General features: G+C 35.1%; 1 pseudogene; it reads left to right on the top strand.

Moving 5' to 3' along the window:
* Window positions 1–27,498: 27,498 nt before the first annotated feature.
* Window positions 27,499–58,434, top strand: LOC121471499 (annotated as a pseudogene).
* The last annotated feature ends 13,655 nt before the right edge of the window (window positions 58,435–72,089 follow it).

Here is a 72,089-nt window from a genome sequence, read left to right as displayed (position 1 = left end):
TTTGAATTTTATAAATCCTGTTAGAAAAACTGTAATACAATTAATATGAAAAAGGGATTTTTAAAACTTTTTTTCACAATTATAGAATTAGAAGTAGCTCCTATTTGTTTTTATTAAGTAAAATATCAAATAGGTTAGCTATTTTCTATATAGTAATTTGACATAATATTAAATACAATTATGTGTATGAAAGTACCTCAATACTTTTCTGTCATCATTTTAAAAATTACCCATTTCTTATAGACATCATTTGACATGATCTAAAGATAAGAATGTTTCTTGTAGTTCTGTCCATTTGAATAAGTCTACCAAGTGAACCGAAATTAATTGATATGTGAATATAAAGAAAAAGTCACTCATCAAGTAGACCTATTTCAAACTGAATGGAATATCACTGATTTCATCTGCTCCTTATATATATAGTCATGGTATTTAAAAAATTATTGTCAATAATTGGTACAAAAGTTAAACATTGTGACTAAAATAAATTGAATACATAATATCAACAATATGTTAGGCATGGAAAATGCTAATTACTTTGGACAATATATAATCAGTATATAATTCTTCAGCCTAAATTTGTAGTTGTGAATCCCAATAATATATAACTAATAGTAAATATCTCAAATAGGCAAATCTTTTCTCTCTATATATATATAAATATATATTCATATTTTATAATTATATATAATTATGTTTATTTCTAAATATACATGCAGACATACATACATATACACATGCTACACACTTATAAGTTCTGGTATATATAGGTATAAATGTGTATTTATATAAAAATATAAATAAAGTTCTTTATAAATAAATAAAGTTCTTTTAGGTTAATCAAGCTATTTTCCTTATGTTATTAATAATCAATTACCTTGCTAATGTTAAAAACTCCAAGAAATCATTCTCATTTATAGTACCTAGGTGTTAAGAGAGACTTTTGAGGATAAGAATATCTTAAAAAAAGAAGTAAACAAATCAACACTATAATTTAAAAATCAAAACTAAGAAACTCCAAATGGAGTACCTTTATCACCAATATGCTTTGTAAACTTGTACTGTCACGAAATATGCATTAATATCCTTAGCTAAAACTTAAAGAAAATACCCTATAGCTTGAAAGTGGTCACTGTGTATACCAAAAACTTTATGTGAAAAAATCAATCTGACTGAAAAAGAGATTCTCTATTCTTGCACCACATTAATCATGGTTGGAGACTCTAGTGGGAGCTATAAAAAACTGACTAAAAATAAATGCAAATAAATATATGACTGCCCAACAGTGTGATGCTATCAAGCTCAAAACTGGTACAAGCAATATACTTAGACACTTGTTTTACTGACTTTCTTCACAGAAGAAAAACAAAAGACAGTGAGAATTAGTTCCTGCTGTTCTGTTGTGTCTCTTGGCTAATTCACAAAGGAGTTATGACTTACTTTAAGGTGTTTATACCTGAGAAATACAGACTGGAAAAAGAATCAGGTGAGCAAAGTATCCCAATTTCTGCCCTGAGACCGTGAAATTCAAAGCAACTTGGAGCCAGCATCCTTCAGGAAAGCTAAGGCAGGGCTTCAGGTCCCGGATTTCACAAGGCACTGTTGGAAAACTCAGGACAATGTGATTTAATGATACTATTTATGTAATATGTACTTATTTTTAAATTTGAAACTGCATGAAAGAAAAATCAAAACCATTTTTGCAATCTCCTCTCCCATGAGATCATAGTCTAGTAAATATTTGCTAGAATAAATAAACAAAACAAAACAAAAAAAAAGCAGCCATGAAGAACCGGTTGTCTCTCATTGACCCTTTCTTCCTTCAATCTTTTCTACAAATGTCTCCAGAGTTCTAAAATCAGTCTTTTCTAATTCTCTCCATGAGGGATTTATTTCCATTACTTCAACCTCCTCTTATTTGATGATTTCTTACAAATTTATGCATCAATCTTGACATTTCTCTTCTGTGTCAAACTCATTTGGGTGTTTCTGCTATGACACAATATATGTGTGATTGAACACACTTCATATCCTGCAAAATCATGTCCTAAAAATAACAAGGCTTAAGGGAAAACTACAGCTGGAGTGTACCACTAAAACTATGTTACCTTGTACCAGAGTGCCAACAAAACAACAATAATTCCAATTATAAAATAGCTAGCAGTTGAAAAAAAATGAAAATACCTAATGAAATAAATATTCCAGAAAATATAGAATCTGGCCTTAAAAATAGTAAAGGTAATTTTATGCTAGCTTACGAAAGTTCGAGTCTGTTGACTCACAGAGACATGTCAAAATAACCAAAGGAAGAGAGAAGCCCTTCTAAGGAAAAACACGTGGCCCAAAGTAGTATGGAATGAATGGATGTCATGTACAGTAATACATGTAGCTGTTACTGCACGTTGTATTCAGGTGCATTTTCCTTAGGTTGGAAAATATTAACGTTCTGAGAAAATTTGCTTATGAACCAAAACAAATTCCGCATGATGATCACATATAGCATACTTAAGCAATAAGGTAAAAACTAATTTGCATTACAGAAGTAGTCACTAATGGAACAGATAGGATTTCTAAATGTTAATGAAAAATGACTCCCATTTGTGTGACTTCATTGAGACTCATTATCTGAATGAGCAAGTGAAATCCAAAGAATTTGGTGAACACATAACCAACCTGAGTAAGATGGGGCTCCCAAATCTGATACGGCAGTCTACCTCTTTGACAAACACAGCTGGGAGAACACTGATAATCTTCCCACAGCTGCAAGGTTTTCTTCCCTGGTCACCAAGGTACTGTATGCATGTTAGGGTTACCTATCCCCTTCCTGTAAATTGTACCAAAACATCTACTTAACTTACCATTCATTCAAATAAAGTAATCTGGACACCTACTAAATAAATAAATAAATAAATAAATAAATAAATAAATAAATAAATAAATAATTTCAACTAGATATTCTATAGGCTCCTCAAACCCAAATGAGCCCCAGGCAAAACTTTCTATTATCTGCTATAGACCTGTTATTCCTCATTTACCACCTGCTTGGGATAAGGTCCTTATTGTCATTTAGGCTTGAAATAATGAGGTAGGGCAGCCCCGGTAGCTCAGCCATTTAGCGCCACCTTCAGCCCAGAGCCTAATCCTGGAGACCCGGGATCGAGTCCCATATTGGACTCCCTGCATGGAGTCTGCTTCTCCCTCTGCCTGTGTCTCTGCTTCTGTGGGTGTGTGTCTGTCATGAATAAATAAATAAAATCTTAAAAGAAAAAAAATAATGGAGTAGCAACAGCAGCAACCACTATTTGAGAATCTTTGGAGTTAGACATGGGTTGACTCCCAACAACACCGTTGAGCAAATCATATAATGCCCATAATCAAAATCCATATCTACTAAAATGGAATAATTTATATAATTTTTGTTGTTAGCATTAAGTAATATGATTTTTAAAAATATTTTGGCACAATGCATAACACTTCTCAACAAACAAAAATAATCTCACTTTATTGCTTAAATGACTTGAAGTGCAATGTCTTTCACTCTACTTCCATTATCACAACTGTAGTATGATCCTCATTATCTCTTTCCTGAAAAATTATTAAAATAAGTTTCTAAATTTTCTTGCCGTACTGCTTTCTACCTTTTCAACATGTATTTTCAATAGTCTTACATGATTCTTTTATAAAAAAACAAGATAGCCATGACATTCCCTTGTTTATATTATTTTATACTATACTAAGATCATATTCTTGACACCAAAAATCTAAACAACACTTCCCATCGTCTATCAAGAGTATGATATCCATGTGAGAGATGCCTGGGTGGCTCAGTGGTTGAGCACCTGCCTTTAGCTCAGGTCGTGATCCTGGGGTCCTGGGATTGGGACCCACATCAAGCTCACTGCAGGGAGTTTGCTTCTCCCTCTGCCTGTGTCTCTGCCTCTCTCTCTCAGTGTCTCTCGTGAATAAATAAATAAAATCTTTTAAAAAATATGATATCCATGTGTATCATTTTCTTTTGATTTTGTAAGACACTTAAAAAATGATAGTTTTTTTTTTCAAATATTAATGCTTTTAAAATCAGAGTAAAATAACTGTATCTTAAAAAACTGTATCTTCTAAGAATGAGAAGAATTAAATCATGAGAATTAAATCATAATTAAAATTTCCAGAGGCTTAATAAGATTTAAACCAGATGGTTTGAAAAATGTGCAACTATACATAGCTAGAAGTTTCTTTTTTTATCATTTTATTAGTAGTATCAATGACAAGACCTTAGGTCTGAAAACAGAATCAACAGAGTATTGAAGTTGACTTATGGAAATATCTTCCACTTTCTCCTCTTCATCTTCCAATTTTAATTCCTTCCAAGATATTATATGTAAGCTCATCTATACACATTAGTTATATACACATGTTTCCATCTGGAGAAAATAACTCTGATTACAAGCCTCAGGAGTATGGGCTTTCTCTAACATTAGAATCAACCAGGTAAAGTGTAATAAATTACAACGTGGGACACCATCCATGAGCATAATTAGATAAAGTTGTCTATCTTATATCCATTCCCTAAGGTCCAACACAACTTTCAGAAATGTTAACTTGTGCTCACTGAGATTATTTTTTTGTAGACATTTAAGTCCAATGGGAAAAAATCAACTAAAAAGAAACATTTTTTTTACAGTTGGAAAATATATTTATGAGTGAACTTCTATAATAAAATAAATGAAGAATATGGTTTAAATTAAATTTAGGTAAAAATGTTTTAATATGTGGTCCTTACAAATACTTGCTTTGTTGATAGATCTAACGCAGAACTTACAATTATGACCCAGGAGTTTGGGGCCAGCAGCACAGGGCCCCAGATCCCAGGGTGTCCAAGCCCAGGATCCTGCATTCTCTCCGGGACAGGTGGAAGTGGGGAGGGCACAGGAAAGCAGGAACTCTCCTGCCGCTGGGCACCCTGCAAGCCGTGCAGATCAGTGCACCCACACCAGCCCCAGGAGCATCTAGGCCAGTGCAGACTGGGAGATTGCGGTTAGTTACTCATGGGGAGCTCAATTACAGAACTGGAGATCTGGTAACCACCATTGTTGTTTTTCCTCCTTATTTCACCTTGTGCCTGGGAGAGGCGGGGCCGCCAGGGAACAGAGGCCTCAGGAGGTAAACAGGTCATATTTCTACAATTACATATCTTAGATATATTTTTCACTTCTGGATTCCATTCAACATATTCAATTTAATTCTGGTACATATAAAAGATAAGGCTTTTTATTTTTTGTGTTTTTTGTATTTTCTGCCTCATTTTGTTTTGCAATGGTGGACGTACCTTCTAAAACACGACCACCATGCACCCAGAACCAAGTGGAACACCATGCTGGTTCATTCTACAAGATTATATTCTCTCTTCCTTCCCATACTGCCCATCTTTTATCTCATTTATGTTTTGGTGGTCAATGTGGGGCTTTCTACAAGTGTTGCTGGTTTATATAAATTTGGGACTGAGCATCTTCTAATATACAGAACAAAATACACTCAGAACCAGGAGGATTACCCTCTAGAACCCTTCAGGTAGACTACATTCTCTCTCCACTACCACTTCTTCACCACTAACATCCTCTCTTTTTTTTTTTTTCTCTTTTTCCTCTTTATGTCTTTTTCTTTTTCTTTTTTCTTCTTCTTTGTTTTTGGTTTTTGGCTTTTTATTTTTACTACTTGGTTTTAAAGTTTGTTTTTCATGTTAGTGGTATTTTTGTTTTATTTTGTTCTGTTTTGCTTTTTCTTTTATTCTCTAGTACCTGATCTCTTCAAACTCAGCTAAAGTGGATTTTACCTAGGTTGTGGTTGATATTTTTAACTCATCCTGCTCATACAGCTACTCTGCACTGGACAAAATGACTAGAATGAAGAATTAACCAAAAAGAAAGAACTGGAAACAGCACTCTCTGCCACAGTGTCACAGAATTTGGATTTCAATATGATGTCAGAAAGTCAATTCAGAAGCACAATTATAAAGGTACTGGTGGCTCTGGAAAAAAAGCATAAAGGACTTTAAAGACTTTGTTGCTGCAGAATTGAGATTTAATGAGACCAAACTGAAAAGAGATTAAATAAGATGTGATCCACGCTGGAGTTCCTAACGATGAGGGTTAATGAGGTGGAAGAGAGAGTGACTGACATAGAAGACAAACACATGGTAAGGAAGGAAGCTGAGGAAAAAAGAGAAAAACAAGAGCCCACAAGGAAAGACTTAGGGAAATAAATGAGAGCCTCCGAAGGAAAAAAAAAATCTACGTATAATTGGGATTGCAGAAGAGACTGAGAGGAGAAAGAGAGAGAGAGAGAGAGGACCACAAAACATTTTTGAACAAATCATAGCTGAGAACTCCTCAAATCTGGGAAGGAAACAGGCATTCAGATCCAAGAGATAGAGAGGTCCCTTCCCCCCAAAAAACAATAAAAACCTTTCAACACCTTGACATTTAATAGTGAAACTTGCAAATTTCAAAGCTAAAGAGAAAAGTCTTAAAGCAGTGAGAGACAAGATATTCTTACCTTATATAGGGAGAAATATCAGATTAACAGCAGACCTCTCCACAGAGACCTGGCAGGCCAGAAAGGACTGGCAGGATATATTCAGGGTCCTAAATAAGAAGAACATGCAGCCAGGAAAACTCTATCCAGCAAGGTTCTCATTCAGAATAGAAGAAGAGATAAAGAACTTCCCGGACAGGTGGAAACTGAAAGAATATGTGACCACCAAACCAGCTCTGCAAGAAATATTAAGAGGGAAAAGAAAAGGAAAGAGGAAAAGAAAGAGGAAGCCCAAAGAAATAAGTCACAAAAACAGGGACTGAAAATATTACCATGACACTAAATTCTAATCTTTCAATGGTTTTAATGGTCTCATCAAAAGACTCAGGGTATCAAACTGGATAAAAAAGCAAGACCCATCTATTTGCTGTCTACAAGAGACTCATTTTAGACCCAAGGACACCTCCAGCCTGAAAATGAAAGGTTGGAGAACAATTTACCATTCAAATGGTCCTCAAAAGAAAGCTGGGGTTGCAATCCTCATACAAGGTAAATTGAAGTTTATCCCAAAGACTGTAGTAAGAGATGAAGAGGGACACTATATCACACTCAAAGGCTCTACTCAACAAGACCTACAATCATGAATATTTATGCCCCTGACGTGGGAGCTTCCAGGTATATCAATCAATTTAAATGATACACTGGGCCAAATAGATTTCACAGATATATACAGATTTTTCCATCCAAATGCAAGTGAATACACATTCTTCTCAAGTGCACATGGAGAATAAACCACATACGGGGTCACAAGTCAGGTCTCAACCAATACCAAAAGATAGGGATTGTCCCTTGCATATTTTCAGACCACAATACTTTGAAACTAGAACTCAATTGCAAGAAGAAATTTGGAAGAAACTCAAACACATGGAGGTTAAAGAGCATCCTACTAAAAGATTAATGGATCAACCAGGAAATCAGAGAATAATTAAAAAGATTCATGGAAACTAATGAGAATGAAGATACAACTGTTTAAAATCCTTGGGATACAGCAAAAGCAGTCCTAAGAGTGAAATACATCACAATACAAGCCTCCCTAAAAAAATTTGGAAAAAACTAAAATGTACAAGCTAACCTCACATCTAAAGGAACTTGAGAAAGAACAGCAAGTAAAACCTACACCAAGCAGAAGAAGAGAGATAATAAGGATTTGAGCAGGGCAGCCCAGGTTGCTCAGCAGTTTAATGCCGCCTTCAGCCCAGGGCCTGATCCTGGAGACCCGGGATCGAGTCCCACATCAGGCTCCCTGCATGGAGCCTGCTTCTCCCTCTGCCTGTGTCTCTGCCTCTCTCTCTGTGTGTATGTCTCTCATGAATAATAAATAAAAATCTTAAAAAAAGGATTCGAACAGGACTCAATGAAATAGAGACCAGAAAAAAACAAAACAAAACAAAACAAAAAACTGTAGAACATATCAACAAAACCAGGAGTTGGTTCTTTAAAAGAATTAATAAGATAGATAAACCCCTAGCCAGCCTTATTAAAAAGAAAAAAGATTCAAATTAGTAAAATCATGAATGAAAGAGGAGAGATCACAACCAATACCAAAGAAATACAAGTGATTTTAGAAACGTAATATGAGCAGCTATATGCCAACAAATTAGGCAATCTAGAAGAAATAGATGCATTTCTAGAAACCCACAAATTACCAAAACTGGAACGGGAAGAAATAGAAAACCTGAACAGGCCAATAACCAACAAGGATATTGAAGCAGTCATCAAAAACTTCCCAAGACACAAAAGTCCAGGGCCAGATGGTTTCCCAGGGGAATCTACCAAACATTTAAAGAAAAATAATACCTATTCTACTAAAGTTATTTTGAAGGGTAGAAAGAGACAGAATACTTTCAAACTCATTTAATGAGTCCAGCATCACCTTAATTCTCAAACCAGATGAAGATCCCACCGAAAAGGAGAATAATAGGCCAATATCCCTGATGAAAACAGATGCAAAAATTCTCACCAAGATATTAGGATTCAAAAGTACATTAAGAAGCTTATTCACCATGACCAAGTGGGATTTATCCCTGGGATGAAAGGCTGGTTCAACACTCGTAAAACAATCAATGTGATAGATCATATCAACAAGAGAAAAAATAAGAACCATATGACCCTCTCAATAGATGCAGAGAAAGCATTTGACAATTACAGCATCTATTCCTGGTTAAAACTCTTCAGAGTGTACGGATAGAGGGAACATTCCTCAGTACCTCAAAAGTCATCTATGAAAAGCCCACAGCAAATATCATTCTCAATGGGGAAACACTGGGAGGCTTTCCCCTAAGATCAGGAAGATGACAAGGATGTCCACTCTCACCACTGCTGTTCAACATAGTACTAGAGGTCCTAGCCTCAGCAATCAGGCAACAAAAAGAAATAAAAGGCATTCAAATTGGCAAAGAGGAAGTCAAACTCTCCCTCTTCGTAGATGACATGATACAGTACATAGAAAACCCAAAAGATTCACCCCAAGATTGCTAGAACTCATACAGCAATTTGGCAGTGTGGCAGGATACAAAATCAATGCCCAGAGATCAGTGGCATTTCTATATACTAACAATGAGACTGAAGAAAGAGAAATTAAGGGTCAATCCCATTTACAATTGCACCCAAAGCCATAAGATACCTAGGAATAATCCTAACCAAAGAGATAAAGGATCTATACCCTAAAAACTATAGAATTCTTCAGAAAGAAATGGAGGAAGACACAAAGAGATGGAAAAATATTCCACGCTCATGAATTGGAAGAATTAATATTGTGAAAATGTCTATGCTGTCCAGGGCAATTTACATATTCAGTGCAATCCCTATCAAAATCCCATGGACTTTCTTCAGAGACTTGGAACAAATAATCTTAAGATTTGTGTGGAATCAGAAAAAACCCCGACTAGCCAGGGGAATATTGAAAAAGAAAACCAGAGCCGGGGGCATCACAATGCCGGATTTCAGGTTGTACTACAAAGCTGTGGTCATCAAGACAGTGTAGTACTGGCACAAACACAGACACATAGATCAATGGAACAGAATAGAGAACCCAGAAATGGGCCCTCCGCTCTATGGTCAACTAATATTTGACAGAGGAGGAAAGAGTATCCACTGAAAAAAGGAGTCTCTTCAATAAATGGTTCTGGGAAATTGGAGAGCCACGTGCAGAAGAATGAAAGTAGACCATTCTCTTACACCAGACAAAGATAAACTCAAAATGGATGAAAAATCTAAATGTGAGACAAGAATACTTCAAAATCCTAGAGGAGAACACAGGAAAACCCCTTTGAACTTAGCCACAGACACTTCTTGCAAGATACATCTATGAAGGGAAGGGAAACAAAAGCAAAAATGAACTATTGGGACTTAATCAAGATAAAAAGCTTCTGCACAGCACAAGAAACAGTCAACAAAACTAAAAGACAACCTACAGAATGAGAGAAGATATTTGCAAATGACCTATCAGATAAAGGGCTAGTATCCAAGATCTATAAAGAACTTATTAAACTCAACACCAAAGAAACAAACAATCCAATCATGAAATGGGCAGAAGACATGAACAGACATTTCACCAAAGAAGACATAGACACGGCCAACAAGCACATGAGAAAATGCTCCACATCATGTGTCATCAGGGAAATACACATCAAAACCACAATGAGATCCCACCTCAGTTCAGTGAGAATGGGGAAAATTAACAATGCAGGAAACCACAAATGTTGGAGAGGATGTGGAGAAAGGGGAACCCTCTGTACTGTTGGTGGGGATGTGAACTGGTGCAGCCACTCTGGAAAACTGTGTAGAGGTTCCTCAAAGAGTTAAAAATAGAGCTATCCCCAACCCCCCAAAAATAGAGCTACCCTTCGACCCAGCAATTGCACTGCTGGGGATTTACCACAAAGAGACAGATGAAGTGAAACACTGGGACACCTGCCCCCCAGTGTTCACAGCAGCAATGTCCACAAGAGCCAACTGTAGAAGGAGCCTCAATGTCCTTTGACAGATGAATGGATAGAGAAGCTGTGGTCTATGTATACAATGGAATATTCCTCAGCCGTCAGAAAGGATGAATCCCCACCATTTGCTTAGTCGTGGATGGAACTAAAGGGTATTATGCTGAGTGAAGTAAGTCCGTCAGAGACGAACAATCATCATATTCACTCATATGGGGAATATAAGAAATAGTGAACAGGACTATAAGCGAAAGGAGGGGAACTGAGTGGGAAAAATTGGAGATGGAGACACACCATGAGAGACTCCTAACTCTGGAAAACAGATAAAGCATTATGGAAGGAGTGGTGGGCAGAGGATTGGGGTGACTGGGTGACGGGCACTGAGGAGGGCACTTGATGGGATAAGCCCTGGGTGTCATGCTATATGTTGGCAAATCCAACTTCAATAAAAACAAATGAAAAAAAAAGAATACAATTATGTATTTATATGACAAAGATAAGAGATGAGAGATGGAGACTCTAAGGCTACTCCATTAGTAGAGTTTGATTTCAACAATAATGAATGTTTTAATTATTGTTATGATAAAATAGAACCTAGAGTAAAACTTCTATTTAGAAGTGCTTGCTGAATAAATGAGTAAATAATTCCACAGAAAAACAGAATGATCTGTTGTCCTAAATGATTGATACCAAGTATTTCAGTATATGTGAAACTATAGCAGAATTTTTATTTCTTATCTCTTAATATATTTTATTTTCTAATGTAAGTATGTCCATCTCCTCATTTGGATGACTCACAGTCAAAAGTAGAAGAGGAAATGGAAATGGAATAAGCAGTGTGCTAACTAAAGAAAGTGTGGGCTTAAAATCCAAACACTGTTGGTACAAAATAAAGGCACTCCACAGTATCTCTATTATGTCCTACCTCCAACTCTATGGAGGTTATGTTTAAAAATGGCTACTAAATTATGTGCAATCAAGGGTGTCTGCTGTTATGACTTTTCTTTTTTAGAGCCCTGTCAGGCAAACAGGACCAAGGAGTAAAAATTATAAGGAAATAGTACTTGGTTTTAGTCTAGTTTTGTTCAGACTGCACAGCAAAAACCTAGAATAGTATCTGACACATAGAAGACATTTAATAAATACATATGTTTTTTAACTTTGATTTCCAGAATCATCTATGTTGAAGAGAAATAAGTATGTCATTAAGAATTTCTAGTTTCAGCTCAGACATGAGGAGCTCAGAAGTCATCTTACAAGTAAAAATAAAACAAACTGAAAGTCAATGACTTTTCTTGGACCCATGAGAGAATTTAGTTTGCAAAGCAAACCATACCCCACAGTCTGGAAAAATAGGCAAATCCAGAAAGTCACAGTTGAGATCTGCTTATCTGGGGCAGAAGGCAGATGGAGCTGTACACGGATAGAACACTTAATGGTAATTTAGATGAACTGCAGGAGGCTGAGTTTGGACTTACATGAGACAGTTTAAAAAAAAAAAGAATGGTTACCAGGGGTTTAGGCTGTTGAGAGAAATGAACAGCCAAAGTATAAGAAAGTTTTAGGGCAGTGAAACTACTCTTTTGGTAATCTAATAGTGGGCATATATCATTATACATTTGTCCAAACCGATAGAATGTACAACACCAACAGCGAACCCTAATGTAAACTATGTTCTTTGGGTGATAATGATATGTCATTGTTGGTCATCAACTGTAATAAATATACCACTTTGGTGTGGAATTTGGGTGGGATGCTCTGCCTATACAGGGGAAAAAAACATATGGGAAATCTTGGTACTTCTCAGTTTGGCTATAAACTTAAGGCTACTTACTCTAAGAAATAAAGTCTATTAATACAGTCAATTATAATTAATATGTTAAGGGATCCAATAGAAAAAATAAACGCTATTCAAATGCCAGATGAGAAATGCCAGAAGAGAGATGGAGACTTTAAGAAATTATTATAGGAAATGTTAGAAACAAAAACATTATAACAAATAATGTCTTTTACGGGTTCATCAGCAAACTGGACATGACTGAGGAAAGAATCAGTAAGACTGAAGCTATATCAATAGGGACTGCTCAAAATGAATTTTAAAACGAAAAAGAAGAAAAAGAGAATGAAAATACAGAAAGGAGCACTCATAGTTTCAAAAGTGTACATGTATTGGCAAACAAGAAAAAGAGAGAAGGGAACAAATGTAAGTATGCAAATTTATAAGAGCCAGAACTTTCTAAAATTAGTGACAACACTAAATCATTGATCCAAGAAGCTCAGAGAACATGAAGCAGAATAAACACCCTTAAAGAACGACTCCTATGTATATTATACTCACACTGCAGAAAACCACAGACAGAGATAATCTTCAAAAATCAGAAGACAGAGGAGTAAACAGGACCAAGAGGGTAGGAGAATGCATAACCTAGAAGGACAGAAACTAGAATTACAGAAGACTTCTTATAGAAAACATGCAAACAAGAAGAAAGTGGAGTAAAATACTTAAAACGTTGAAAGAAAAAAAGGATCTTGAATTGTGTATGGAATAAAATCATTATTTAAAAATGAAAAACAAAAGGCTTTCTCATAGAAATAGAAACAAGGAATTCATGCCAACATAGGGTATCTCCGTTACAAGAAATGATTTAAAAATCCCTCAAAGAAAAATGATGTAAGTAGAAATTTGGAGCTACATAAAGAAATGAAAAGTGTCATAAAAAGAATGAATTAAAATTAAATAAAATCTTTTATTTTCTCAGACTACAGGGCTTTAAAAGATAACTTTTCAAAGTGACAATAGTAATAATATCCTATATGTTCATAAGTAAAATAAATACCGCTATGTCATAAGAGACAAGGAGGAATTGGAAATATAAGCTATGCACTTCCCATGAAGTGGTATAGTGTTATTTGAAGGTGCACTTGGATTAGTTAAAAATTTATGTTGCAAACTCCAGGGAAATAATAAAAATGTTTTTAAAAGATGTATAGTTGATGTACTAAGAGAGGAGATGATATTGGATCATATAAAATGTTCAATTAAAAACAGGAGGCAGATAAATGAGAACCAAAAGAAGAAACAAAAACCAAATGCAATGAATAGAGCACAGTTAGAAACAAGGTGGATATTAATATAAATATAATAACAATTACTTAGAATGTGAGTGCTATAAATCTAACAAGTAAAAGACAATTAGAGTGAATAAAAACAAGACAGCTATATATTGTCTACAACAAACCCACTTTTAATGTAAAGATTCTGATAGATTAATAATGAATGGATCAAGAAAACATACCATAATATAATGTTAACATTAATGTTAACATTAATCAAAAGAAAGCGAAATAGCTATATTAATATCAGATAAAGCATATGTCAGAAGGAGAAAACTTAGATATATAGAAGGGCATCACATGATGATAAAGGGATCAATTTTCCAAGAAAACCATCTTTAACATGGATGCAGTTAATAATAGAATGTCAAAATATGTGAGACAAATCTCACAGAACTAAGAGTCACCAAATCCACTATTATAGATGAAATATTGAACATTCTCTTTCTGTGATAAGAGTCAGGAAGAAAAACAGTAAGGATATAGAAGGATATAGTAAATATGACGTAAGGATATAGTAAATATGACCAGCACTAACCAGCAACTGGACCTACTTGACATTTACACCTCTTTTGTAAATATTAACAAACCCATTGGAAAGTTTGTACGGAAAGGCAAAACACCCAGAATAGCCAACACAGTACTGAAAAAAAAAACCCACAATTGAAGAACCCCACCATCCAACATCATGGCTATTTTAATCAAGACAGGATGATATTGGTGGTGAAGTATAAACACACAAGTCAATGGAAGAGTACAAATAGGCCAGAAACAGACTTACACAAATACAGTCAACTTATCATTGACAAGGAGCAAAGGCACTTCAATGAAGAAAGGACTTTTTCCCCCCCCAAAATAGTACTATAAGAGTTAAGCATCCATATACCCCCCCCAAAAAAAAAGAGGAGGAGGAGAAGAAGAAGAATGAAAAGAGGAGGGAGTGGGGAAGGAAATAAAAAAGAATTATAAAGAAACTAGGTACATACCTCAAGCATTGCACAAAGCAATTAATTCAAATTCAATTATATACCTAAATGTAAAACACAAAACTATAGAATTCTAGAAGAAAACTCAAGAAAATCTAGATGGCCTTGACCATTTTAATGTCTGCTGTTAATATGGCCACATTTTTTAAAATGGTGTTTATGGGGTGTAACTTTTCCTGCTTTTACTTTTAATTTTCATGTATTCTTAAATTGAAATCAGCACATATTTTTAATATAAATAGCACATATTTTAAACAAAGTCTGAAATTATTTTTAATTGGAAAACTTATTCTATATTTATTGTACTTACAGTGTATTCAATTTAAATATAACATCCCTATGCATGCATTGTATTTTCTCACTCTGTATGTTCTGTTCTTTTTAAATGATAAAGTATTTTTTAATCATTCCATTTATTTCTTCATTTTGTTTGGAAGTTATAAGCTTTCCTTTTAGCAATAATCTTAATTATCATATAACATACAGATGTACTGTTGACTTACAAAAGCTACTGGTTAATCTTTAATTTTTCTCCTTTTTCCAGAAAAAGTAAGGTCCTTAAAGCATTTCAATTCCATTTACATACAGCATTCCATGACTGTAGGAATTTTATTTGACATAGTTTAAACCCCACATTATTATTATTGCTTTCCACATTCAATGTTTATGTATATTTGTGCATATTTATCATTTTCTTTGCTACTTTTTTTTCTTCATAGAACTCTCCCATTATATATAGTTTGGGAGAATTTGTGTATTAATCATCTGCTAGTGATAAAATCTCTTTTCTATAGTTTGTTGTAAATTATTTTACTTTGTCTACATTTTTAGTAATATTTTTGTGATTTATAAATTCTTTCTGTAACCTGAAGGTATCTTTCTATTTTTCTCTGCCATTATTGCTTTGAAAACTGTTTGTCAGCCTATCCTCCTCTGAAATAATCTCTTCTTTTCCTCTGGCCCTTCTAAGATATTTTCTTTGTGTTACTCTCCTGCAATGTTATTATGATGTCTAGATTTGGATTTTTTCTTCTATATTCTGCTGAGGGACTTTCTGCCTTCTTGAATATTAACGGCCATGATGTTTTTCATCAGTTTGAGAAAGTTCTAAGCCATTATATCTATAAATATTCACTCTGTTCCCATTTCATTCCATTTCATACATAAACATTATGTATAATATATATTTGTCTTTTCAGTGTATTATCAATGTCTCTTATTTTCTTTTGTATATTGTATATCATTCTTGGTTATACATCTTTTGAAATGTTTTCTAATTCACTAATTCTCCCTTCAGCTGGGATAATATGCTTTTTTAAAGATTTTATTTATTTATTCATGAGAGAAGAGAGAGAGAGAGAGAGAGAGAGAGAGAGGCAGAGACACAGGCAGAGGGAGAAGCAGGCTCCATGTAGGGAGCCTAACATGGGACTTAATCCCGGGACCCCAGGATTAGGCCCTGGGCTGAAGGCCACGCTAAACCACTGAGCCACCAAGACTACCCAGATAATATGCTTTTAAACCACCTTTTCATTGTATTTTTCAGTGTAATTTTATCCATTAGTCATTCAAAATGCAATGTCTCTTTTTATGATTTCCATCTAAAAATTTAAATTTGGCTTTCATCTCCATATGTATATAAAAAGTATTTTTAAATTATCTGTGTAAAATACAGAACTTCCTTGGCCTACAATGGGATTGTATGTCCCCATAGACCCATTGTAAATTGAAAATACTGTAAGTTGAAAATACATTTAATAGCCCTAGCCAATAGAAGATCGTAGTTTAACCTAATCCACCTTAAACATTCTCAGAACATTTACATTAGTCTATAGTTGGAAAAAATAATATAACAGCCTATTTTGTAATAGTGTTGAATTCTCATGTAATTTATTGAACACTGTACTGAAAGAAAAAAAAAACCAGCATGATTTATGGGCACAGAATGGTTTTAAGTGTTTACCCTCATGATTACATGGCTGATTAGACGTATGGTTTGCTGCTGTCATCCAGCATCACAAAATAGTAATACTCTGCTTATTGCTAAGAGAGGAAAAAATAAAAATTCAAAATTTGAAGTAGAGTTTCTATTGAATGCATAAACTTTCACATCATCATAAAATTAAAAAAAAAACTGTTAAGTCAAACCATCCTAAGTTGAGGATCATCTATAATTCAAGTATCTGAAATTACTAGAAGTATATTTCTGTTGCCTCTTGTTTCTGCTGAGTCTGACTTATGTCTTGAGGGTTTTTTTTTTTTTTTTGAATATCATTATATTTGGTTGGTCTTTCAGACACTTTATTTGAAAAATTATTTTGAGACATAATCTAAGGACTAAAATTTGTTGTTTTGTTTTTCTCCTCAGAGAGCATTTTTTTTTTTTAATCAAGCACCAGAGGGTGCTAACAGTCCAGGACTAAGGCTGGACTTTGGTTCCTGTACCAGGATTTACCAGGTCACACTTTCAGAGTGTAAGATATTATTTCACCAGACGGCCTCTCCTTTTGGTAGCAGCTGACTTTAATTTATGTCCCTGTGGCCTATTAGTCTGCAGAAAAAGTAGCTCCACCCCTATATTGGTAAAGGCCCTAGAGATAAAAGCTGCTATTGGCTAGAGAGAAGGGGACAGGAACTCTTAGGAGCAGCTGGACAGCATAGGAAGAAAAATGAGTTGAGTCCTGTCCTATTATGACATTGAATTCCATCTGACCTTACTTCAGTAGCTCCTTGCTCTCTGATTTAGTATCTGATGTCTTGAAAAAATGTTTTGAAGAGAGAAGGGTTAATGCGATTACTTAGTCTGAAGGCAGTTATCTAATCAGAGTTGTTCCATGAATGACTATTTAAACTCTAATTTCAGATTGACACCCCACTGACTGTCATTTGGAATTGATCTTTTATCCTCTTTCACGTAAAACCTCCTATGGACAAACCGCCTCCTGACCATTCCCAGCACTGTGGATGAGCAGTGACTATGATTGCCAATGACTAGGGTAAATAAATTTGAGTGTCAGATAAACAATGAAAAAATATAAGTATGACCCAATATCATATCTACTTATACATTTTTTAAAGATTTTATTTGTTTATTTGAGAGAGAGAAAGAATGAGTGGGGAGAGGGGCAGAGGGAAAGGAAGAAGCAGACTTCCCGCTGTGCAGAGATCCCGACATGTGCTCATTCCTAGGACTGAGATCATGACCAAAACCAAACTCAGACACTTAACCGAGTGAGCCATCTAGATGCCCTGAAACATACTTATATTTTAAAATGTTTCACTGTTATCTTAAATTCAAATCTAACTGGGTCTCCTTTGTTTTTATTTGCTAACCTTGGCAATTAGTGATGGCTGGCAAGATAAAAGTTTGCTCATGTGAGAAGGGTGCTTCTTTGAATTTGTTGCAGTAGTTAGAGTGGGATCTACTTATCACATTATGTTTAGGTCCCTCAGTAATGTTTGTTTCAAGTGGAATTAAGGAATCTCAGCATATGATCTCCGGAAGTAAACTAACACGGACTATTTATTAATGTCACATATAAATCATTTTAAGGACTAAAGTTTTCAGAGGTTCTGGGTAAAGATAAAAATGAAAAGATTGATACTATTTTCTAATGCTAAAATAATTTTAAAGTATTCTATTTTATTTCTGGAAAAATAATATTGAACAATGTTTTGAAGTAAGCTCTGTTAAAAGGATTTTAGCAAAATCACTGTAAAAACCAATCATAGGGACCCAATTCCTCCTTCCAACTTCTCACAACCCAAGACAAACACTGAAAAAGACATGGTCCCTGATGTGTATAATTCATTTGGAATTCTCTAGTTGTGCTCAGTGTCTTACAGCACCTTCTTTGCAAAACATTCCCTTTTCCATACATAGCCATATGTATAACCATTATATCCATTAGTGAAATTATCTTAGATACCAGTGAAATATCTGTCAGTCAAATTATATTCTCAAAATGGCATGCACATGAAGGAATGATAATTTAGGTTATTAATTGTACTAGGGCAGTTTAATGTTTTACAAATTAGCTAATGTAGTTTTAATATACTCATGACTTAAAGGTGATACTTTGATATTCTTGAAATATATTTTCATTTGTATTCTAAATGTGGCTCTATTTTCTGTCTTTACCACATGTATGATGTAATTTCTCTACCACAAAGATTGTAACCTCCCATTCACTTTGCCTTGCATTTAATCCAGGCCCCCTCTTTGTGTATCATCAAATTAAACATATTTGCAGCTGGTCTCCATGTCTAGATCACTTAGGCAGATTAGAAACAAAAGAAAAGAGCCAAAAACCCGAGAACCTTTGAACTATCCTCAATATTTCTAAAAGTCTGACACACTTCCTTTGAAATGTATTCTGCTTTATGTTTTAGAAAGTTCTTTTTCTACTGCCATGTTTGTCCTTAACAATTCAATTACCCATCTCCCATGGCTTTGTTTAAAACCATTCCTTATAACAAAGATTTAAACCATAATTGAAATGTTGCCCAACATAAAGGAAAAAAGAACTCAAAAGAAACATGGGTTTAATTTCAGTCCAATTCTTGCTTAAAGTTTTTTCCAGCTAACAAAATCTCTATTCTACAGTGAGTAGGAAGAAAAGCTTGTTTTTTGCTTTCAAGTACTAATGTTTGGATATCATTAAGTAACTGCAGTGTCCCTAGAATATACTCAAGATGACATTATCTGAAGCTATTTTAGGTTCTAAGCACAATAACAAAAATGCAAATATTATAATACCTTAAGAAAAATTTATATTTATCTCATGTCAGAAGCTAAGCAGATGATACCTAATAATTAACTCCACAATTTTAAGAAGCCCAGCTCCTTTATCTTTGGCTCAAAAAGCATTCCTTTTTAAAAGGTACCATCCTCAAAAAGTAGCTTTCATGTTGTATGCTAGGAGGGATATACTAGCTCCTACCACCACGTACAGACCTTGGCCACTGGTGTGGGGAGGACATACCTTCTCATTTTAAGGGCTCAGGTCAGAAGACATAGCTCCACTGCTCATGGGTCATTGGTCACAACTAGTCATGTGGACAAACTTTGTTATAACAGAGAGTGGGGATGTGTTTACCTTAGCAGCCATGTGCACAGCAAAATTAAAAATATTCTATATTAAAAGACGGTGGGAAGTGGATATTGGGAGACAATAAGCCATACAGCATTTCTTCATTTGCTTATATTTGTCAAATATTTATAGTTTTTTCTTATGTTCCTGGTACAGTGCCAGATGGCTAGAAAACAGGAATCACAAAATAAGGTTTATATTCCCAAGCGGATATCTGTTTGGGAATATAAACCTTATTTTGTGAAACAAATAGTGTTCAAATATAAATGCAAATAAATTATGTTCTAGACTAAATTGTATAAGTAAAGATGTAGCAGGGAAATTTTATAGAATCTTAAAGAAAGAGTAGGATTAATCAGAGAAGAGAGGGAAAAACACTCTGTGCATAGAGAACAATATAAGTTAAAGATTTGAGAAAAAAGTAAATTTGACAAGAACTTAAAGGTTAGTGGGAGTGATAGCAGGAGTGGCAATGGAAAGTTTTGTTGTTGTTTTCTTTAAAAAAAAAAAAGGCACTGAAGGATTTTAAACATTTCCTCTTTGTCCTCTTAATCTAGTATGCCGGTGGACTTCTGCATTCACATTTGAAAACCTAAACATTTTTTCTTTTTAAAGATTTTATTTAATTATTCATGAGAGAGAGAGGAAACCCGACATGGGACTCGATCCTGGGTCTCTAGGATCAAGCCCTGGGCTGAAGGTGGCGCTAAACCGCTGAGCCATCTGGGCTGCCATGAAAACCTAAACATTTTAAGTCTTTACCTCATTTGGTTACTAACAACTTTTCAATCTTTTACTCAGCCTCAGATTTTGCTTTTTCATCTTTTATAAATGTTCTTTCAAAATATGGCTGCGTTGATTTTTAGGTGTCCTCTTCATTTCTATTGGCAGCATTTGATTGTACTATCAGAATACTTTTGAGTGGTTGTTTCTATCTTTTCATTAGAAGTCATCTGTCTTTGATTTTTTCCAAATTTTGGAACTAAGTCTGACTATATTTACAATATTTGTATTAGAATAATGTCACTTTTCACCAATGTCATTATCATAAAATGCATATAACTTTCCAGAAAATTAATTGAATAGATTATGTTTGAAAATAAAGTGCAAATATAATAACTTCAATAATTAAAGTTATATAACATTCATTTTCTAGAATATGGCTTTGATTTTCAATTATAATGAAAGACCTGCATTGGTTTATAAATCAGAATATTTTATACTTAAGTAATAATAGAGATCACAGGTCCATTGATCTCCTTTCAAAATTGAGGAGTTTTGGGACGCCTGGGTGGCTCAGCTGTTGAGCGTCTACCTTCAGCTGAGGTGGTGATTCCAGGGTCCTGGAATTGAGTCTTGCATCTGGCTCCCTGCAGGGATCCTGCTTCTTGCTCTGCCCTATTTCTCTGCCTCTCTCTGTGTGTCTCTCATGAATTAATAAATAAAATCTTTAAAAAAAATTGAGGAGTCTAAGATCTTTTTTATAATAAATTTATTTTTTATTGGTGTTCAATTTGCCAACATACAGAATAACGCCCAGTGCTCATCCCATCAAGTGCCCCCTCAGTGCCTGTCACCCATTCACCCCCACCCCCTGCCCTCCTCCCCTTCCACCACCCCTAGTTCGTTTCCCAGAGTTAGGAGTCTTCATGTTCTGTCTCCCTTTCTGATATTTCCCACACATTTCTTCTCCCTTCCCTTATATTCCCTTTCACTATTATTTATATTCCCCAAATATATGAGAACATATAATGTTTGTCCTTCTCCGATTGACTTACTTCACTCAGCATAATACCCTCCAGTTCCATCCACGTTGAAGCAAATGGTGGGTATTTGTCATTTCTAATGGCTGAGGAATATTCCATTGTATACATAAACCACATCTTCTTTATCCATTCATCTTTCGATGGACACCGAAGCTCCTTCCACAGTTTGGCTATTGTGGCCATTGCTGATAGAAACATCGGGGTGCAGGTGTCCCGGCGTTTCATTGCACCTGTATCTTTGGGGTAAATCCCCAGCAGTGCAATTGCTGGGTCGTAGGGCAGGTCTATTTTTAACTCTTTGAGGAACCTCCACACAGTTTTTCCAGAGTGGCTGCACCAGTTCACATTCCCACCAACAGTGTAAGAGGGTTCCCTTTTCTCCACATCCTCTCCAACATTTGTGGTTTCCTGCCTTGTTAATTTTCCCCATTCTCACTGGTGTGAGGTGGTATCTCATTGTGGTTTTGATTTGTATTTCCCTGATGGCCAGTGATGTAGAGCATTTTCTCATGTGCATGTGGCCATGTCTATGTCTTCCTCTGTGAGATTTCTGTTCATGTCTTTTGCCCATTTCATGATTGGATTTTTTTGTTTCTTTGGTGTTGAGTTTAAGAAGTTCTTTATAGATCTTGGAAACTAGCCCTTTATCTGATACGTCATTTGCAAATATCTTCTCCCATTCTGTAGGTTGTCTTTTAGTTTTGTTGACTGTATCCTTTGCTGTGCAAAAGCTTCTTATCCGGGCTGAAGTCCCAATAGTTCATTTTTGCTTTTGTTTCTTTTGCCTTCATGGATGTATCTTGCAAGAAGTTACTGTGGCCGAGTTCAAAAAGGGTGTTGCCTGTGTTCTCCTCTAGGATTTTGATGGAATCTTGTCTCACATTTAGATCTTTCATCCATTTTGAGTTTATCTTTGTGTCTGGTGCAAGAGAGTGGTCTAGTTTCATTCTTCTGCATGTGGATGTCCAATTTTCCCAGCACCATTTATTGAAGAGACTGTCTTTATTCCAATGGATAGTCTTTCCTCCTTTATTGAATATTAGTTGACCATAAAGTTCAGGGTCCACTTCTGGGTTCTCTATTCTGTTCCATTGATCTATGTGCCAGTACCACACCGTCTTGATGACCACAGCTTTGTAGTACAACCTGAAATCTGGCATTGTGATGCTCCCAGATATGGTTTTCCTTTTTAAAATTCCCCTGGCTATTCGGGGTCTTTTCTGATTCCACACAAATCTTTAAATAATTTGTTCTAACTCTCTGAAGAAAGTCCATGGTATTTTGATAGGGATTGCATTAAACGTGTAAATTGCCCTGGGTAACATTGACATTTTTACAATATTAATTCTGCCAATCCATGAGCATGGAATATTTTTCCATCTCTTTGTGTCTTCCTCAATTTCTTTCAGAAGTGTTCTATAGTTTTTAGGGTATAGATCCTTCACTTCTTTGGTTAGGTTTATTCCTAGGTATCCTTTTTCTTTTTTAAGATTTTATTTATTTATTCATGAGAGACACAGAGAGAGAGAGAGAGAGAGAGAGAGAGGCAGAGACACAGGCAGAGGGAGGAGCAGACTCCACACAGGGAGCCCAATGCGGGACTCGACCCTGGGACCTCAGGATCATGCCCTGGGCCAAAGGCAGGCACTAAACCACTGAACCACCCAGGCGTCCCAATTCCTAGGTATCTTATGCTTTTGGGTGCAATTGTTATGGGATTGACTCCTTAATTTCTCTGTCTTCAGTCTCATTGTTAGTGTATAGAAATGCCACTGATTTCTGGGCATTGATTTTGTATCCTGCCATGCTACCAAATTGCTGTATGAGTTCTAGTAATCTTGGAGTGGAGGCTTTTGGGTTTTCTATGTAGAGTATCATGTCATTGACGAAGAGGGAGAGTTTGACGTCTTCTTTGCCAACTTGAATGCCTTTAATGTCTTTTTGTTGTCTGATTGCTGAGGCGAAAAACTTCCAGTACTATGTTGAACAGCAGTGGTGAGAGTGGACATCCCTGTCTTGTTCCTGATCTTAGGGGAAAGGCTTTCCAGTGCTTCCCCATTGAGAATGATATTTGCTGTGGGCTTTTCATAGATGGCTTTTAAGATGTTGAGGAATGTTCCCTCTATCCCTACACTCTGAAGAGTTTTGATCAGGAGTGGAGTCTGAGATCTGTTTTGATGTGTCACATTGAAAGTTACAAGAATGATAAAGAACAACATTGAAGTCACAACACAGCTCTCTTGACTCTTAGTCCAATGTTCCTTTCCTGCATTCCTGAGGCTTCCATTGAAGATTGGCTGTGCCTCTACATAATGAATAATGGTCTAAAATGGATGAGTAGATTAAAGGATGAAAGAAGATATAAAACTTTTGTTGTGTTTTCACTTGCTTACACACACTAATCAAGTGAGTTAAATGGATTAAGGAATGGATTAAAGTAAGGAATTTAAAGACAAAATTGAAATATTGTGTCCTATTTTGCCATACTCTGTCACCAAATAACCCCAAGTTATGCCCTACTGAAATATATACATCTACATGTAATGATGTATATGTGTGTGTGTAATATATATGAAGGCTTGAACAGATTCATAACTATATTTTACAAGATGAGTGGCTTAAATATTAGCTCAATTTGCAATTTCAGGTATTAAATTGATAACTTGGTCACTGAAAATAAGATAATTATATAATTATATTAAGACATTGGCTTAGTTAAAAATCACCTATTTTATGGATAAACAGTACAGCAATGTTTGATGAACCCAGTGGCTTAAAATATAGCAAGTGTAAGCTGAAGTGAAAGTAGAGTTCTTATTAGTCTTCTGGCATGTAATGGAACTCTCGGTCCTTACTTAGGCATCTTGAAAAGGTGATTTACAGCTCTCACCACAACTATAAGAAAAAGGTACAAAAATCCAACCCTATTTTAGCAGAAGAATCAAGAGATAATATAACCAAAGAAAACTAAGGAAAACAGCTTCTAATGAACTCTTCAATATTCTAAAATGTGGATTAAATCCACCTGCAAGGAACTGTTGTAATGAAAATATTCAAGACTATCTTCAGAGAGCAGCTTAAATAACTTCAGTCGAAATTTTATAGAACTTCTCAAAATGATGAATCAAAATGTGTGCAAACGTTTAAAAACAGAACTTTCAAAGGCTCAAAATAGTTTCTTAAAAATATTTAATGATCATATTTCAAACATTTATCTTCTATCATTTTTAGATTTTTTTTTTTATCAAAGCTATAAAGAAATACATGACATATCAGGATGGTATGTGCTTTTAAAATAACAAATATATTAAATTTATAATCTTGGCAATTCACATTCCTAAATCTGGTTGCATATAAAAATATGAACAGAAAACATTAATGCAAGAATGCAAAAGCAATGAGGTTCAGCCTCGATGATCAGCTCTTCAATCTTGGCTTTATTTATGCTCCGTCACCATTCTATGTAACTCACCTTTCTTTTTTTTTTTTTTTTCTTTATAAGATTTTACTTATCCATTCATGAGTTCATGAGAGACACAGAGAGAAAGGCAGAGACACAGGCAGAGGGAGAAGCAGCCTGCATGGAGCCTGACTTAGGACTGGATCCCAGGACCCCAGGATCATAACCTAAGCCAAAGGCAGAGGCTCAACCACTGAGCCATCCAGGCGTCCCCTAACCTTTCTTTTTCTTATGAACGATTCAACATTGAACATGCATTTTTAATAAATGGCAGCTGCTTTCCCTTTTTATCCCCCTTAGTTTCTCAGAGACTTCTAAGCTGATGAAGCTTAGAACTGGAGATCAAAAGCATAAAATGATATACTTCTAATATTTATTAGAATTTTAATTGCTTAATCACCATTTGAAAACATACATAACAAATTACTTTGCTATTAATAGATTGAACATATGTAAAAAAAAACTCAATAAAATTTTATTTTAATTGTCCAACTGTAAAATTACACAATAACTTTTTTTTTTAATTTTAAGCAAAATAGCTTAGAAAGCTACCTCTGGCATTCCTGCAACACATCACACCATTTTTAAAAAAAGTAACATATAAGAAGAAAAATATTCAATAAATTACTCTTTGATCTAATTATCTTCCGTCAGTATTTACCTTAAAAATAAAATATTTACACTAACATATGAAAAATATATATTGCAAAGGTATATAGACCAGTGAATATGTTAACTAACTGATGAATGTTTTCACTATTTCCTTAATATCACCTAAATACCATGTTTCATCTGATCTAAGATGCAGACTTTTTTTTTTTTTTTTAATTTTAACATCTCTGAAATCAAGATGTGTTTTACAATCCTGCCAGCCAGGAAGCAGTTGTGACATAGCTGTAATACAATGCCTATGTGAATTAAAACAAGCAGAAAGGGTCTTGGGGCTTGAAAGTCCCAGAGAAATAGAAGAACATGCTTTTAAGAAATGCTGCATCACTAACACATAATGTCACACAGCATGATGTATGCAGAAAAACAGAAACACTGACAATTTAGGATCAAAGTATTATTTGGAATTGTCGGACTTTATTTTGTTTTTTAAGATTTTATTTATTTATTCATGAGAGACACACAGAGAGAGAGAGGCGGAGACATAGACAGAGGGAGAAACAGGCTCCTTGAGGGGAGTCCAATGTGAGACTCGATCCCAGGACCCTGGGATCACACTCAACCACTGAGCCACCCTCATGCCCCAATTGTCAGACTTTGAATATGAGTTTTACAAATGCATCACCTAATTTATTTTGCACACAAGCACAAACATGTAGAGAAAGGAGCCTGTGTAAAAAACATTAAAAGATTTTTAAAAATAGGTATAAAAATAAATAAAAATAAGATAAAATGTCTAAATGACAAGAAAACATGTATCATAGTATAATTTACAGCAATATTTTTTCTTCCCTAGTGAGAAATAAAATACAGCTATGCCTTTGGTATAGCAGGCACTTTGAGTTGCCTTGACCTACCTCTGATTTCAGCTGCAACTATGGCAGTGGTTTCTATTCTCATTGGCAATGTCCAACTTAAAGATCCCAAGCTATTTTTTTTTCAGGATAACCCAGGACTTGATTAATTACAGGAGACAAAATGAATGTCTCTTTTTTTCTTTTCAAGACAAAAGTTAATATAATACTTTATTGTAAATGAAATATCTCTGAAAATCATTCATTCAAATTCTTCTTTGCTTTGAAACTCCTGTTAACATCGAAGTATTAAAGCCAGCTGCAATAACCTACTATTCCCACCCTTCTAAATGCCAAAAGTGCACTTAATCTCTGACATATATTACAACCAATATCTCCAATTAATGGCATACAGGATTGATACATAATTCAAAACACTTGAACTTTATGTAGTTAATAGCATACAGATTTTAAAGCACATCTACACATGTTATAATCACACACAGGTTTCATCATGATAAGAAAATGCCTGAAATTGTAAGTCATTTGTAAGAAGCATAAATTCCTAAGCTTTGCACATTTTCTTATATGCCTCTACTCTTTCATACTAACTGAACGTGGAAATCAAAGTGTTCTTCAGACATGCTTACCATCAAATTTATAGTACACACATTTACCCATAGTAACATGACAAAAGACACATGCCAAGCCATTCTCCTAGTTTTTGCTTAAATAAATATTAGCATCAACAAATTGTTATTGCACATATATCATGTTCAATGTAATATGTAGTACAGAAACTTTAAATAAATTGGCAAGAAGCAGTCATTATAAGTACTCATGTTGCCCACTGTAGAAACTGGCATAAAATTAGTAGAATGCAACACTCAAAATATAAATAAAATGTTATCAAATATCTAAAATGAATGTCCAATGAGGAAGAAATAATTTATCTTAGTAAATTAAGGAACCCTTTCTGGAGGCTGTTGACAATTCAGTAGAGGCTTAAAAAAGTGAGTAGAAACCAGCCACAGGAAGAAGGGAGAAAATCTGTGCTAGAAGGATGTGAATTTTGAGCAGGGACCCAAAGATGACGATAGAATGCTGGTTTAGCAAATGGCGAAGCTTCTCAGTGTGGCTAAGACATGTAGTGAAAGGTGATGGGGAGCTGTCATGGAGGCCCTGCAGGTAGGGGTAAAGAACAGGCTTGGCAGAGAAGGGCAATACTACTACAGATGAGTAGGAGTGCTGGTATAGTGCAAGATAAAAGATGTCAGAGGAGAGGATTATTTGAAGAAAAGGAAGATGATAATGTCAAATGCTACAGAAAAAATTGAAGCTGAAGATATCTGACAAAAAGCTATTGGCTTACAATGTCAATGAACTCCGAGAGTATAATGGTTTGTGGAATTTTTAATTTAAAGGGTAAAAGAGTGAGAAACCACCAATAGAGAAAATAAATCATGCTTGCAAGAAGTTTTGAGAAGGGAAAAAAATAAAGTTAAATCTTACATTTCTTCATTTCTTAATATTTTGCTGATGATCTTTGTCACTAAGAAATACCAGTATCCTTTTAAAAAAAATAATATTAAATTGTATCTCTCAGACCTAACAAAGTTTCCCTGATACAAACACACACACAATTTGTGCTTTAGTTTAATAGTTACTATATCATTTCTCCAGCCCCCTATATAATATGTAATTGTGGTTTCCTATAGGAGAAAATATAAACATAGGCAACAAATGATAATTAATTCTGACCAATTTTCAAATTCACAACTGCTGAATACAGATATTCTTTGATTTAGGATGGGATTATGTCCTGATAAATCCATCACAAATTGAAAAATATCCTAAGTCGATGGGAAGCCTAGGTGGCTCAAGGGTTGAGCATCTGCCTTCAGCTCAGGGCGTGATTTGGGGGTCCTGGATTGAATCCCATACTGGGCTCCTTTCAGGGAGCCTGCTTCTCCCTCTTCCTGGTTTTTTTTCTCTCTCTCTCTCTGTGTCCCTCATAAATAAATAAATAAAATCTTAAAAGAAAACAAAATATCCTAAGTTGAAATGCAATCAATATATCTAACCTAAATATTATAGCTTAGCCTAGCCTACTTTAAACTTGCTTGGAGGGGATCCCTGGGTGGCTCCGCAGTTTAGCGCCACCTTTGGCCCAGGGCGTGACCCTGGAGACCCGGAATCGAGTCCCACGTCGGGCTCCCTGAATGGAGCCTGCTTCTCCCTCCTCCTGTGTCTCTGCGCCTCTCTCTCCGTCTGTGTGTATCATAAATAAAAAAAAAAAAAAAAAAACTATACACTTGCTCAGAACACTTACTCTACCCTACGGTTGGGCAAAATCATCTAACACGAAACCTATTCTACAACAAACTGTTGAATGTCTCATGTAATTTACTAAATGCTGTACTAAAAGTAAAAAACAGAGTGGTTGTATGAGTACAGAGTGATTTTAAGTGCACTGATTTTGTTAACCCTCATCATCATGTGGCTGACAGGTAGCTGAGTCTCATTTTCCCTGTCTCACATCACAAAACAAGATCATATCACATGTTGCTAGTCAAGAAAAGTATCAAAATTCAAAATTTGAAGTATTGTTTCTACTGCATGTGTGGCTTTCATCCCATTATAAAGTAAAAAAACTGTAAGGTGAACCACTGTTAAGTCGGGATGGCTATATTTAGATTTTTTTAATAGGAAATTTAATAAAAAACGAGTAACAAAATAATAAAAGCTCCTTATAAGAAGAATATATAAATCAAAAGAATAAGAATAAAACACTCATAATCCAAGAATCCAGAGAATACTTTTAACATTTTGAGGTATTGTCGGCCAGCCACAGGAAAGATTAAGGATGTGTAAGCTTTTAACCTATCTCTGTCACTCACTAGTTGTCTCACGTTGTGCAAATTATGTAACTTCCCAGACCTTCAGTTTATTTGTAAAATGAAATAATAATTCATAAGAGCACTGTAAGAATTAAATGAATCATACACATAAACTTCTTAAACCAATACTTGACACATCCTACTCAATACAGTATAGTTATGTTGATGAATGTGCATGTTTTGATATATAGGTGCAGGTCACAGGTAAAGTAGGGAGATTGTGATACAGATATTCAATTAAACTACAAATATATTTTAATTTCTACATGCATCAAGACAAGGAGTTGGCAATCTTTCCTATAAAAATCCAGAAAATAAATATTTTAGGCCTTAAAAATATCATATTGTCTCTGGCAGCTACATTCAACTCTGCTATCAAAGCATGAAAGCAGCCATTGACAACATATCATAGATGTTCACACACTAAATAAATAAATAAATAAATAAATAAATAAAATATTCACACAACTATTTTTCCAATAAAGTTTTATTTATAAAAGTAAAAAGTGGGCCAGATTTGGTCCACAGGCTGTATGTGGTTTGCTGTTCTCTGAACTGGAACGTCATTTATGACTATGTAATTATAATATTTGTAATTTATTTAGCAAAATCCAATTCTTGAACATATAGATTTTTTTTTACCAAAAAAATTTGCTTTCACAATCATTCTCATTCTAGAGTATATCTTTAGGTTAAGTAGATTATTTACTTAGGCTAATTCTTGAATCAATGTGAAAGCCATTATTATGTATGCTTTGCCATCCAGAAAATCTGTACTAAATTCTACTCACACAAGTATTTGAGGACATAATTTTCCCGACACCCTTGCCTAAACTGGACATTGGGGGAGGGTGATTTTCATAGATATTCTAATTTTGCACAAGTTACTGTTATTTAGTTCCATAAAGTCAAAGGCATAAGAATTGATAATTCTATAAAACAAATCATTTCAAAGGAAAGAAACTTTGTTATCATGATTTGAAGTTCTTCTCACAAATCATAAATAGAAGAAAGAAAAGAGAAAATGATTTCAAACCCTACTTTCCTATGATAACTCTAGAATATATCCAATGATACATGCCCAAGAAATAAATAACTTTAATTTGAGTGAATGTTCTTTTGAAGCTCTCTTAATACATACATATATACACATAATAGAGCAGATAATTAAAAAAAATATATTTGCTTGAGTGACCTCTTAATATGTGGTCCCTACTTCCCATTGCATCAAGCTCCTAAAGAACTCCACTATCTGTGGCCTGATTAAGTATATTCAGAGGCACAAACTGAGGGCTATCATTGTTTAATAAACTACTTTTCTATTGCATAGGATTCTCAGTTTGTGTTTTGCGCCCTTAATGTATCAAAGCCAAAAGTTAATCAGTACTTTTACTCTCCTCCCAAATAACACAAGGAATTTAGAACACTTCAAATTCATTTGGATTCTTTTCTACTTATTCTTACTACATGCTAACGTTTTGGGTATCTGTTGCTCATTAAATTAAGACAAATTCAGTGTCAAATTACATATCATTAAATTGTGTGCCTAAAACCAATAGGATGTTGTATGTCAATTATACCTCAATTTAAATCATTCATTCATTCATTCATTCATTCATTCATTCACACATATTCACAACTTTCTTGGATTGTTACTCCTTCCTGCATGTCCCAGTGTTCCTCAGGAGCAGATGTTGGAACTAGTTTTGCATGGCTGCTTTGCACAACCCCAGCAGGCAACACCGCCACAGAATCCTATTCGAGCAGCGCCTCTGAGCCATACTCCACCAGCCATGGACTCACGCTTGTCATTGTAAGTACCGGTTTATTCTGCCGAGGATCTCTTATTTGTCTCCTCCTAAGGCTTATCTTCTGTCCTTGTGCCTTGAGTTGGCCAAAACGAAAGCACATATTTAAATGCCCTACAAACAGAATTGTTTGTGCACTGTAGCTTGTTTTACGTCTGTGAGTTTCTGTTTACCCTGATGTTTTGGTTTAGTAAAGATTGCAATCTTGCCAGCTATTTGATTATTTTAATAATATTTAAATAAGATGACACAAATGCTTCAAATATCTACTGATTTCTACCTTCTCTCTTCTTTTCTCTCCCCTTTTTTTTTTTACTTTTTCATCCCTAACCATCACTGGTTGCTTTGAGTCTAGAGGCATTAAGTTCTTATCGTTTATTAGTTTTTCTCTTGCACTTAGTTATCTAGGTGCCTGATATAATTAGTGCCACATGGTGAAAGCGGCTAGCTATCCATGGGCTCTCTTTTATAAAGAGGATTAATTTCAGTCATAAGGATTCTATCTTCATGACCTAAGCGCCTTCCAAAAACCAGACTTCCTAATATCATCACATAGGGCATGAGGATTTCAACACATAAATTTTGAGGGCCGGGGGAAAGGGGACACAAACATGCAGACCATAAACATGCTTTTGTAATGTTGTATATTTAGCAGTTGAAATATATCAATTCACTGAGTTATATCACTTAATGTCAAAGCATTTCATTATACAATATTTTTTAAAAAATCATACTATTAACATCAATCACATCAGAAGACACTTTAAATGTTGAGGTCTAGAGCACAAAGTGACAGGTACATGTTTCCCAAAATTCCAATTTTCACTTGAAAGCTGAAATGTTATTATAGGTAACAAGGTTGGATGTTTTTCCCTAGAAGGACAGGTGTATACTGGTAATCTTTGAATTTTGTAGAAATTACTGCCAAATCCCAACTATGCTTAAAGTCTTTATTTTTTTTAAGTAAAATTTGTTTTCAATGCAACTCAATTACAAAAATACTTTACCTCAATGCAAACGCTGTATTTTACTATCCATCAAAAACGCCCTATATGTCTTTCTTATTCTCTTACACAGAATATTTAAGACTTGTATCCAGTGCTGAGATTTAATGATTTAATATTATTAATATTCTTAATATTTAATATTTTAATATTTAACTTTTTACTGCTGCATCAAAGGTCTTGAGTTTTTAATTTGTTTATTTTGTTTTTTAATGTGAATGCATGGCACTCATGAATACAATGACAAGTTCAGTTTGGTGCTATGATAGTTTTACTTACCACAGCTTGAGTATCACCAGTGTAAATACCAACATAGAGGGGAAAAGACAAATAGTATGCTAGCAATGTTATCAAAACAGTCTTACCTTAATGGATCTCCTAACTGCATCCATAGACTCTAGAGGTCCATGGAACATACTGTGAAAATCATTGTATTAGGTTAACTAACTTTTTTATTAATACCCTTATTAACATACCAAGGTATCAGTTTTCCAGAGAACACATTTTGAAAAAAATGGTTAACTGGAATTCCAGAGAAAAATTTCCAATTATAAATTGAATTTCCTGATCCTAAAAATAGGGTGTTGATAACTCGAATCCCTTGTTCCTAAAACCTACTTGCTTAAAATTTCGTTTACTTCTCCCTGAGTACAGAGGGAGATTTATCAACATAAATTTTCTACTCATTTTTAATTTAGAAATCCTTCCAACTTATTGTTTTGATATGTATGTCTCCCATCTATATATTGGGAAAGTTGTGTTCCTTTGTTTTCTAAAATTTGCATAAGACAAATCAAATGATCTAATAATACTTGCCATATTGGGAGACCAAATGTAATTTTGTTATGACACTGTTTATGAGTAACTCTTACCTTGATCTAGCAAGCTCTTGTTTATAAAAGATTACTTTTAAAAAGGACAGAGGTCATTCTATTCACACCATTTGCTAGAGTGGGAGTTAAGAAATTCTATGCAGAATTTTGGCCATAAATGGTAGGCATTATACTTTAATATCCACTTCCCAACACAGGAAACCAATGCCAGCTCAACCCCTTGGCTCTTCAGACAAATGACATTCTCAACTAAGAAGCAGGTGGCCAAAAATATGTGGATACATATTGCTTGGAGATTATGATATACAAAGAATAAAGATCAGGGAAGAACTCTTTAAAAAGGTTTCAAACTTTGGTTTACTGAAATTCCATCTCATTATAATTAAATATATCAGAATTTACTTTTGGTCTGAAATAAACAAGTATCGTTTTTTAAATAAATTTCATAAATCTACTCTATTTCTTCCCTTGATTTCTATGGAGAGGTTCTTGCTTGTTAGGAAAATGTATTTTGAGTACTTGCAAGAACTACAGAAGAAAATAAATGCAATATTGTTTTGCCTATGAGTCAAGTCATCAACACTAGGTAATTTATCTAAATTTTATATGTCTATTTCATAACAATTTTAGGTTAAATAGCTCTAAAAAACTTAATGGATAGTATCTTCACCAGGGCAGACCACATAGTTTATTCCCAAAGTTCTCAGTGCTAATATGAAATTTTTCTTTGCCATAAAATAGTCCAATTTAAGTAATTTTAAGAGAAGTCTAACAGGTTCTTTTTTTTTTTTAATTTTTATTTATTTATGATAGTCACAGAGAGAGAGAGAGAGAGGCAGAGACATAGGCAGAGGGAGAAGCAGGCTCCATGCACCGGGAGCCCGATGTGGGATTCGATCCCGGGTCTCCAGGATCGTGCCCTGGGCCAATGGCAGGCGCCAAACTGCTGCGCCACCCAGGGATCCCCAGTCTAACAGGTTCTATGTTGAAATTACCATCACCTTTCCTTTTAAAAAATGATTGCCAAGGAGATCTCCAAGGACTAGTATTAAGAGAAATATTTATGATTATGTTTATGTAGCTGTGTGTGTGTGCTCAAATCAGTCAGCTAGCTGCTTTCTAAGGAGCAGCGACCTGAGATTACCTTAGAGTCGAGGAACAAATCTGCATCTTCAAAAGTTATATTTTTCAAGTGTAAAGGAAGGGGAACTGGGACCCTATTAATGGATCATAAAATTAACTTAAAGGATGTTAATGACATTTTTAGTGTTGTATAAAATCTATTAAAAGATTTGGGACATCCTTTAGGAAATAGATAAAGCCATTCATTATCTTGAAATTCATTAGGAATAGAACCTTTTCATCCCTGTCTCTCTGTTTGTATGCAGAGTTCTAGGAAAGGATGTGGGCCTATTACACAAAGTCATTCTTCTTTGTGGGATATGACAAAACTCTAAATTCTGTGTCCTAAATTTGAGATAGCTTCAAGATCAGTGACAAAGGAGGATAATAGACAAAAGGCAAATCAATTTAAGGAAGTAAAAGTAGAGACCAGACACTAGAAAATTGAGTTCTAAAAGAAAAGAAAAAAATGATAAGAGCTTGTGGGGTAAATTGGTCTTGACATAATAGGCAATTGATGTTAGAGGCCCCTTTGGCCCCTTCCCTCTTGTGTATATTCACTTATTCAACAAACATTTACTGTGTGTATATTTTCTGCCCTGGCACTGTGCTATTTACATTAATGAATAATGCAGATATAATCACTGTTTATGGAGAGCTTATTCTAGTATGTGTGATATAAACACTGAACAACTAAAAAAAGCAAATAGTAACAAATGCATGAAGAAAAGCAAGACATTTAAGTAGGAGGCTATGAGGAATGAACGTTATATCGACAATCTTGCTTGGCTTTTCAAAAGAAGTAATATTGAAGCCAAGAATTTGAACTATATGAAATTAACCATGAAAGGAAAAAAATTATTTGGGAAAAGATAGATTGTTCCAGGTAGAAAAGAATGTATGAGCAAAGGCTCTGAGGTCACAAGACAAAAGAGGTAGGAGAGTTAGGATGAGACAAGTGTGATTGGAACTTAGTAGAAAAGATGATGACACCTGGAGGATGATGGTGGCCAGGCCATGTCTTCAGTATGTATTTATTTTAGTGAGCTTAGTGCCAGGAACTGTTCTAAATGTGAGTGTATAGCACTGAGCCCAAAGACCAAGTTCCTAAAGTTCTTCTGATGAAGATGAATATAAATTAAGCAAGCAAAATAGTGAATTGTAACTTCAAGGAATAATAAGTACATTTAAGGGAATAAAGCACCTTTTAATGATAAAGAGTGATGGAGTTTGGCTTAAGAAATGTTGTTTGAGGTAGGCCACTCTGAGAATGTTATGTTTAAAGAGAAGTATAAATCCCAAAAACATCTAAGAAAATATCTATGAAAAGAAATTTCATAGCAGAGTGCAAAGGAAATAAGGTAACCATAGTTTCATTGAGGGGCAACAAGAAGGCTAGTTAGTGATGGCTAAAATCTAAGAGATAGCCAATACCAAATCAGGTATGGCCTTAGAGGTCATGGCAAGGACTTGGATTTTATTTTCAATATATTTGAATGTTCCAGGATAGTTTTAAGCAGAATGGTAAAATGATCTGATTTATTTTTTAAAATGATCACTCGAGTTGCATGCTGGAGGGCAGACTGAAAGGGATGATATGGTCTAGCCAAGGGATGACGGCAGTTGAGATCATGATGATAGTGTAGAGGTGAGACAGAAGGTCGGATTGGCCACATTTTTCAGATGCATAGGGAATAAATTTTTTTGATATATTCATATTAAATGTGAGAGATAGAGTAGGTGCTATTATGTAATGTTTAGACTTGAATAACTGAAAGAAAGGACAGAAGTGCCATTTCCATTGGAAAAACTTGGGGAGGTTCAGATTTAGGAAACGTGTGGATAAGGCAGATGGACTCTTATTTAGGATGCCAGCAGGAGGTACTGAAAAGCAATTGGGGAATGATTCAGGAGTTCAAAGGACAATCTTAGTGATATAAATTTGAAGTGTACAACAGTTCTGAATTCACAAGACTGAATGAGAAGAAAAGCCATGGGGGAAGTTAGGGAAGATGGCTCCACAAAGAAGCCTGAGAAGAAAGAGCCAATAGGAACAGTGAAAAACCAAGAGAATAGCAGACAGATAAGAAAGCCTTTGGAAAAGGTAAAAATGATTAGCCAAGAAGTCATATAAAAAAGAATGGAAAACTATATACTAAATTTGACAAAGTAAAGTCATTATTGATAGAGAAAAATTCAATTTTTATTGCTTTTTTTAGTCATGAGTTTCATTACTAAGAAACTCTTAGTGAGAAAGTGAAAACAAAGTATTCAAATGCTTGCTGACTCCTAAGTAAAGTCAATCCAGTTAACCATGAATGACGTTAGAGGAAAAAAAAACAGTGACACAGATTGTGAGTTAACTATCAGTTTCCTATAATAATTTTCTATAACCATTTAAATGAGCAAAATATTTTTTATAGGACATATTTCAGCAAAAGTTCTTAGTAACATATTTTAATAGTTTCAAAGTTTACATTCACAGTCTTTAGAAACATTAAAATAACTCGTTTAGCAATATTTCAAAGCTTTATGCCTCCCTTAGCAAATACACTGAGACAGAAACTCAACTCTGAGAAGATACAAAAAAAATAAATCTAACTTAAAATTTATGGGAAAAAAAGGTTTGCTGAATCTTTTCCTTATATACTCAAATCAAATACATAAGCTAAAGTAACAACTTTGCCTTGTCTGAGAATCTGTGTCAAGATCTTTCAAATTCTATTAAAGGCTCCTCAACAGAATGTTAGCTGAGGTCTGTTGTATGTGGCTTCACTTGCCATTTCTAGTCCAGGGTAAATTAGTATCACAGAACTAATACAAATCTTTTTCCACATTGGGGAATTTGCCCAGAGGAGTTTTAATAGAGCAATGTAAGCAAAAGCCTGATTAAAGAGGCATCAAAAGAAATGAGAGAAGAAATACAATTAATGATTATACACATTTTTTAAGAGTTTTGCTTTCAAGAAGAGCAAAAAGAATGTAGGATCAAGAGATTTTATTGTTTATGCTGGTTGATTTTGTTTTTTAAAATAAAAATATGACAACATGTTCATGGATATACTCACAGAAAGGGAGATACGAGGACAGGGTAGCAGAGTGGAACAGAGTCCTTGAGTAGGTGAGACAGCTTGGGTTTCAGTGGGCAAGGGGTGAGCTGAATCTTAGCCCAGAAGTTTATCTTTAATCAAACAAAATTTTGTATGACAAGATAACAAGTTTGAATTCAAGGACATGAAATTAACAGATTTTAAGAACCGATCAAAAAGTGTGATGTCAAGTTTTAGAAAATTAAGCTCTGATACAGCTTTTGGTAATCACAAGTTCCAGAAGGTAACAATGATGGGTGGGAGTGGTTAGAGATAAAGCAAGGGGGGAAAAAATGCCATTAAAATGGGGAAATAAAGAAAATGAAAGACCAGGTGCTGAAAGGGCTAGCCATGTGGGTGTTGATATAATCAAGAATGATGTTGCCTAAGCAGGGAGAGCATTTTATAAGACAAAAGCTTATTAACAAGTGAAATAGCAATGAGTATGGGTAGGTGACATGAATAGAAAAGTTGGGAGATTAAGAGACTGAATTAACATATAAAATGTAATCTGATAAGAATGTTTGAGATGTAGGAGAGGGAATGTTCTGGAAGATTCCTTCTGGCTCCGAGGTCAAAAGTTGATCTTTGAAAAAGTTCAGAGCAAAGTGGTATAAAACAGTTGTAGACTCGGTGGGCAGATTGGAGCACCTCTGCCCCATAGTCGGACATCTGGAGCAGCACGAACATGTGATCATAAATGGAAAACAGTCCAAAAAACCTTCCAATGCCTGATTTTAACAGTTAACAGGCAGAGCAGTGAGAATGAAGTTTTGAAATAGACTGGTCTGACCACCTCTGATTGGGCAAAGCTGTGGAATTCTTTAGGCTAAATGGAAACCTCAATAGAGACACCCTTCCCGTTAACAAAGCAAACAAGATCTTTGGTTTTTAATCAATATAAATAGAAGAGTGTATTTCTACTCTGATATTTTTCGTAGTTTATCAAAGCTTTTATGTATAGATAAGTCCCTATACATGTGTTACCTAAAATATTCACAAGGATCAATAATCTTTGATTATTGTCTCTGTCAGAACAGAAGCATTATCGATATTGTGCCAAGCAAAATGATGCAATATTTACCTCATTACCTGTCATGCCATTCATCAACATATCATTTATTATTAATTTCACTTTTTATCAGTTTATTTAAAGAAACATCACAACTGGTGCTTTTGATTTCTTTCCTCAAGGTTTAGGAATTACTGATTTGATTTAGGTCATTTGTTACTAAAAATATCTGTCAGTTGTATTTTATTATGCATGTTCTCTTAGTACATTTTGGGGAAAATATAATATGTATCTGCTATGAACTGATGCTCTCATTTCCAGTGAATAACATTTTTTTTTGCTTTGACATACATCTCTCCCATGCTTTATTTTAGAATGTTTTAGTATTTTGTAATAAGTAATATGGCAGTTCCAAATTGAACATAATCTCATTATTTACCAAGAATGATATAATTAAATTTAAAATATGACTTCCTCCTCCAATTGGAGAAACAGTACTACTTATCTTGCTAGCTTCTACTGTGAGATTTTAAGATTTATTCACAATCGAGTACGGACAACTGTTAAGTACAATGTAACTTTGCAGCTTCCAAGGAAAACTTTGAGATTCAAAATTTTGCTCAATGTCATCTCATTGTTGACAAAATGACAATGGAATCAATCAGGATGACAGAACTATGACAATCCTTAGCATATTTGATGTCCTTTAGAAAGCAGATTTTGCCTTTGCAGACATACAAAAGTTTTTATATTTTCTTCTACTTGTGAAATTGTTAAATGTGTTCTTGCTTAAACCCATCCATATGATTTTACTACATGTCAGAGATGATTTGTATTTTTCAACAAATTACCTGTCATTTATAGAACATGCAATAAATCCCTTCTCCCACCCTCTGTTTTTACAATAAAATTCTCTAGCCTTGAGAATCTAAATATTAGGGACCCTTGAGAGAGAGAGTCTATCGGGGTACAAGGCCTCAGGGAAGCTACCACTTGGCCACTCATTTTTCTGAGCTTATTTCTGATATGTTGCCTTTTACATTTTAGAACAGGGACAAGGCTTTGGCCTGTGCTCAGACCCAGATGGGCTTCTGCTCCTCTCTTGTCAGACATAATTTGTCTCCTAGTTTCCTGCTGTTCTACTCCATAGCATCATGTTTGATATTATCCAGTCTTCCTCCCGCATTGACCCATTTGGATACACTCTGTTGCCCTGACAGTTTAGATCCTCAAATTCTCTGAGTTCCCCTACAGTTTGCCTTCCTTGGCCATAACTCAACTGGAGCAATATCAACTACACTCTTGGCCTCTGTGTTTGGCAAACTTGAGTTTCCTGCTCTCTATAGATGGCTTTTCTGAAATATGACACTGGCTTGAGTTGTAGACTTTGTGTTTGTAATTATCTGGTTTGCCCTCACTAAGGTATGCTATTGGCAAGCATGCAGCAGTACAGCCTCCTTCGAGAGTTGGGTGTATTCCTCTCCAGTTGACACTGCCCTTGTTTCTAAGCCAAACTCATCAGGATGTGACCTAATGCCTGCCATCCAGAGGGTGTAAAGAACGACTTTATGCCGTTTTTGTTTGTTTCTTTTATTGGCGAACTGAATTCAGAATTTTCTTCTTAAACCAGAGTTCCTCTGTAAACCTTTAATATACAACCACACCAGTTTATAACAGTGTCCACGTCTCTCTGCTTCTTTTCACCACATCCACACTTTGAACTCCGTAGTCTACACCATTTCAATGAGACTGTTTTCCACAAGATTTCAAATAATAGCTTCTTAGAAAATATAATGGATGGTTTGACTTCTGAGTAGTATTTACCAACATTGGCCATTCTCTCTGCTATGATCAGAATGTTTGTGTTCCTTTCAAATTCATATGTTTAAATCCTAATACCCAATATGATAGTATTAGGAGGTAGGGCCTTTGAGGGTTTTAGGTCATGAGGATGGAACCCTCATAAATGAGTTTCATGTTCCTGTGAAAAAGACCCCACGGAGCTCCCTAGCTTCTTCTGCCACATAAGATACAATGAAAAGTCTGCAAAAGGGAAGAAGGCCCTCACTCAATGGCACTGGCACCTTAATCTCAGATTCCCAGGCTCCAGAACTATGAGAACAAATGTTTGTTGTTTGTAAGTCACTCAGTCTGTGGGATTTTGCTATAGCAGCGCAAACAGACAAAAAAGCCCACTATTAAAAAATTTTTCTTCTTCTTTTTTTTTTTTTTTTTTGAGATGTCATGATCTTCTCATTTTCTTCTCATACCTCTGGTATCTTCTTAAAGGTACTTTTTCTTCTTCTATTCCTTAATTATCTGGGTTCTTTTTTTTAAGTATTTTTTTATTTATGAGAGACAGAGAGAGAGGCAGAGACACAGGCAGAGTGAGAAGCAGGCAGAGGAAGAAGCAGGCTCCATGCAGGGAGCCTGATGTGGGACTCGATCCCGGGTCTCCAGGATCACGCCCTGGGCTGAAGGCAGGCTCTAAACCACTGAGCCACCCAGGGATCCCCATTATCTGGGTTCTTAAGAGTCCCACTGGAAGTTTTCTTGTGTTCAAATTTTATATACACTTTCTGAGCAATCTCATCTATTCCCATGTCTTAAATTAACCCAGCTTTGCCAAATGTGTATCTTGTCCCAGACATTCTCCGTAGGAAATCCACATATCCAACAGAATTCTGAACGTCACCACTTGAATGTTTACAAGGATCTTTGACTGAACGTATCTTCTCTTCACAGATCTGCTTTTCCTACAGCACTTCTTATCTCAGTAATGGCATTATACGCTAGCTCCCCAAACCAGACACCAGGTAATTTTCTTTCTTCTTTACTGTCTTGCCCACTAATAAATCTTGCAAATTTTATTTCCTTAAATGCCTGAAATATATCACCCTCTCCCCTCCTTTTCCTTTACTTTTGTTTATTGTCAAATCCATGACTTCATCACATTTTGCCTGAACTACCCCAACAGTTTGATAACTACTTAACCAACTCTGTAACAAAGTTGAGCTTTCGAAATAAAAATGGAAACAACTGCTGTTCACTTTAAAATCCTTTGAGTTTTCTGGTACCCTCAGTATACAGTCCTTAACTGAAAATAAAGGACATATTCAACAAGGAATATGCACACCTCTCCAGTTCCAACTTAGCGCTCTTTACTCCCTTCCAAATTCCCAAACACCCTACCTTGCTTTCTTGTGTATGTCCATTATCAAATGTAAACTTTCCAATGATGCACTCTCTGCCTAGCACTCGCCTCTGTCATTACAACCAGGTATCTTGCGTGCACACACACACACACACACACACACACACACTTTCTCTCGCTCTCATGGCCTCTCTCCCTCTCACTGTGCTGGGTAACTTCTACTGATCTTCCAAGTCTCAGCATGTGACTTCCCCAGGGAAACCATTGTTTGATTTGTTAGAGGCTCCTACTAGGTGCTAACCAAGTGCTCTGCAACGCTTCCTTTCATAGAACTTCTTAAATAACTGTGTTTGTTCTAAATGGTTGTCTTCCAACCAGGCTGTCAGCTCAGTGAGGAGGGCACCATGTCTCATCCCATCACCCTCGTGTTTCTGGATTCTAGCTCAGTTATGGTACTTTGAACACTTAACAAAACTGCTATTTTTTTTAAGAAGTTGATATGCTTCCCCAAATAATTAAGGCTTTTATATGAAAGTCCACAGAAGTCCTCACTTCTTACTGACAGGAAAAAAAAAAAAAGTACTGAAGTCCTTAATTGCATTATCCTACATGACTCCACATGATCTGAACTTCCCATTGTTTACCTTTCTCTTATTTTGAATCATTGTTTTAGAACTCTTTTTCGTTGTTCATTCTTCCTTGCCTTTCTTAAATACACCAGGCATTGCTTTTACGGTGGCCTCATCTGTCGCCATCCTCTCTGACTGGAATGCTGTCCCCATAGAAGTCCACATAACTTTCTCAACAGCTTAAGATCTCTCCTTGTATCTCAGCTTTTCACAAAGTATTTCCTGGCCTACACTTTAAATTTTCAACTTGTCCCCACCAAAACCCTATATACGCAGTGTCCATGATTTCTTCTCCTCCCTAACAATTATAATCTCAAATGTATTATATTTTGCTAGTATATCTTTTTTATTTTATATATCCATCTACCTCTTTTAAAATGTAAGCTCCATGAGGCCAGTGGACTTTGTCTCTTTTTGTTCACTGTTATATCTCCAATGTCCAGAATATTCTTGCCCTTGTTGAATAAATGGATTCAGTAACAATAAAAAAAAATTCTAGTAAAATAAGTAAAAAGTTGGCTAAACTGTAAGTTATAGGATAGTTTGGGCTTGTTTATAGATGTGTTTTTCAATACTTTTAACAATATTCATTTTTAAATACAACTTATGCTATTCATTTGAATATTTCATAAAATATAGTCACAGGCCACATGCTAGTTTCAGCTATTTATCATTTTACTTCCATTAGACAGTTTTTTATGTCTATCTTCTATTATCCATAGGTCACACCCAGATACCAGAAATAATTTTCTTCATGTGGTTTATTATTTAACATCATGTTAATATACATTCTTAGTGAGAATCACTATTTGAGACTGATTTGTGGTATTGCTGCCCTTTTTTGAAAATCTGGCTTACTGATACATAATTTCCTCTAGTTAAAAGATACTTATGGTTTTACATAAAAGTAAAAGAAATAATTTATGCAGGTAGTGTATCATGATTTTCCACTTATCTGAAGGTCATCAAATGACTTCTAGTAAAATTAACCATTCGTGAATTTGGCTATTTTTAATATGATTTGACATGATTATAATATATCTGTTAGTGTTGTTAACAGAATAGAGGCTGATTGTATTTTTCTTCTTCCTCATAATGAACATAATAGAGTTCATCTTTTGCCTGGAAACTGATATCCACAGATGATCATGGTGGTGCCAAAGGAGCCTAGTATATTTCCTAGCACAAACTTTGCTTTACTCCACAAAAGACAAGTAAGTTAACAGAGTAATGGAGATCTTAGGTCTTATTGAAAGATGATTTAGTTGAATGATAGCTTGTCTGGATTCATGTTTCCAGCAAATGACACAAAGAATTGACAGCAAGGAACATCTACATGCCTACTAGTATACATTGTCCTTGAACAATGATAAGTAAGAATGTAGCATTTCAAGGACTATGAATGCTCTAAAGAATCTGATTTTATCTAAAATGTCATTTAATATGCATTTGAAGTTTGTGGCTCTGGGTTCCCTTGACTGCTGTGGCCACTGCCATTCTCCTGCCACATCTGCTTAGCTGATGTTGCCATCAACATTCCGCTAGAGTCAGCGCAACCTCAGAATAGACTTTTCTGGGTGCAAAACAGCAGGAGTGTTCCACTTGACTGCTACCAAACATTCATCAAGAGATGAATGATTAATGATTGGAATCCCAAATGGCTTCAAAAATATGTTTTAAATAAATCTGTCTCTTACCTTTGGCCTTGGCACCTATAAGCTTATAGCTATTTAACTAACATGCATCAAGGGTCCTGAATCTCTATAGGTCCATATGAAGTATACTATTAAATCTGAAATAGGCTGCCTCCTTGCTTTACATTGAAACATATAATGTTTAAAAATCCCATTAGCCAAAATTGTGTAGTTACAAACATGTCCACAAATGTTAACATTTGTAACACAGGAAATAACTTTGTAGTATCTCTGTCTACTTGGCAGACTCCATACAGAAATTCGTATTTTTCTGCTCTATGTAGTTCCTTATCCTGGAGAAAAATTATGAAATTCAAATCTCAGCACTGTTCTCTTTTTTCTTTAAGTGTGATCCATAGGCCAACTGCATTAAAATCACCCACGGTACATCATAAACTTTTAGAGTACTGGAATCCACTCACTATTCACAGATCCCTAGTGTCACAGTCCAGAAATCAATATTTCTACCTGTGCCAGATTATTTTAAAGTACACACAGAGGTTTGAGAAACCTTGGTTTAAAAGTTCATACTACAGAATTTACATACTTTCCACCAGATACATAAATTCACAATTGTAACTTTCATTTTTGCAATCCCTTCAAGGTAAAAAAAAAAAAAAAAAAAGGCCCGTCAAACAAATTGCTCTTTATTTCAATAAGAAACTATACAAATATCATTTTGAAGATTCAAGAGAACATTTTACCAATGAAGGAAGGTTATCTCATGACCTATACAATGTGGCAAATATTAATCTTGATTTTCTGATAGTCTTTATTAAGTGTTTTCAATGATCACAAGCAGTCATTCATGTTAATCACTACTATAAAATTCATAGTTTCTCTCACTCAAGTTCATGCGTGCACATCATTTGAAAATATAGGCATGTGTATGCAAGTATGTGCATATACCTTTTGTGTACATGCATGTATGTAACAAAGCACATGTGTACATGTGGATGTATTGATATATTTTGTATACATACGTGTGTATGCATGAAAACATATTCATGTGCATGCATGCTTACATACCTCAGTACAGATGCATGTACACACATACAAGAAGACATGCACAAGTCACACACACATACCTATGCCCTTACATACATACACATGCATGTACATATACATTTGTGAAACCCATACTTTATAGTGGAAACTCTTGAGAATATTATGGAAACCAATGTTTACTTAGCATTCACAGCTTTCTTTCTATAGTCATTTGTAATTCTTTCCTCAAGTCTAGAAAACTTCATAGTGCTGTAAATGTCTGTTTATTACTTCCTCATTCCGTTAGCTAAGACCTCTAATGGCTTTATAGATTATTATATTTTGAACATGATGATAACTAATACTGTAGCAAATGTATGTACATAGAAAGAAGAAGAAGAAAAAAAAGGCCAAAGTAGAATGAAGAGGTGAGTCAGGGAATTGGAGAAATAAACAGAAAAGGCAATCAGGATAATGAACATCAAAATGTACAGGCTTAAAACCAAAAGCAACAGATTTATGGTGGAGAAAAGCTCAAAAAGAATTCTTTTAAGTGGAAACCTGGAGAGTGTGGAATTTAACAATTGCACATAACCCGGATTTTTCTTGGAATTAGTTTTCTTTACTTTGGATAATGATTTTTGAAATCTGTAATTTTTACAAATAAATACTACAAAAAAGATCTTGTCAAATCTCTTTTAAGCATATGCTTATTAATTCATTAATAGAAGAACACTTTTTATGAGTATATTGCATTGTGTGACTTTTTCCTCCCTCTGACTTTTTCTCAACCATGTATACACATAAAGAGAAAAATGACTCCCTATTCCATCAACTCTTGCTTTACTTTGGTAAGTTCTTGAAAATATTTGAGTATATTTCTATAAAATTGTTTGAATTCTGGGGCGCCTGGGTGACTCAGTTGGTTATAAAATTAACTCAGTCTAAAATAAACCTAGTCTTGCTAGCCTAATGACACCTTTTTAAAATAAGGAGAGTACTCAGTCACAATTTACTGCAAATTAAATTTTAATTTCTATTTATTTGTCTTGGTACCCTATATTTTGATATTCAGATATTCAAAGACCCTTCATACATGGAATTTCAGAATCAAATTTTACGATTTTTTCCCAACTTGGTAGATATTTTTGCTTTATTTTGTTTTTTATTTTTAATTGTTTATTTACTTTTGCTTACTTCAGGTAACAATTTGGTCAACAAACAGTAACATGATGCTATTAGGTTAATTTTACTTCAAAAAACCTAGTAGTATCAGGCTATAGGTTTTTCTTCTTTTAATTTTATATTCCTGTTATTTTTTTCTCATATATCTACCCTAGTAGAGTTATGTGCTTTTTTGTCATGTAGTACATATACTAACTACTAGGAAGTTTTATCTTAAGACATTTGCATCTAGTAGTCAATTTAATCCTCCCAATGGAGAGAATAACATCTACAGGGAAACTGAGGCTAAGTAACTTTTGTCAGGTTATATGAAAACTAATTGAACAGCCAGATTATAAATTGAAGGAGTCCGACTTGAGGGCATTCTGGCATTATCTTTCTTTAAGCTGTCATGTAATATTTGTAACAATATTTTCAAACAATTTTAGATTTACAGAAGCATAGCAAAGATAGCATGGAGAGTTGGTTCTCTCACACCTTTCACTAACCTCCCCTAATGTTAACATCTTACATAACTACTACACAATTATTGAAGCTAAGGAATTAACTTTGGTATGAGTATTATCAACTAAACTACAAACTTTTTTTTTTTTTTTTCAAATCACCAGTTTTAGCACTAATAACCTTTCTCTATTGTGAAAGCTGATGCAGGATCCCACATTGCGTTTACTTTTCCTATCTTAATCTCCAGTGAGTTTTCAGTCTGTGTTTATTCTTAATGACCTTAACACTTTTAGACAGTAATGGCCAACTATGTGGTTGAATGCCTTTCAATTTGTATATGTCTGATGTTTTCTCATGATTAGGTTGAGGTTACGGATTTGGGAGAAAAATAACATAGAGTTGATGTCCCTTCCTTGGCATCAAATCAGTAGTACATGATGTGTATTTGACTTGTTATTGGTTGTGTTAACGTTCACTACCTGGCTAACACTGTGTCTACCAAATTTCTTCACTGTAACAGTATTATTTTTTCCCTCTATATTTAACAACTATTTGAGGTGGGGTCCCTGGCTGGCTAAGTTGGTTACGCAGTCAGCTTTTGATTTCAGCTTAGGTCATGATCTTAGGTTCCTGAGTTGGAGCCCCACATCAGGCTCCCACCTCAGCAGAGAGTCTAGTTCAGGATTCGTTCTCTCTCTCCCTCTGCCTCTTCCCTGGCTCACTCTATCTCTTTAAAATAAATAAATCTTATATATATTATATAAATATATTGAAGCTATAAAATACCGTGTTTCACCTTAAACTTTTGCCCTCTTGCTTTGGCAGATCTTTCCTGCAACAATTACTATAGAATGCTCTAATGATGTATTTCCCTCATTACTTTTACATTTACTAATTGGATTCTCTAAGAGTTGTCTCTTATCCCTATTATCTTTAAATGTATTACACAATAGAAAAATAAGCCCCACACATGTTCATCAAACTCATTCTTTTGCATAGATACATGTTTCCATCTAAAATAGCTCTTCTGCTTTAAGAAAGTCCTTTAATATGTCTTACAATGTAATTCTACGGAAAAATTCCTTGGGCTTTGCTGGCCTGAAGCTTTTATGTGGGTTTCATTAACAAAAGATATTTTCACTGGGCAAAGAATTCTAGGTTGACAGTTTTATTCGTTTGGCTCTTTAATGATTTTTTTCCCCATTGTTTTCTGGCTTGCATAATTTCTGAAGAAAAGGTTACAGTAATATCTATCTTTATTGCTTCATACCAGGGGTAAATATTTTAGGTTCTGTGGGCTACAGTCACTGCTACATATTCTTCTTTAATAAAAAGGTGTAGCAAACAATCTTAGCTTTGGGATCATACAGAAACAGGTTATAGGCCAGATTTGGCACATAGACCATAATTTATTTACCCTTGCTTTATATGTTTTTTCTCTTCTTTTTGGGTTTTAGCTTTATTACTTTTAGTAGTTTAATTAATAATTGCATGGGTGTAGTTTCTTTCATTATGTTCATATTTTTCTTTAATTTTCTGAGCATATTTATAATTGATTTTATAGTCCTTACTGAAAAATTCTTCCATTCCTGTCATTTTTGAGAATGTTGATATTGATAGTCATCACTTCTGGCTATAAGCCTCATTTTCCTAATTCTTTACATCTGTGTACTTTTTTTCATTAAATGCTTGTGAATTTGATGTTGTTAAGTGCTGACGTTTATTGTCTTCCTTTAAAGACTGATGACATCATCTTGGGCTGTTGTTGATTAACTTTATCTTTTCAAAGCTTTTAAAAAACACTATTATTATTTTAAAATTTATTTTTATTATTTTTCAAAAACTATATATATATTTATTTTAGGGCACTATTTCCTCTACAGTAGTATTTCCTCTAGCGCTTACTCCTACTCCTAAGGCATGATATTCTCTACACAGTGTCCCACATATTAATGAGATTCCACAATGAATTAGGACTTGAATAATTTATATTTTTGTGTGATCTTTAGGAACTGTTTGGCTTATAGCTCCCTGGTAATTGCTCTTTTCTTACAAGATTTTCTTTTCTTGCCCTATGAGGTTTTACTCATAGTATGTGCAGAATGGAATTCTAAAAAACTAAGACCTCTATGTAAATTACTGGAACTATTTCTCTGTGTATCTCTCTCATCTCATATTTTCTACCTTGTAAATTCTAGTCATCTCAGAATCTTAGAAGTTCAGTCCTCATGTTGTCAAAAGAGCAAAACCAAAATCTCTTTGGGTTCCCTTTGCCAAAAGGCATTCCAGAAATTTTCTCTAAGCATAAGGCTACTGTGATTTGTTTTCCTAATTCCAGGAAAAACATTCCTGCTGTCTAATATCTAAAAATGTTTGTTACATATAGTTTGTCCAATTTTCTAGTTGTTTGTGGAAAGAAGATAAGATGTATCACAGGCCTTATTATACTCTTGTGTCTTAATCATTAGGAAGTTTTGAGTAGAACAGTGATGCAATTAATAAAACCTGACCTTTGCTCCTCAAAAGTATTCTCTCTCCACCTGTCAGTGAAATCCAGGGCTGCCTGTTTTATACCGCTGTACTCTCCTGTGACCTTTCTTTCCCTAATTACAACCCTCATCCTGTATTTTATTTCTTTGTGTTAAAGAGAGCTATCAGTCACTCTATAATTTTCCACACTACCTATGGCAAATACATGGAATATGAAACAAGAAATGATATGAATTACTGAGTTTTTATAATGCCCCAGAAACTGATAAATAAGCTTGACATTTATATATGTATACTAAGACTGAGATGGGAAGAATTGGGCTGAAAAGATTTAATACCATCATGTAATGGATCTGTGTCTGTCACTCAGTGATTAATATTTATCTATAGAATGAATAAATGAATCCCTACAGCCATTTGCCAGTGTTTTACTAATGCCTCTTAGTTACAAACAATAATTTTCTCTGATTTAAAAGTGACCTAGGGACACCTCGATGGCTCAGTGGTTGAGCCTCTGCCTTTGGCTCAGGTCATGATCCCCGGGTCCCAGGATCGAGTCCTGCATGGGGCTTCCTGCATGGAGTCTGCTTCTCCCTCTGCCTGTGTCTCCGCCTCTCTCTCTCTCTCTCTCTGTGTGTGTGTGTGTGTGTGTGTGTGTGTGCGTGTCTCATGAATAAATAAATAAAATCTTTTAAAAAATAAAAATAAATAAAGGTCCCCTAATGTTTTCCATATTACATTCCCTTTCTCAAGTCTAGTTGAAGAGTGAACTAGAGTTAGAAAATCATGGTATGTAATCTAGAAGTTATTTGCTCATTGAAGCATCCCATCTTAGTGCAGTATACTGTACCTGTTAACCTAGATGGATTTTGAAACCAGATTACTGATAAAGGGAGGGGAAAGGAGGAAGGAGATAACAAGAATAGTGTAGAGAAAAAAGGTTCTTGTGGTGGAAAAAAGTTACAAGGTTAGGTAAAATATGGAAAACATGAGTTTTGCTGCCCCACACTCCCTTCTTTAAAACTCTTTCATTTTTTCAGTTCCACTGAACATAATTTTTTCCCAGTCTGAATGCTTCAGAAATCAGTAATCCCTACAGTCTGAAGGCCAGGCTTTTAAATACTGACATCTGTCTTTGTGAGTTAAGGTGCTCACAAGTTCGCACAGTTAGACACATGAGTGAACAGAGGTACTCACACTTTCCACTCATAAAGATTGAAGGCAACTTATGTACTTTATACTCCTTTATTTATACTGGAAGTCTTGATAATTTTCCAATTCCAAGTTTTAGATCCTTAAAATGGTAAACATGCTCAGCAACATATGATTAACTTTTGATATTTCTGTTTTTGGTATTTATTAATTATTTAACATTTCCCAAGTTCTTATCATTTTCTTCTCTTAAAAATGTCATTTTGGGGTGCCTGGATAGCTTAGTCGTTTAAGTGTCTGACTTGATTTTGGCTCAGGTCATGATCGTAGAGTCTGATCAAGTCTGAGTTGATTTCAAAGCCTGCATTGGGCCCTGTGCTCAGCAGGGAGTCTCCTGCAGATTCTCTCTCTCTCCCTCTTCTTCTGCCCTTCCCCACCATTCGTGTACTGTCTCGCTCTCAAAATAAGTAAGTAAATAAATAAACAAATAAATCTATTTAATATATGTTTTTCCTATATTTATTCAAAATTTATAAGATAAATTGAATATGAGCTTATTCTCTGTTGCCAATGTATAGGCAATATTATCTGCCAGTCAATTAAGATAGTTATGAAACAGATTATTTAAAAACATTATTACTGAGAGAATCCTGACTCCAAATCTATCCTACTATACTATGTAATCAATTAGTAGAAACTTTAATTATTTCGCTGTAATGGCATCAATTTTCAAACACGAGAAAGATATAGATAGATAGATGTCAGCAAAAAGCATCTTACTGTCATACTAAAAAGGAATTTCAGCTTAAATGCCTTTTAAGTTTTCACCACTTAATTTTTAGTAGTGTCAATCCCACAGGAAACACACTTATGTGTCAAAGAAATAAACATATATATGACTACATGTACACACACATGTATGAACACTGAACGTTTATCAAATAGGTTTCAACTTTTCTCAGTAAACTTAGGTTTTTGTTTTTGTTTTCTGTCTCTACTCCAATCCCAACTTGATCTAAGTCCTAAACTCCAGGTAAGTCTAATGGAAATGTTGTGAAACCTGGGAGTGAGAACTTAGTCCTTACAAGTATATCTATCCGTAGCTGGCATCTGCTAAGAATGACCATTAAAAAACAGTTAACATTTATAGAGCATCATAATCTATAGATGCTTTACATCAATACCTATATTTATAGCTATCTGTCTATCTGTATATTTATATTCACCAATCTTCCTAACAGCCCAATGGAGTAAGTACTACTTTACTATGTTCTAGAAATAGGAAAACTGATACACAGAGCACTTTAAAAAAAAAAAAAACTGTGCCAAGTCTGTGCAGTAATAAAGAGACAAAGCTGGGTGTGAACACAACAATGGTTCTCTAGAACTTGAGGTTCAAATTCCCGTTCAAAGCCTCTCACTTTCTCTACTCTGTGGGCATAATCAACTCTCCACGTCAGCACAAGATGAGGCCCCCATGTCATATGAATGAGTTTCTGTGCCCCATTCCACACGGACTTCCTCATCGTTGCCCACCCCAGAACCGTTGTCTTTCCAGGACACAACTGTACCACTCAGCATAACACAAGGGAAATAAAATGATGTGATGGCACACTTCTAGGACCTATTGCTCACAGGGACTCTGGACCTTATGTTCATCAGCCAAAAAGCTCCATTTAAACATTACTTCTCTACTTTCAAAACCACAGTTGAAGGAATTTCCTAAGAACAGGATCCCAAACAGGATCTCTCACTCCACCAGGGGGGCAGTGGCCATGCAATTCTTACTTCAAGAGAGCACTGGTCCATAGCTAGCTTTCTTTCTTTTCATACTATCTTACTTATGCTTCTCCCAGATTCCTTATGGATATTTACCAGGTAATAAAAACTCATTCTAACAGAATATTTTTTTTTTCTATGTCAGTAATTTAGATCAGGAACTTAGCTTTCAATACTGAAAATATCTCTTATCATGCAACTCCAGAGCCCTTTTTTACAACACTGTTGTGTCTTCTTTGAATTCATAAGTGTATTTTGAAATTTAGGACACAAGAACTTAGTTCTCATTTTTTTTTTCTTGTATCTTTCCTTTCTTGAGGCAGATACTTAAACTACTCTTACTCTCGTTGAAATGGGGAGAAGGGTCATGTGGGGAAAAAATCAAATTAAAAACACATTGGTGAGTACTTCAAAATATCTTTCCTGATAGACTTCAAAGCTCTAATTTTAAAGAATTTGAAAATTATCTCTATAGTTATCTCCAGACATCTTATATAAAAGCCACTTAGTGGTCTCTTCCTTTCAAAAGAGCTTGGGAGTTCTGGTACAAATTCTAAGAAACCTAAAGACTCATAACTTCTCCTCTGACTTTTAAGAGGTAGGAGGAAAAGTAAAAATACTTGCGAGTTGCCAGAAGCTTGTGGTTCTGGTCTCAACTCTGCCAATGTCTAGTTTTGCTGCCAAGGACTAATCACTCAAATCTTAACTTTGTTTGTAAAATACCCAACTAACATTTCTGGATCATCATCTATAGGATGGACACTTAGGATGCTTGCTTAGTTATCACAATTTTAGCATAGTCAGAAAGTTTAAGTAACTTCTCTAAGATCTTAGAGGAATTAACAGGCAAAATTGTGACCAAAGGAAGTTATGTATTATCCCAAAATAGTTTTTCATAATATCTAAAATCCCATCTAGGCCAAAATACTCAGTAATTCTAAGTGGGATTTGGCAGAAAAGGCTCAGAAATTTTGTTAGGCTCAAAAAAAATGTCATATGCATATGTGTCTATATATGTGTGTATATATACTATGATTTATTGAAAAATACTATCTTTGGATAACAAAACTGGATGCTTGCTAGCAAATAGTCTCCCAGAGGTCTTCTTTGCACTCATTTTGATACAGTACCTGTACATTATCATGTTTTTAAAAAACTCTTACAACACACGAAGTTTACTAACCTCTCCACCATTTGTTAATCACGTTCATTTTCCTAGCGGTGGTTGTCATGAACTGAATGGGGTAGAATTTATCTCTAGTTATCTCCTCCAGGGCTAACATTCACATTAGACAATGTGTAATGTTTTTTCACAGCTGTCAGGCTGACATCAACAGTGAAATATGTGAATTAATACTTAAAAGCTAACATGATTTTTGCATTATAAAAATGTCATTTTTAAAAAGGACAGTATACAATGATAAACAATGCAGGGGCCTGTGTTGGAAATTAAATAACATAAAGACTTTTCTAGTTCCCTTGGAGAATATATTGATTAAGTGAACTATATTATGTTTGCCTTTACACTGAAATACTGGGTTGGTTTATAAATTTAATGATTTTTTTTCCAGAACTTCTGAATGATGACTTGTAGGCTGATTGATATTTGGTAAGGTATAGCACATAATTTAATTTCCTTAAACTGAGAGCTTAGAGCTTTGGTAGTTTGCATCTGGAAACTGAGATTCTTTTTTATTTAAGTGATAGGGGTGAAAAGTTTAGTTGTGAGTTCTGTCAAAAATAACTCTTTTAAGACTCATGAATCCTCTACCTTGTGATTTATTTTTTCAAGCCCATTTTCTTTTTCTTTTCTTTTTAAAGCAATATTTTCTCATTTTTCTATTTTCACTGATACAGTCTAAAATATAATACTGAAAGGAGCCATGAGTCTAGAGTACTACTGGAGAAGCCTAACAAAAGCCCATTCCTCTAACGACACATAAACTTTAAAAAGCACTAGGCATTATAACATCTTTAGGTTTATAAGAAATTTGTCTTCACACTGAAAAAAGATTATGAGGGCATGGCCCCTAATTTCAAAAAGCCTGATTTCCAGTCTCCTTTTAGGTTTCTTCCTCTGGTGCAGTGGTTCTCAAACTTGGCTGCACATTGGAATCACTTTGGGAGTTTTAAAAATGAGTCCTATAGCCAGAGATTCTGATATAATAGAGTGTTGCCTGGGCACCTGAATCAATAAAACTCCTGCAGGTGATTTTAATGTGGAGCCAAGACTGAGAATCACAGACTAGTGGGTCTTTGTAAATTCTCGAGACGTGCTCTCTCGTGTGTATGGGCTGCTGACTCTGCCGCCCTTCCTGGATGGCTGCCTCATTATCCTTTTGCTTTAGGTAATAAAGCAGATGTTACATTCAAGGCAGTGGTGCTCTGTTCTGAGTTGCACCTGATTTTCTGTTTAAGATATAGCTTATGCATGATTGGTACTCACGTCTACAGCATCATTTTGCCCTGGGCATCCCAATAGACTCATAACCTGTCAGCTGCTGTGCACACATTACATGTGTTCCTGGCTTCATTGCAGCCTCCACCCAGGCCAGAAGGTTGGTACTAGATGTCCTGGCAAATCAGTAGAAAAGATTAGATTTGCTAACTATTTTTGTTCTCCTTATTTATGTATCAAGCACAAACCTGGAGGACCCATTTCCTAATGCTCATTCATAGGGGAAAAAGGATATCCCTTCTCGTTTAAGGCTTATACAGAGTCAGAAAGGAGGATTTAATACAGTTAACAGCACTAGAGATAGAAATAGGAAAGAAAGAAAGGGTGAGAAAAGTGAATCTGCTAATTTTCTCTGGGCCTTTGAAACTCATTGCTGGGAAGATTTGTTAAATAATAAGAATAGTATCAAGAATAATAACTATGGCAAACAAAAAGTACTTCAATCCGCCTTTGGATTCTGGAAAAAACAAATAAAATTAATTCCTTGCTAACCCGGTATATAGCAATTTAGAGGGTTTGGCCAAATTGAAAAGAAGGAAAAATTAAAAGATGTGTGGCAAATAAACTTAGCTAAGGCATGCTAAGTTCCCTGCGTGACATGAAATCTGGAGACTGAAAAGTTGGTTTTGAGACCTCCAAAGGACAGTGTGATTGACCTCAGAGCAAAGATTGGAGATAGGTAGTTGAGCCCAAGTCCATAGCTGGCAAGAACTAAGAGGAAACTACATCAAGAGGAAAGAAATGTCCAGTACCCCCCAGGACCATTGCCTGAGCAGCATGAATAAACTAGGAGCTCATGCACCATGGACTTCTGCAAAAGTGACCACCGCTGCTTACAGGAAAGAACCAGTGTGCAACAGATAGCTCGGACCCAGGGTTCAGCATGAATGTCCCTTCCCCTAACTCGACTAAGAGAGCAAGTACCTCCACTCCTTCAGGAATACATTCAGATACCACTTAAGATCAAGGATGGGAAGAACTGAGTAATTTTATGCAAGATAAACTGAAAGGATTGTTGAAATGGTGTGATTCTGAGTAAGCTTTCGGAGCATTATATATTTCTCTGCTTTTCAAATAGCAGCTGTGTATGTACTCAGAAGGATTGGATTAACAGTGTTTGTGTCTGCTTTTCTCTTTTAAAAAACCCCACACATCATGTTTTCTCTACATACAGTCATATTGTATCAGGGTGGAGACATACTGGGGCACCTGGTGCACAGTCAGCTGACTGTCAGACTCTTGGTTTCAGCTCAGGTCCTGATCCAGGGTGGTGAGATCCAGCCTTGAGTCAGCTCACACGGTATAGAGTCTGCTTAAGACTCTCTTCCTCTCATCAGCCCCTTCCCACCTTTCTTGCTCTTTCTCAAATAAATAAATATTTTTTAAAAGATGGAGGCATACTGAGAAGACAGAACCATTAAACAGTAGGGACACATGGCAACAGTATCTGCCGTTACTGCCTGGATGTCACTTCTTATTTTCTTTCTCCTATAACTTCACCCTCTCCTTTTCCATCAGCTCTTTCACAATAGCTTTTAAATGTGTGCAAACATCTCCCACCGTCAACTATTAAGCAAAACACATAAGAAGATGAAACATACAGCCTTCCTCAACTCTACATATTTTCAGCTATTACTCTGTTTCCAGATGTATTGGTCCATACTTACTGTTTATGCTAGATTTTCCACCACCATCACCCTAAAAATATTTTTACCAGGGCTGGTGGGGCTAAGTCATGCAGAGCGCCTGGCCTGGAGCAATGCTGGCAGCTGGCAGCTTTGGCAGCACACCTGTGGGCTAGGGAGCCAGCTGGGCTCTGGGCAAGCTAAGCGCAGAGCAATGCTGAGTCTACCACCCACTCCCCAGGGAGCCACGGAAATCGGCACCGAGATCAGTTGCAAGATCTCAAGGGTCATCAAGGGGAAATTGCAAGATCTTCTGTTGATGAAGAACCTCCTGAGTACATTATTGGTGATGGTGGCCAACAGGAAAAGTCAGGACCAAATGATGGGACGTGTCCCTGTTTCTAGGGAACAACACAATTCAGTTCACTGTCTGGCTTCAGAAACATGATTTAGATAAACTTTGCTCTGTTACAATTGATCCTTGTAGCCTAAAGTCTTTATTTATTTATTTATTTATTTATTTATTTATTTATTTATTTATTTGCCTAAAGTCTTCTGATAGCAACATCTTTGATAATATCATGTCTTTAAACAAGAGCAGTTTCAGTCAGGGCAAGGAGAGAAGGCATGAAGCTGCAGTGCCGCCTCTTGCGATTGCTAGCACTAGACCTGAAAAACAGTTTCAGGGTCTCTACTAGTTCACAGGAGCAGAAAACCACTACTGTCAGACAGACTCGGGAGGATGAAGCTGCAACCCGATTAATGTCAACTGAGAAGCCTCTGAGGAGCCATTCCCCTCTGAAGATGTGATTGATATTAAGCCAGAACCAGATGATTTCATTGACGAAGACCTCAGTTTTGTGCAGGAGAATCCCTTATCTCAGAAAAAAAACCTAGAGTGGAACTTGCATATGGTTCTTCTTGCCCTTCTGTTGAAATTTATCAACCAGCTGCAAGTCCAAGTGCAGACAGTGGTGCTCATTTAAACAGATGCAAACTTAGCAGCAGCAGTATCCGTGCAGTCAAGCAACCTGATAAACAGAACAGGCAGGTACATGAAACAGGACGTTTGTGTGAAATGGGAGCACTTAACATCTCAGAAAAGACTTGGAGTCCCTTCTTCAGAAACAACTCAGAAAAAAATGAGTATTGAGGAAGAAAACTTTTGGAAGAGAAAGTTGCCTATTGGGTAAGTTCAATTGTTAAAGTAAAAAAATTCAATTATGGTGGAGAAGAAGAGAAGGAAGATGATGATTGTGGGTCTCATACAGGAAGCATCTCCAGCAGCGTGTCAGTGCCAGCAAAGCCTGGAAGGAGATCTTCACTTCCAGCTTCTAAACCAGCTGACAAGGCTCTAATTGTGAAGGCTATATCTGAAGTTCAAGAATCTGTAACAAAAGCACCTATTCTATAGTCTCACAGAACAGACATTTCCAGTTGCTCCAAGAACTTGAACTCATCAAGAAGGATTGCCAGCAGAAATAGTCCAGGGGCAAAGCAGGACCCCCAGAATAAGTTCCTCCGTTAAAGAAGAGCAAACAAAGGGAGATAATATTAAAAAAAAGGCCAAGGAACAACAGTGGCAGTTGTTACTGAAAATTGACCAAGTAATGGAAGAAACTCTGCAAATCAGACAAGATTACTATGACATGGGATCCATGGTCCATGAGACACAAGATCATTCTGAAGAAGCCAAAGCTGTCTGAGGAAATAGTAGTGGCACCAAACCAAGAACCAAGGATGAAGACTGCAGATACCATTCGGGACTCTCAGGACACCTTATGCAGATGAGATCTTGCAAAACCTGCAAGTCCCAAGGTTACAGCGACACTGGATTATGTCCCCAGCCCTGCAGGGTACATGGCAGGTCAAGAGGAGGACATGGGTTTTGAAGGCCTGAAACCTGTAAACCAAAGTACAGCCTCTAACAAGGGACTCAGGGGTCTCCTTTACCCACAGCAGTTGCAGTGATGAGAAGGCAGCTTGAAGAGCCAAATGGGGGCAGCTCCCGTGGCCCAGTGGTTTAGCGCTGCCTTCAGCCCAGGGCCTGATCCTGGAGACCCGGGATCGGGTCCCACGTCAGGCTCCCTGCATGGAGCCTGCTTCTCCCTCTGCCTGTGTCTCTGCCTCTCTCTCTCTCTCTCTGTATCTCATAAATAAATTTAAAAAATCTTAAAAAAAAAAAAAAGCCAAATGGTAGATTTTCAGATGCTGAGATGAGTGAATTGAACATGGTCCAGAAACCAGAAAACTTTTGGAGCGTTGCAAGTACTAGCCTGCCTGTAAAAATGGGGATGAGTGTGCTTACCATCATCCTGTTTCACCTTGCAAAGCCTCCCCTGATTGCAAATTTGCTGAAAAAAAAAATGTTTCTTCGCTCATCCAAATTGAAAATATGATGTAAAATATACCAAGTCAGATTGTCCCTTTACTCATATGAGTAGAATAATTCCAGTACTGCCTCCAAAACCAGCAGTTGCAATACCAGCACCACCTCGTAGTAGTCAACTGTGATTTCCCTACTTTTAGGAAAATGGAACGTCCCTTCTACCACCCAAAACACTGCAGAAGTACGGAACCAGACTGCACATTTTATCATCCCACCATTACGGGGCCACTACAACACACCTTGTATGGATTCGACCTCACACCAGTGAATGACACTCAGTCTTACTTGGCTGAAGATTGTGGAATGTCTACCTACTGACAAAAAATGTTCTGCAGAACTTGTCAAATCTTTGAAACTTGAAATATAGTGTTTTCATAATATTAAGTTCATTGCCTATCTGGTGTCTGATTTTTCTATTTATAGAAAATGGTTATATGGTTTTAACATTGGGTGCTTTTTGTTTTGACTATGAAAAGACTGTTTAAGAATCCTTATAAATTCAAGGCTTCCAGGATTTCTAATTGATTCCATCCATTTACATGGCTTTAACTATCTCTTGTATATTTTAATGATGGAAATTAATATCCTCAGCTTAATTCTGAGTGCCAGAAATATTTATGCTAATAATGACTGCTTATTCAAATAATGACTACCTTCACCACTCAGACTCAATGTACCTAGAAAGAAATTATCTTCTGGAAAGCCACAGCTCCAAAGAGTGCTGTGCCGTCTCTATCTTCTTGCTAGTCTTATATTGGAGTTGTATCTTACTTTTCTTTAACAGCCTCTCCCACTCACTTACTTGTTCCATATTGTTCAGAAGGGGGAGGGTGCGGGGGTGCTGGGTGGCTCAGTCAGTTAAGCAACTGGCTCTTATTTGGTTCAGGCCATAATCTCAGGTCTTGAGATCAAGTTCCAAGCCCCTCAGCTTGAGGCTTGATATCTTTCCTTCTCCTTGGTCCCCTACACTCACTCCTGCTCATGTGCATGCACTCTCTCTCTCTCTAAAAAAAAAAAAAAAAAATTAAAAAAACCTCATATCCAGGATACCAACATTTTTAAATAGCCTAGGGTATGATCCTGAAGTCCATGGATCAAGTCCCACATCGAGCTTCCTGTGTGGAGCCTGCTTCTCCTTCTGCCCGTGTCTCTGCCTCTCTCTCTCTGTCTTTCATGAATAAATAAATAATATCTTTAAAAAAAAGAAAAAAATCTGCACATAATGGTCAGAACACAACCTACTAATCACCCTGTATGCCCTAATTATGTGATTTTGAAAACTTAGTAGATACATCTAAAAATGGTGATAACATTTACATAATCATTATACCAAATAGTAAAATATATATATATATATGATCTGTATGCACATTAGAACTAGAAGTTAAGATATTTTACCATATAATAAATTAATGTAATTTTATACAAAATTAAATAGGGATCCTTGTTAATTAAAGTAGTGGAAAATATTGTTCTAATTTTAAACATACTTCAGGTATATTTTTAATTCACTACATTAACACAAGGTTTGAATGAGCAAAATACATGCTTTATTATACATTATGTTTTTAATGACCACAAATGAGTTTATAATAAGATTATGATACACACATGCTATTTCACAAGCATAACATGGATATTTAGCCGGAACTGAAAAGCAACTGCTCTAAAATTATAATTTAATCTTTTCCCGTAAGAAGAATTTACTGTCTCGTTGATGTAATTTTATTTTTCCATAGAAATTCTTTACCGAAAGACCATTCTGTAAAGTAAATGCACAGTAACCTGATGAGGGTATGTTCATGATGAGTGGGAACCAATCACTGTCTCTAGTAAACCTGGCTACACCACAAGCTAGTCATAAATTTGAACAAATGAAGTAATCTCTGTCTTATTTTCCTCATATGTATCACGGGAATCAAAATAGTACCTAATTTATACTGTTGTTGAATAATACCTAAAATAAAATATGTAAATGGCCCAGTAGCTGGCAAAGAGTTAACCCTTAACAAATGTTAACTATAGATAACTGGATACATCAAAATTCATAATTTTTTAGTAGAGATAAAGCTTAATTAGATGACTAAAGATAATTGAGAGGATCAATTTATGCCATTTGACTTTTGGATTTAATCTGTGTAATCCCTAACTTCAATTCTATTTCTCTAACCCATTATAAATGAAACTACAAAAAGATTTCCTTTTCATTAACAATACAAGTGAGGCAACATGATAGAGCATAAAGAATATGGAATTGCTCATATACTGGGCCTAAATCCTAAATGTAATACTTACTAATTGTAATGCTGTAGAAGTCATTTAAAATTTCTGAAGTCATTTAAGACTTCAATCTCTTTCTCATAAAATAGAATGAAAATAAATCTCATATTATCTTATAGAGATATTTAAGGTTTAATAAGAAATACATGTGAGAGAATATGTCATTGTTATTACTTACAGTTTTTCATGAAAATGAAAGCTCAGTAAATATACATAAAGTCAATACTAATTTCAAAGTCCTTGAAGTGTCTTTATGAATTAGCTTTTTAAATAAAAATTATAATTTTATATGTAGCTAGTTAATTTACTTGAATAAAATATTTCTAGTTGTGTGGTTTGTTCAAGAAATTACTGAAGAAAAATTCTACAGTATAAAATTTTACAAAAAACATTCGGAAATGTGGAGTGTTTAAAATGATGAAGGATGCATATAATTTATGTTATTCTGAAACAAAGTTTTACCTAATTACAGATGTCATAAGTTTCAATTTAGATTTAAAAGAAAAAAATCATTGTTTTAGTAAATAACTAAAATTTGATTGAAATTTTTATAAGGAAAAATCTAAGATATAAATTTACAAGAGTCACTTCACATGTATGTCATACACAGTCATTGATTTATTTGTTCTAATTTACTGAATGCAAAATCAATTTATTTGAGAGAGAGAGCATGCAAGCACAAAGAGGGGGAGAGGAAGAGGGAAAGAAGCAGGCTCCCCACTGAACAGGGAGCCTGATGTGGGGCTGGATGGATCCTAGGACCCTGGGATCATGACCTGAGCTTAACTGACTGAGACACCTAGGAGCCCTAGGCAACTATTTTTTAATGGCTTAGGGTAGATACATGAAAATATACCTTCAATAAAATAAGTGCCGACTTATTTTTACTCTGATTAAAATGAGTGTTTCAGAGGACTTCTGTTATTTGAAATATTTTGAAATATTTGAAAACTCAAATCTGAATTATTATTGAGAAACAGAAAACATTCTCCCATAACATCCATAAGTGCTTTTAACATTTTCAATCTTAATTTCTTCAAGTAGGTGGGAATGTTGAACTAGAAAATAAAAGCAGACCACCACAGGTCAGCCATGAAATTTAATAGACTTCATATTTCTTTAATCCAAGTATCCTTTGATAAAGGAAATGTTGGTATGGAGTCAACTATTTGCAAGAGCAAGTTCAGTACCTCCCCAAGACAACGTGCTTGATTGTGCCCTAAAGCCTCCAAGTTTTCCCTTCTTGTTTAAATTTCACGTATTCATATATTCACTCATTCATCCAATAAGTACTTCTTAAGCATTAACATATGTGAGGAAGTGTTCTAGGTTCTGAGGATACAGAGGTAAATAAGACATAAAATTTGCTCTAAAGTCATTACAAGGATTTTTAAAATATAGCTATGTTACCATAGTATGATATGAAAGAATCACATTACAAAATAATGTACACAGTGATCATATCTAACTGAGGTGAAGACTGAGGTGAAGATTAAAGGCAGGACAATCATAATTCATCACCCAACTGGAACAGCTATTTCAGAACAATGACTGGAGGAAGCCAAAATTTATCGTCACCCTACTTAAAGGAGAATAGGATTATATGGGGAAGACAGAAGAGGAGTGGCTAAGAAAGACTGAAGAATGAACCCAATCCACTTCAAAAAGGACTAAGACTATTCCTTACATGAACAATCATCAGTTGCATATAATACCGAGTGCTCATCACATCATGTGCCCTCTTTAATGCCCATCACCCAGTTACCCCATCCCCCAACCCACTTCCCCACCAACAACTTTCAGTTTGTTTCCTAGAGTTAAGAGTCTTTCATGGTTTGGAGAGATTGAATTTTATGGTATTGTTTACAAACAGGACAGAAGAGCCTCTACTTTCTTCTAGTTACTGACCTAACAAGCGTCTCTCAGAACTCTGAAGCTATGTCTTCTTGTATGCTGTTTGAGGCCATGCTGTCTGATGCTATTGTAAGTTGTGATGTTGGACACTCTGTAGCTGTGCATACAGAGGACACAGTACGATCTGGATTTGCCTCAGGTTTTGCCACAGATCTGGGAAATCACATTTTGAAAACATTATATTTTACATTTGCTTTCCCTCTTAGATATAACCTAGAATAAACTCAATTTTACTATGGAAAAATAAAGAAGAAAAATGTATCTTTAATCAAAGAATGGAAACCTCTTTGGAATCTAGGGAAATAAAATAAATGGCAATATTGTTTATTCTGTTAGCATCAGACTTTAGCTTCTATGCAAATTTTTATTTTTTAATTTTTTTAAAGGTTTTATGCATATATTAATGAAAGAGAGGCAGAGACACAGGCATAGAGAACACGATGGATGCGGGCCTTGATTCCAGGACCCTGGGACTACGACCTGAGCCAAAGGCAGATGCTCAACCACTGAACCAGGTGACCCATACGCTAATTTTTAATTTTAAAGTCATAAAAATATGTGGTGATTTACTTTAGAGAATTTGGGGGGAAATAAATCTAAAGTTAATAAAATAATGTATTTGATGAGATGATCAAAATGAGTTACCACTGAATCATAATGGAGATTTATATTCAAAGTTAAGGATGTCAAGTTCTTTTTCCCACCTTAGAGCATCCATACACTCCAACAAAGCACAAAAAGAACGCTAGCTGCAAGTAAGTGCTGCACGTTACTTCCATTTATATTGTAACGGATGCTAGTCCATTGTATGGCACACCTAGTCACAAAGGAGACTGAGAAAAGAAGTCTGGTTGTATGACCAGGACTAAGAGGAAAGAGTGCTACAGGAGGCTGTTTCAGTAATTCTGGAGTAAGAAACAGCACACTTTGACTAAGATGGGTAGGAATAAATAAATGAAAAATATTAGGAAAGATTAATTTGTAGGGCTTGGTAATTAGTTCAACATAAAAGTGAAAATTAAAGGAAAGACATTGAGACTTAGAGGTTGCAAATATGGCTAGATATTAGATTTAGAATCTTATTAATCAATAGCACCTCCCGAGCAAAAGTCTAAGACCACTTTGGGCAGAGATACAACGCACACATATACACATATTTTTACATGATGGGTGTGTATTCGGTTTTAAAAAGAAAATTGTTATGGAAAATTATTTTGGTTCAAGATATTAAAGAATAGATGCATTAATAATTCATGTCTAATATAGTTGACAATGTTCTCTAAGTTATTGTGTTCAAATCTCTTAAAACTAATGCAAAGGTTGAACTTATTCCTTGCAGTTCAGGTAAGTATGCAGTAAGTAAATCATAAGTGAACCTTGAAATCTTGAATTACATGGTTTATATACCTAAGTAACTGTATCTTAAATGAGAACACACCTTAAATTTAACTCTAAAAATATTTTGGCAAAGCTACTTTCAGCAATATTATCTCTGGCAAACCACATTTAACTTCAAACTCACAAACTTCATCTTTGGCAGGATATACTTCAGCTAACCACCTCTCCATGAGAAATTTAACCTCTGGTAGTATTCATGCAATCTAAAATTTATAACTTCATCCTCAGGGAATTGATTTCTAAGACACCATGGAAATCCTTTACTGAACGAGTAAATAATGACAGAAGTGGAAACACAACATTTATTTAGGTTTAAGTTCCTCTCTTTTACTGCTCTTTTTTCAGTGTCTAAAGAAAATAGTAACACAAAACTTGGAGAGGAAACAGATCCAGTTTCCATTAAGTATGTAGATTGGAAAGCTAGTTATGAGTTTGGTGTTTTGTTATGTGACTGGTTTTATTAATTCTTTGAATATTATGGAGTGGAGATAAAAGAACATATCATGATATTAAGAATGTATTTCTAGGGGCACCTGTGTGACTCAGTCAGTTGAGCATCCAATTCTTCACCTAGGTTCAGGTCATGATCTTAGGGTCATGAGATGGAGCCTCAAATCAGGTTCCTTGCTCAGCTATAGAGTCTGCTTGACCTTCTTTCTCTCTTCCTCTCCCTCCATCCTTCCCCCTTCTCATGTGCTCTCTCTCTCTTTCTCCCTCTCTCATAAATAAATAAGTAAATAAATAAATAAATAAAATCTTAAAAAAGAATGTATTTCTATTAATTGCATAAAGAAAAACAGAAGTAGTATCCTAGAATTCATTTATCTGTTCTGATTGTGCAGCCTCTTCTCTGCATGTTGATTGTCTCCACATGGCTATTTATCCTGAATTTCTTAGATAAGTGATGTCTTGAGTAAGATCCAAAGCCATTTTAGAATCTTGGACTCTAAAGCACAGAAGACAGTTACCAATAATGCAAGAAACTTAAACACAAATTTCTTGAGAAGCCATATCTTGGATTAGATTAATCCTTTTTTCTGTTTCTAGTCTCTCTGATAATATATATATATATTTCCCCCCCCCATGGGGATCTGTAATATTAAAAAAAAAGTTCACTTGCCGATTCAAAGATATGCAAATTTAACCGACAGCAAGTTACAATTCTGAGAAATCATCCCAAATGAGTAACACTTTGGTGGTGATACTCAGGTAAATTGCTAATAACAATTTATACTATAGCAAGCTATGTGGAAAAACATCCTATCTCCAATCTCCCTGCTCAACAAATAGCATATGTTCTTATTTCGTTGAAAAAATATAGATGAGCAAACAAGAAATATCCCATATTACAATCTATAAACTTGTCTATTGCAATTATATTTTGCCTCTTTTTGGTCAAAGCAGATAAACTCAGCTTCTATCTAAAACCAACCCCACCACTGAGCTATAGCTCACATCTTACTTAATTATTCTTTGCTTGTACCATAGATTCTCCTCTCCTGATCTATCATTACCATCAATCTATAGTCTTTCAGAAATTTTTCTTAGGATAATAAAGTTCCAGAGACCCCATATCTTTCTGTTAAAGCCTCTAATTATCACTGCACTAGAATAGAACTCTTAAAGGGGTTCTCTATACTTACAACCTCTAATGACTGCCTAATCCTAAAATTTCATTCAAAAAATTTTCTAAAACTGGTCGTGATGAGGTTATCAATAACCTTTTACTTGCCATATTGAATTGTCAGTTCTCTTTTCTTATTTAAATTATCACTACTATTTAATACTGTTGATAATTCCTTTTTTGTATAATTTTATAAATTGATTTCTATGATTCCACACTCCGCTAGGTTTCCTCCCACATGAGTGTTTTCTTTTTGTCTTCTTTGCTGACACCACTCTCCTTTCTACTTTGAAATGCTAGATTTCCCTCTGTGATAGTATAGTCTCTACCCATTTTTATGCCAATCCAATGACTTTAAAAAACTCTTAAGCTCAGAGCTCCAAAACCAAGCCATCCTTTTAGGTCCAGACATGAGTCTACTTCGTTGACTTAGAAGGGTTGAAGAATGGGGAGAAGAGAGGTGAGAGAGAGAGACAGAGAGAGAGAGAGAGAGAGAGAGAGGGAAAGACAGACAGAAATTGGTTACATGGCACTACGTAGTCAGAAAAAATGGTGGAAAAAAAGTTCCCATTGCTGTGGGACAGGATGTTCAATTCACATTACGAAGTTGTGTTTCTGGGGTGTAATGCCCCCCACACCCCATCTCCCCTTCCCTGCATCATGCATAAAGTCTATGTACAAACACAGTTTTGAGTAAGAGAGGTTATCTTTGTGGACATTAAGAAAATGGTCTGAGTTCCACAGCTGGGTCCATGTGAGGCCAAATACAAACTGCATATGGGGAAAAGCAAGAAAATCTATAAACTAAGCTAATTAAGCAGGAGTAGAAAAATAGAGCCAGAAGGGACTATGATGATGTAAAGTCCTCTTGGGATTTTTCAGAGATGTGGGGAAAGAAATGCATACAATGTGAGTTAAACCTTTAGGGGCAGTGATGATAGCTAATTTCCAGATTACACATGTACATTCCCATCTGGAGGCTATTGTCAACAAAGAGGAGAAACGAAATAAAAATCTGATATGAAGTAAAATATCTAAATAGTTTCAATTCTAATAGTTGCTTTAATTAATTTCTATTTAACACTCAAATAAATGGCATCTGAGTATAAAATTCAATAGAGAGAAATGGACATAATTGAAAATTTGTCATCATGTATCCTTAACTGGATATATAATAAAATAACATGCCTTACACACGACTAAGGATCTGAATAAAAAGCTTCACACATACCTGCTTAAATAAATGAAGGTAGTTTAGCTTAACCTTGAAGACAATATGAAAGCAGAGGAGAAATATTGCACATGAAAATATTTCAGAACTGAGTTTATCTAGAAATTAAAGTGGCCTACAGCTTTTTTTATTCCCCTGAACTTCTTTATCAAAATCACATTTATATGCAATGTATCGAAGTAATGCAGTTGTAAAAGAAGAAAACTAGAGTCTCTGTTTACTAGACTTCTGTCATACAAAGAACAGTGACCACATCCTACATTCTTTAGTTAATAAACTACTTTGAGTTGGTCATGTTTACCAACAACTGACTTTAATTTGTGAAGCCAGCACTCCAGAGGATATTACTTCATAGATGTGTTGACCTAGATTTTGGTTTGCAGCCAATAAATGCACGGGGATGCTTTGGCTTTAGTTTCAGGTTTCATATCTTTCAACCTCATTTGGGCTTTTCCTGTACAAATGGAATTTTATATTACAACAGCAAAGTAAAACAATTGAAGTTGACTATCTAATCACTTATTAAATATTAGCTAAACAACTTAGAACAAAGTATAAACAACCTAAGTTAGGCTCCACTCATACTGTTTTCAATGATTTTTTAATCTTTGCATTTTAATTTTGAGGTTTTCTCCTGCTGAGTAAAACTAACTCTCTCTAAATCATTCTTAAAGTCATTCTTAGCTCAGGTTAATATCAGGTTTTGAGACTGTGCTCCCCAGACACTTAAACTTCCATTTGCTGTTATATCATCTGCCTTTATGCTCTTGATTACACTGTAAATTATGTGATTCCTTGCTAAGCTATGACACTGCTTGGATACAAAAAGCTGTATGAGCTCCTTATAGCTAAGAATTATGTTAATTTCCAGAACCGTTTCAGGTTGTCTTCCTTGCACGTCTCATTAGAATTTCTGAGTATTTAGGGTTCCACATTCCCCACAGGCAACGGGGGCGGGGGGGGGGGCGGAGAAACTAGCATAACATATTTGCCATTTTGGAATCTTCTTAAATGTCACTTAAAAAATTTTATTAATTAAAAATTATTATTTAATGTTATCAAAGTTATAAGGAAATTGATTATAGAAACTTTGGGCAAAATAGAAATGCAAATAAAGCAATTTAAAACTACTTAGAAATAGGCATTTCATTAGTTTTCTAAGGCTGCTGAAAAAAAATCAACACAAATTTGATAGCTTAAAACAACAGATATGTACTCTCTCACAGTTCTTTAGGCAGTAAGTCTGAAATTCAGCAAGGCCACACTTCCTCCCGAGCTTTAAGGATGAATTCACTTCCTTCCTCTTCCAGCTCCTGGTGACTCCAGGCATTACTTGGTTTATGACCACATCACTCTAACCTCTGCCTTAGTGGTCACGTAGCCTCCTCTTCTGTGTCTGTACAATCTCCCTCTGCTTCACTCTCAAAAGAACTCTTGGCACTGGGTTTAGGACCCACCAGGAAACCTAAGATGATCTTGCCATCTTGAGATCCTTAGATATATCTACAAAGATTCTTCCTTTAAATAAGATAACATTTAAACTTTCTAGAAATCAAGATGTGAGCAAATCTTTTGAGAGGCCATTACTCCATCCACTATAAGCTCTAAAATTTTAGTTCTTTAAAATTTCAATTTTAATTTAGTTTCCCCAATCTTACTTTCTCTAAAAATCTAAAAATCTTCTGTTACTGAGGGTTGCTGGAGGAGAAGTGGGCAGAACGATGGGTTAAATAGGAGGATCACATAGGAACTTAGAACTTTAGTAATAATGGCTTAGTGCTAACATCAAGTACTTGTTTCATGGGTATATATCTCATTATTATGCTTCATAACTTATTTATGTTACATATAATCTTCCAAAATGTTGATATATTGGTATTAATAAGAACACTTATAACACTGCAGAACCCTGTCCCATTGAATGAAGGAAAAAAGCCAAAACCAAAAATCTTTGATACTTGATAAACAAAAAAATGTGCCACATTTTAATTTACACATTTATATCCCTTATATTTTTCTTCAAGATTGTCTTATATTCCCTTGAACATTTATTATTTCTTATGTATTTCAGAAAGAGTTCATCAAGCTTCTAAAAATATTTGTATTTGATTGGAATCACCTTAACTCAATATACAATTCTAAAGAAAATTAACATCATAAAAATATTGAATCTTCTTACCCATATATTAATATAAATGTCCACTTATATAGCTCTCCTCTAACAACATTCAACAAAAATATAAATTATTTCTACATAATTTCTACATAATAAATAATTTCTGCATTATTTCTACATAAATGTCTTGAACAAATTTTGATAGATTTGTTTCTCTCGCGGGAAGCCAGGGTGGCTCAGCCATCTAGCACCGCCTTCAGCCCAGGGCATGATCCTGGAGACCCGGGATCGAGTCCCACGTCAGGCTCCCTGCATGGAGCCTGCTTCTCCCTCTGCCTGTGTCTCTACCTCTCTCTCTCTCTCTCTCTCTCTCTCTCTCTGTGTCTCTCATGAATAAATAAATAAAATCTTAAAAAAAAAAAAAAAAAAGATTTGTCTCTCTTGCTAGTTGCTTATCCCTGGTATCTTATTATCTCATAGGCTTCTTTTATTTCACTTAATGTATTCTATTTTTCTGTTGTGATATATCACTTTTCTAATAGAACAATATGTCATAACAGCCTTTTAATAATCAGAAGATTCCATGTTTCCATGTGTTTATGTCATTATCTTTCTATATATGTATAATTGGGATATTTTTAATCAAAAGTAAAATAAACCCAATTGAAACTAGGTCAAGGAAATAAGCAATCTATTGGTCCCATAATGGTAAATTCCAGAGTTAAAACTGCCCATGGAAAGAAGTAGATTCAGAAAATGTTACTGTGCTTCTTTTTTTCCATTTATAGAACTTTACTGATTTCAATAAAATTGTGTTAAGTGTCTGTCTAAATTAATGAAAAGTAGTTCTATTGTTGTTGTTGTTTCTAATGTATTTGCCTGGGTTTGGTTTGAGAGTAGTGCTGATCTCATAGTATAAGTTGCAAGATAGGCCTTCCTCTCCAACTTTTGGGAAGACTTATTATAGATTTGACAATATTTCTTCTTCAAATGTAGAATTCCTTGGTGTAACCATCTGAGCCTGCAGTTTTCTTTGGAGGATGTGTTTTTACTTCAAATTCATTTCTTCAATAGATGTAAAGATATTCAGGTTAGCACTTCAGAGAGCTCTCTTAATTTATTTTGAGTAATTTCTCAATTTTTGTCTGTTAAATTTAGTGACAAAAGTTATTCCTGATATGCTGTATTATTTTTTAAATACCTCTAAAGTCGATAGTGATGTCACAATCCTCATTTGTCACATTGGTTATTTGTGTATTCTCCCAATATTTTTCCTTTATCAGTCCCAAAAAATAGCTTTTGGTTTCATTGATTTTTCTCTATTATTTTTTTCTGTTTTCTAACTCCTTGTTTTCCACTCTCACCTATATTTCCTTCCTTTTACTTTGTGTTTAATTTTTCTGACCTCATAATTAAGGCAGAAACTAAAATCACTATTCTAAGACCTTCATACTCTTCTCCATATGATCCAATGCTGTAAAATTTTCTTCAAATTCTCCTTTAGGCCTATGCCATAAATTCTGATATTTTGTATTTTCATTCTCATTTAGTTTAAAATATTTCTAATATCCCTTTTGAATTCTTCTTTAGCCCACACTATTAAGTAATATGTTTTCTCAGTTTCCAAATTTGGGGTGGTTTTCAAAGATTTTTGTTATTGACTTGTAAAATAATTCCATCATGATCACACAGCATGTTTTATTACTTAAATTATTTCAAATTAATTTAGATTTGTTTTATGGCTCAAGATGTGGTGCATCTTGGTATATGTTGTGTATGCAATTGAAAAGAATGTATATTCTATTTGAAATGAAGGTTCTATAAACAGCAATTAATTCAAGTTGGTTCATAATGTTTTTCATTATTCATTTTCAATATATTCATTTTCTCTGTACACTTATTGAGTATTTCCGTACTTGTTCTATCAACTATTTAGAGTAGTTGATATCACCAACTATACTTGTATATTTGTCTATTACTCTTGCGGTCATATCATTTTTTTCTTGGTATATTTTGCAGCATCGTTATTAGGTGTATCAACACTTGGAATTGTGTTCTCTTTAAAAATTGACCTTTTAACATTAAAAATGCAACTCTCTATATCGATGGTATTATTTTTGCTATAAAACCATACTTTGTCTGACATTATTACATTTTCTTTCATAGTGTATTTAGCCTAATAAATCTGTCTCCATTCTTTTACTTTGAACTTAATGATGTCATTTAAATTAAGTTTATTGTAAAAAGCATACAGCAAAGTCTGATTTTTTTAATCCAGACTATGATACCTGGTTTCAAATAGGAGTATTTGGAACATATATAAAATGCAACTATTAATATATGTTATAATCTACCATCTCATATTTCTTTTTTATTTATCCCATATTATTCTTTGCTTTCTAATTCCCTTTTTACTTATTGTCTTCTTTTGGATTAATGAGTATCTTAATTGGTTCTACTTCATCTCACTATTCATTTATTAGCACTATTTTTGTTATTTTTTGATTGCTTTAAGATTTAGAACATATACATTTAACTTATTACACTCTACATTCAAAACGATACTCTACCCCTTCCAAACAGTATTAACAAGCTTCTGCGAGTGTACTTCATTTCTTCCATCCTAACATTCATTATCATGCATTTTCCTTTGTCATGTTAAAACTCCATAGTGCATTGTTACTGTTTACTTAATCCATTTTTTATTTTTTTAATCCATTTTTTAAAAGATGTTTAAATATTAAGAAAAAAGTTGATTACACTTACCCAGGTAGTTACCAGAGTTCTTCATTCTTTTGTGTGGATCCAGATTCACATCTGGTATCATTTCCGTTATCCCCCCAAAATTTCCTTTAGCACTGATTTTAGTTTAGGTTTTCTGGTGAATTAGTTTACCTTTTGAAACCTTTTTTATGATTACTATTTTGCCTTCATTTTGAAATGCATCTAGAATTCTAAATTAACATTGTTTTTCTTTTAGTACTTTAAAAATGTCGCACTATTTCTGGTTTGCATTGATTTCAACAAGATATCTGCTATAAAATCTTTCTCTCTGCTCCTTAGCATGTAATCGGTCTTTTTTTCCCCTCTTGTTGCTTTAGGTTTTTCTCTTTATCACTGATTTTAAGTAATTTCATTATTATGTGCCATGATGCAGATATTGTCATATTTATTAAAGAATCAGATATCATCATATTTATTTATTAAAGATTAATTTAACATCTTCGATCTATGAGTTTAGATAAAATTAGAAAAGTGGGATGGCAGAGTGGCTCAGTGGTTGAGAGTCTGCCTTTGGCTCATGTCATGATCCCAGGATCTTGGGATCAAGTCCCACATCAGGCTACCCATAGGGAGCCTGATG

The sequence above is a fragment of the Vulpes lagopus genome, chromosome 11, assembly GCF_018345385.1.
Source record: "Vulpes lagopus strain Blue_001 chromosome 11, ASM1834538v1, whole genome shotgun sequence".
NCBI lineage: Eukaryota > Metazoa > Chordata > Mammalia > Carnivora > Canidae > Vulpes > Vulpes lagopus.
The sequence above is the reverse complement of the archived record's forward strand: the minus strand, read 5'-3'. Positions and strand labels throughout refer to the sequence as shown.